Below are 71765 nucleotides of genomic sequence, written 5' to 3'. Positions count from 1 at the left end.
TCTAGCCAATCTTTATTACTTCGTATAAGTTTATAACTGTAAAAGTAGACATTTTAGATTTAGTAATGGGTCGAATATCTTTCATACAGCCATACAAGCAGGGGCGGGCCTTTGTTATAGTCCTTAGATAATATAGATACACACCTTATTTAAACACGGTGTACAATAAATATTATATATTGGATTAAAAGTTAACTAACATGCTTAAAAGTTAACCGATACTATGCATATGTAAAAGTTATTTATTTCTTAGTGACAAAAATTATCATTTTAATAGTATTATTCTTTCAAAATAACTAATACGGAGTAGTAATAATGTATAAAGCTAACCATTTAACCTTTAAGATGTTTTATCCATCCATTTCTTTTATAATAAAAAGTTGATCAAAATATGTTAAAAGTTACAAAAAAAAAATAAAAAAAAAATTGGGTAAATGTTACTTCGATGTACAATAAATTCATTGTACACCTTGAGCGTGCATGACACTAGGTGTTCTATGCGATTTAGATGATGGACCATGGTACACAATAAGCATATTGCACCTTAAGAACACAAATACATAATACATTGAGCTAGGTACTACTCCCTCTGTTTTCCTATTCTACTCAATTCATGTTTTGAGGTGTTATACTAAATTCTACTCACATTTATTTTATTATATTTAGTTTATCAACCTTTTATTCATATTATATCATTTTTCACTGTACTTTTATTGAAACCCAACATATTTAATAATTCGATCGCTTGCCCTGTATCTCTCAGAGTTTGCTTGGGTTCACATATGAATTAAACATTTTTATGGAAAGTTACTTCCGAGCTTGTAAAATTCGTAGGAAATTGCTTATACTTGTTTGGTTGGCACAAGACATTCATTCTTCCTGGGAATTGATATGGGAATCGTAACTTACAAAGAGGAGGGTGGCCAGATAAACCACTTCCCATGTCCATGGAAAATCCAAAATTTCAAGGAAGTTTTACTTCCGGCACCATTTCACTTAGTTCATGCCAACCAATTGCAACATGGCAAATGTGCACTTCCTAGGAAGTCACATTATCCTTCTCTAATTGCTTGCAACTAAACATCACCTCATATTGCATGTAAAGGTACTCAATTAGTCAGGTGCGGTGCCAAACTGCCAGTACCTAAGGATTCAGTGGGTTCAAAGTCAGGTCGATTTTTTTAATAAAAAAATATCAGTTATAAATTATTAAACGCAGCAACATATATATCACAACAAACCAAGTATTTAAATGGTTTTGACATCAATATGTTAAACCAAGGGACCAAGGGACCAAGATTCAATTCAAACCAATTGCATTATTGCCTTTCCTCCTTTTCTGGTTTTTCTTTTACATTTGAAATAAAACTCTCTGCACTAGTTTTCTTGTTTTACTAGCTAATTACTTTTTTGCATTTATTCAATTGAAGTATTAAACTATAGTTGTTTAATAATAGATGAATTCATGAATTTAAAGAGTTGAGATTTTAAACTTTGAACATTTTGGTGTACAAAAATTGCTAAAGTGGTATAAAATTGAAATTTATGATTTTGAAAAGATTGACATGAGATGAAGGGTTTGGATTTTTTTTTTGGGGGAAAGATCGTATGTCAAAGTCTCAAAACTCATCCCCTTGTTTTCGACCAAATTTAAGACCACTTGAACCACCTCAAAGTGAACCTCTATCCTAAGAAAATAAAAACTCGTTGAGTTCAATATATTGTAATATTATTTTCAATGTTGTTGTAATAAAACATGTGTACCACCGGATTGTTAGTTATAATTTGAATTTCGGATCATCATGTTTGATTTTAAATGTTTGAAATTCCAAACCCTTAACCAAATAATCCTGACACCGTCATTGCAATATATAAGTGGTCCCAACTTCAAATTATCTTTGATTTCTGTTGCTACAATAACTGAGTAGAATTCAAAAAAACGTATATAATAATAGTAGCTGAGTAAGATGCATATCATGAACATAAGCGTACACTTGTTGGTAATTTGCACAAGTTGTGTCAATGAATGATCCCTCTTAAACAAACTCCAAAATTTGTTGCCCATTTTCGGTTCCTTGGACAACTTAGCTTGTCCGGATCTCCCATGCACCGTTCATACTTCTCTGTCATCTTTTTAATTCTCTTGGATTTCATTCATTAATCACACCACCTCTTCAATTCTATCCTTCCCTCATTGTCACTATGCTACTGAATTTGTTTCCTAAATTTGCGTGCTTTACAAATATCCATCCATCTATCCTAACCTAGCCTAACCAAATAATTCCGAGTACGGATCTTCTGTCCCACAAAACCATACGAGAAAGTGAAACACAAATAACACACAAATTATAGGACAAAAGATACTTAATTCAATACTTTAGTTTTCGACAACGTTAATCTAAAATTGAACTTAAACTAATAAGGTGGGTGGAGCTGTAGAGTTTAATAAGGTAGTACATGAAATTGATAAGGCGCTGAAACTGATCACCCCGATAGACAAATAAGTAGATAGAGATCGCAAATTCCATTCACAACTTGATGAATAGAGACAATTAATTAATACAACATCTTCCTTTACAATTTGTTGCATATTGAAACTTAGCCAAGAACTACTAATTACATATGCATATATCATATATGTAGTGAAATATAGGAGTAATGCTAATTACATAACTCATAACTTTGACATAATTAAGCATCCACAAATAGAAAATGAATGGTCAAACATCAACTAAACAAGGAGGATTACCAAGCAAAGGCACTTGAGAATTGAGATTACTACCATCACCATTCTTAAACCCTACCATTACATCACATCTTACATAAACCCTATTATGTCCACTCTTGTACAACCCTGCTTTGTACTTCACTCTCCCCTTCAACACCCAACTCAACCCTACCACCCCGTACGCCGCGTCCGCTGCCAACCCCTCCACCACTTCTGGTGGCACAGCCACCGCTGCACCACCACCAACAAGCGGAGACATCATCACGGTGCTCCGCTTACGTTGGTGAAGTGGAGGGAGGGGAGCCGGCGGTGTGATGGGGTGGTTACGGTAGTGAACAGCTACTGTGAGGCGGTCGTAGTGGAAGGAAGTTCGTTTGCTAGGGTTACGGGTGAGGACGGTGATTTGGAAAGAAGTGATGACGAAGGTCGGCGGTGAGGTGGTGTTGAGGAGGAACACGGCGGCGGAGATGGCAGTGAACTGGGGTTTTGATGGGCGGTAGAGGAGCCATAGGATTAAGGCGGTGAGGCCTAGAAGGAGTAGGAGGGTTGTGATCACTGCACAAATCACTTGACGTCTACTGTCGTTATTGTCGTCGTCATCATCGTCGTCGTTGTGGCGGTACTGGGGTGGGCCGCGGGGTTTCTGAGGGGGGGAGCTTGGAAGGAAGAGAGGTTGAGGTGGTTGTAAAGGTTGTTGGGGTTGGACTATCACTTGAGGTGGTGGTTGTTGCGGTGGGACTATAACTTGAGGTGGTGGTTGTTGAGGGCGCGGCGAAGGGGTTGCAGTAGGGGTGGAGCGTTTTTTGGAAGGAGGGCGAGGAAGTGGAGAGAATAAAGGCTTTGGGGGTTGAAGAGGTTGTTGTGGAGTGGCAGGTGGTTGTTGGTGGACTACTTTAGTAGGTGTTTGGGGATGATCATCATATTCGTCGTCGTTGTCGTGGTAGTGGTGGTGGTCATCATCATCACCGTCGTCATCGTCGTCCTCCATTTTAGGGAGGTGGTGATGATGGGGTGGCTCTTCCCCCTGATACATGGTGGTGTGTAGGGTGGTTGATGGAATTGAGGAGGAAAGAGTGGGGGAGCAAAGTTGAAGGAGTGAGTGTAGATAACTGTGTTTTTAAAGCTCAAGTTGGGATACGAGAATCATTTATATGCGTGGAAGACTTGTTGGTATACGAGAATCATTTATTTTCAGAACCAGTAAAGGTTAATTCGGCCTGGATTAGCAGCTTAATTAGGATTTTATATATGGTATAAAAATATAATCCTGTAAAAAATATAATCCTGTAAAAAATAATACCAGTAAACAGACTTAGCTTAATTCTGTTATCTCAATTCTGTTGTTATTACTAACAAGTATTTATGGCCATATTTTCATTTGAATCAAAATAATTTCCTCCCTAATTTATCCTTTTTTGGTTCAGATATTAACACAGGAAAACATAGGAAATCTTCATTTAAAACAACATTTATTTATTTTTCTTCCTAATTTCAGGTACTTAATAAACTAGTTGTATCAAACAGTTAATCGAAAAAGTACCTTATCAATTTCAGGTTCTACCTTGTAAGTTTCGGTTCAATTTCAATTAATTTCACCAAACATAGCCTAAAAGTCTAATCTTTTTCATTAAGTCCAATTTGGCTTAATTTTCTATCTCCCCAGCTCGAATTACCGGAGCACCGACAATTGGATGGAGACGCATTTGCATGAAAAGAAACACGTGGCTTCATTGTTAGCATTAGAATTCTCAGTAGCTTGCTAGTGTCTATGCGCCTAATACTTGTTAATCTGAGTGCTGTGTTGCCTGTAATGTCAATAATTATATCAAGGTGGAAGGAGAATATATGCTTAATTGACTATTAGGGTACATTTACTTTTATGGTTTAAGCATCTCATTTTCCCTTTCCCCTGTTCATTGATTAAAAGTACCCCCATAATTGATTTTAGACATGATGATTTCAAGTACGGACGTCTTAGGCGATAGCATTTAAGGTGCTGATAGCGTTTTGACCTATTAAGAACTGGTTGCAACATATGTACATAGAATTTGGTATTGATCCATAACTCAGCATTGCGAAGACCGAAGAGACGGATCATAATTTAATTCGCACACTCATATACGTGTAAAATATATAATTACAAGACCGTTTCCAATCCGGTAATAGATAGATACCAGATAAAGAATGCATTATGCATGTAATAATTGTACATATGTAATCAGAAGCTCATAAAAATAACAGATGCTTCAGATAAAAACCATTTTCAGCAGCCACAACCTAACATTTTCATGTTCCTAAATTCCTACTCCGTACAAGCTACAGGTACCAACATCATTAACACTTTCTAGAGGATTGGTTTGTTTCAGTTAACCCTTTTATATATATAGTTTGTTAAAAGTAAAAATTTGAACCTATGGTTTACCATCAGCAACCACTTGATCACTCGAGGCATGGCGAACAAGCACTTGATCAGTCGGGACTTGGCGAACAAATTGTCCTTTCACCCTAGGTCGCTGCTCTGCCAGTTTTTTCCTGCTCTGATAACGCACCTGCATTTACATTTACATTAAATCCTTCGTGAATCAAACTTCGTCTTTCTGATTAATTCCAACTCTTGTAAACTTCATTCAGCAGCAGATTTGAAGACAGATCGATGCAGTTTTCAGGTCAAATCAGGTCATGGAATTGGGTACTCCGTATGATTTTGGTTTTACCCGGGAAATTTGGGTTGGGTTAACATGTTAACAACAGCAACAACAAACAAATCCTTGTTCTTAAAATGATGGGGTTGGTTGAATGAACCAAGAATTTATCTTTTGTTGTAATGATTCTCTTCCTCAATCTGCTTCTATCTAGTGCTACATTCTCTCCCAAACCCATTGTCTTCATCTCATTTTTAATTCCTCCATCCAAGTCACTTTTGGTCTCCCTCGGCTTCTTTTAAAATCCCCATTATCCACCAAAATATAGACAGGTAATGTTAAATCCTATACCACAAATAATTGTCAATGTTTGCATACCTTTTTTTCAAAGCATCGATCTCTCCGTTTTTGCCGGAACTTGGCAAGAGCGGCTTCTCTTTCGGCAGAGTGGAGACCCATTTTCGCCTTGAACTGATCATTGGCAAAGGGCTTAACTTCACTCTCCTCAACAAAGCTTGAACCTTTCATGCCAGAAGCAGTAGCATTAACATCAGTAATATCGGATGCACTTCCATGTGCACTGAGCTTATGTTGACTTCCAGAATCATTACACTGAGTACTACTGCCACTTGGATCCACAACTTGTGAGCTGATGTACCCAGATCGTTCAACGGATTCCTTAGTTCTAAGCTCATCTCCAGCTTGGCCACAACCTTGAATAGAACTATGAGTCCCTGGATCAAAGTGCGGGGAAGGGCTTGTCAGAAAAGGTGGCTCCTCTCTTTGCAATGCTGAATTCAAACAGCTTGATGTTGGGCTTGTGTATGGGCTAAATATCGGATGGAACGCAGCACCATAGCTGGCCCAAACACAACTGTCAAATGTAAGTCCTGGTGAGGGAACAGGCCCAATTTGATGGTGTGAGGAAACTGTACTACATTGTGCAGATTGAGGAGCAAGAACATTGGGTTTGTTTTCCCCATTGCTGCTGAATGGCTTAGAATCAGAAACACCTTTGATTTTTGGCAGTTCACTGTCTGCTGACGGGACAGAGGTCCGAGGCTTCTTGGTACTTCTATACCTGCAGAAAAAAGGATAACTTTGGTTGATTAATTTCAAGGCAAGTTATCAGAGTTACTCTAGTTTAGTTATGCTAGAAACCAGTCGTCAAAGCTACACCAGTATCATATACTAGTTATAAACATGCTGCTCTGAATATTGAAACCTGACCACCAGCTTAATGACTCATCTAGTTATCTACTCAACCACATCATATATGATATCCAAAATATCTGGCATACTTCAGGTATGACTGTATGAGACTATGAGGGCAATGAGGCATAAATGCATAATAAATGTTCGAATCTGTGTGAAGATAACTTGAACAATAGGTTAAATCCAACATATAAGCACGATGACATTTCTGTCGAGAATAACATAAGGATCTTGGAATTAACTGTGAGGAAAGGAGTTATACCAACAAATGGTTAGTTTGATCGAATAAGAGAATTTGGATTTCGAGAGAAAGGAGAAGGGGGCGCGGGGGGAGGGGGTTGTAGATAATAAATCAATGTTCCTTTGCTTGAAAGTTAGGCTGGGAAGTGGAGGGAAAGGAATAGAAGGGGTTCATTTTCCTTCCCTCTTTAATGGACTCAATCCTTCAGCAGCTGGGAATATTTGAAAGGAAAATATTTCCCTCTGAAATCTATACCTAGTACATATTTAAAAAGGAAAACCATAGAGGATGATGACACATGTTACCCATTTACCCCCATATTTCATGTATAAATTTGTTTTTGTTTTTTTTCCAATTTTTTCTTTTGTTGTTTGTTATACGAAGTATTTTACAGCTTTTAACACTCCTTCCATCCCATCTCCCTCTTTAACACTCAATATTAATTCACCATTTAATTTATATATTTGTTCAACTTTCAAATTACACCTTTATATAAATCATATATTCCCGCTAAAATCACAAGCGCTCAATAAAATTAACACTTTAAAAGACGGTTATGCAACCACAATATAATTACCCGTTCTTTGAACAGGCTCAAAAGCTAGTTAATCATTCAAACACAATATCTTCTTAGACTATGATGTTTTCCTGCTTTCGCAATGAATCTCTAAAACAAGAGCAAAGGGGGGAAAACATTAAGTAGTAACTCACCATGAAAAGGCAGAGGCATTAGAATGATTCAGTATTCCCCTCTCTTTGGTCTCTGAGTTCAGTGAGTTAATAGGTCTTTTTAAACAAAGCTCTAGTGCAGGAGTAGAATTGTTGTGACCATTAAACTCTCCACTGAAACTTACTCGCCCTCCTGTACCTTCTTGTTTATTTATTATGCCAATCAAGTCAACAGCTTCGATTGAAGGTTGAGGAACATTATGGCCAATAATATTAGCTCGATAGCCATCGCCTCCATCATCAGTAGCTACATCAGTGCAGGATCCATCTTCTTCAACTCTTAGAGCAGCTGAAACATTAACACCAGATCCTAATTTATCTGTTTTGTCTGCAACAGAGGGATGATGAGATGCCGATGTTAGTGAGTCGTCTAGGATCATCATCACTGATTAAAGTATTATCACAAATAAACACACCGTCTATGGCATTGGTATCTAGGGACAATCCCTCCTCCACCTTGACATTCTTAGCTTGATGCTTCTCTTCTCTGCAGCTGACTCCAGTTTCTTCTCCGTGTTTCATCTGTGAGAGACCCTGCAAATTCATCATGTAAGCATTCTCAGCTTCCCTGAATCACGCTGTACAAGAGCTCTACAAATGAATAAAAATGTGCAATATGATCTGATCTGGAAATCCATCAAAGTGGCCTCACTCTCATTTAATTTAGTCAAAGAATCACACGTATTTTTAAAGATAAAAAAAACAATGGTATTCAAAATACGCTTAAAAGCTGAAGATGTAATTTACCCATGAAAGCTATTATGCTATAGCATCCACACCGGAAAATAGACTAAAAATAGCATAAATATCTGCAGCGTATCAACCCTAAGGTGATACTTACTTGGACATCAGTAGCCTTTTCACTGAACCCGCTACTTTTCTGACTAGAAGACACATTGTCACCAGAGTGATTGGTTGCTGAATTGTTCTTATATGCGGCCTCAATATTTTGTTGTTCAGCAGTTAAATTTTGAGGATTGTGTCCAGCATTATTGTTCTGTGGAAGAATAGGACAGTAAAATAATCAGAATCGACACAAGTCTCAATAATAAGACCAAGATAGCATGAGAGCTAAGAATTTACAGCAAGCCGCTTCCAGACATGACGCCACAGGTTTTTCAGTTCATTTTTCCTGATAGGCTTTACAAGAAAGTCGACTGCACCCTTTAATAAGCACTTCAACACCATACTCACTGAATCCTGTGATGACATAGCTGCATTATCATGAAAGAAAAAGGTTACTTTGGCTGGAGCTGGAGAAATTATCCAACAGAAGCAAGAAAAAGAAAAAATCAACTCATGAGACACACTTATAACAGGGATGTCTTTGCAACCATCGTGCTCCATGATTAATGTAAGAAGTGCAATCCCAGATATTGATGGCAAATCCAGTTCAGTCAATATGAGGTCTATGTTATTGTGCCGGTTCTTGAGGATTTCCCAAGCCTTCAATCCGTCGGAAATAGCAGCAACTGCCAAACAAAGAAAGAGAACGAGTACAAAGAGATTAAGATGGTTAGTTAGAAGACATAGTAGTACTACTACCACCACTACCACTACCACTACTACTAATACATGAAGATGTTACTATGGAGTACAAGTCTATTATTACTAACTACTACGAGTACTAACAAACAAAGCTTTCAAAAGTAGAACTCGGATTTATGCATTCCACAAAAATGGTAAAAGTAAAAAAAAATACAATCTCATGAGTGCACTAGATTCCAAAGCATCTAAAACCAGACATTAAAGTTCAGTCAAATACAAACTTGTTAGAGATTTGAGAACCTTCAAACAGACAAACAAGATAGCCAACCATCACCACAAACCCAACCAGTGTTACCTAATTCTCTAATCACCTCACGAACTGCGAACCGAAAAGGCGAATTATAACATGAAAATTGTACAATTTTGGTCTAATCTAGCAAATTACGCAGCGAATTACGAAACCGTACCCAATCTCATACTAGCGAATCAGGTAACAGTTATCCAACCGCCCCTTCCCTCACCCAATATTCACTAGTGGGAGGCACCAGTATAATGGAATGGACCACCAAGTAGTTCCCAATGTCATCATCTTGGGAGAAAGAATAACTATTGTATAAGTGTCTGGAGTTACTCCTCCCATTATCAGTTTTTGCGATGGAACTTGAGAACTTTAGTTTAACTCTCTTACACTACCATTGACAAACCAACCTTATCAATTACATCCATTCTCAAATTCAACAAAAACTAACAAATTAACTTCAATCTTTAAATCAAACTTCCCCACCTCAATTTCAATCTATTAAATCTCAATTACTTCTTCGAGCCACAACAACCAATTAGTTCTAACATAACACTTTCAAATCACATACTATCATTTTCAATTAACATAAATATCTACCAGTAATTTAATCAATTAAACTAAACAATAACACAACACAAATCATCAACATAAATCAAAGGAAAACCCCCATCCAAAAACCCCAATTCGACAAAAAACAGCATGATTCAATTAAAACTAATTAATTCATAAAATAATGAATGAAATTAATCTTCACCTTTATAATTATACTTGCGAAGGAGGGCACCTAAAATATGACGAGTAGAATCATCGGCTTCAACAAGAAGAACTCTGATCACCATTTTCGGCATAATACTCTCCCATTTCAATTCATTTTCTCTCACCTCTTCCTTATCCTCTACCTCCATTAACACCGCCTCCATACCTTCCATTTGACCCATTTACCCGTCAATTTTTTTTTAAAAAGACAAATTAATTAAAAATCAACCACCCCCTTTATCTTCCAAAAAATTTCCACAAAACCTAACTGTAAGCACTTCATTCTCCTTCATACTTACCCACCTAATTCTTCACTTTTCTTCTTTGATTCACTGAACATTGACCCATCATTTTTTCTTTTTTAAAAAAAAAATCCACAAATTTTTCGAAACATTTAGTGGATGACAATCAATCTTCTGTGAAATGAATTTTTTTAGAAATAATTTCAGGGGGTTTTTGTTGTACAGTGAAGAAGAAGGTTCGGAGTTTAGAAGAAGAAGGAGAAGGAAGACGTCTTTTAATTTGAGCCGCTAAAATGGCGTTGAAAAATATCTGCTGACATGATGAGAGAGAATATGAGACGTAGATCAAAAGCGGGGCCGCCATTGGTTTACGCTTGGTTGATGCTGAGTTGTCTTATTTCTGATCACTAGTTTTGATTTCAATCGCACATGCTTTCTATACACTCCGACTTCTTTCTAAATACGGCCCTGTTTTTATCTTATTGCCGATTTAAGAGACACATTTGGTGCTAAAAGAGTGAAAGCGCATGAACATTGTAGAATCCTACCGTATTCGTGTCGACACATATTCAACTTACTTTAGCAAAGTTAAATTAGTACTCCGTATTCACTGTGTGGTTGAGGGTTCATTTTTCACTAGGGGGTTTTTATTCGACGTTTCCAATTGCTAAAAATATCCGTGTATTTATGATAAAAAGACGATCCTACCATTTTAAAGAAAATTACCCACATCTCCCTTCACCCTCCCCTTCACATTTTTTAAACTTTTTTTTTTGAATCGAAATTAATATATAAACAAATAAATTTTTTAACTACAATTTTTAAACAAAACTTCTAACAATTTTTTTTTCAATTATATTAATTATGAAATTTAGAAATTATTCAATTCTTATTTTTGGAAACACTTTTTAAAATATTCGAAATTAAAAACTTTTTTTTATTATTATTACATTCGTTTTTAACTGGCGGGAAAAAAAAATAATTCATTTTTTTTTTAAACACAAGGGCCGCTCGTAATTGGCCGCCCGGACCATGGTTGGTCCACCCAGAATTGGCGGCCAGGACCATGGTTGGTCCACCTGGAATTGGCGGCCCGGACCATGGTTGGTCCACCCGGAATTAGCAGCCCGAACCATGGTTTGGCTGCCCGAAATTGGCGGCCCAACCATGGTTCGGGCCGCCAATTTCGGGTGGACCAACTATGGTCCGAGCCGCCAATTCCTGGCGGCTTTTTTTTTTTATAAAAAGTAAATTAAATTTTTTTTCCGCCAGGAAAATACGAATGTAATAAAAATAAATTTTTAGTTTATTATTTCATTTTTAATTTCGGATATTTAAAAAAGTGTTGCCAAAAAAAAATTGAATAATTACCGAATTTCTTAATTAAAATAATTAATATAATTGAAAAAAATAAAATTGTTAGAATTTTTTGTTTAAAAAGTGTATTTGTTTATATATTAATTCCGATTAATTATTTTTTTTACAAATGTGAAGGGGGAGGAGGTAATTTTGGCAATATAAATTACAAATGGGGGGAGATTCGAACCAGAGACCTATTGTATATATCCATATAGGTCCTCATCGGTATTTGGGAGTATCGATTTATCGTTAATCGTAATTGTTTGATTTAAGAAACGATATCAAATCTATACTAATATATTAAAAGGCGTTTTGAAGAACGTATACGTGTCACATAGTTTTCTCCTTATTACGCCACGTCACCACTAATTAGCATCATGACATTTCATTACAACCAAAAACACATCTAATAAGGATCGAACACAATACCTCTATGTTAAAAGTTACACTTCTTACCATCTTAACCAACTACAACTTATGTAATAGCTTTCTATATAAGCAAATATATTCTTTTTATAATAAACAATACATAGAATAAAAGTGAATGCAAAAAAGGAATGATTTAATTTATAAATGTACAGTTATTACTTTGAAGAAAAAGAACCGACTTTGTTTAGATTTTTGGATGTGGGGTTTAAGATTTAGGAGGTTATTGATCGGCCACTAAACTTATGTCACCACCGTAATTTGATGATGACACCATCTCTACGTGCACATAATTAAAATTAAAAAGACCCGAATAAAAGTCAAAACCCGGGACAACGCCCGGGCTACACACTAGTTGGGTATTCAACGCACGCTCACCCAGTCATCCCTATCCACGTGTCCGCCGTTCCAGAAAGGCCAATCCCCACCACTAATCTACAATTACAAAACTTGTAAACTTCGTTCGCTCACTCTCTCCTGCGATTTGTGAAAGTGCCGATCAGGTATTCTTCGTCCCTTTTCTTCCATCTTTTGTCTCCATACTCTCTCCTGTAGTTCAACCACTATGTGATTTTGATTTTGCAGGCTTTCTTTTGCCATACGGCTCTCATAGCTTTGACTGTCCAATTTCTGGAATATGACTCATATCCTTTGCAAACTCGTGGATCTACTCTAGGTTTTTTTTCCCACTCTTCATTGATTCACTGCGATGTTATATCAAATTCATTGTTTTAAATTTTGATTTTCTTGTGTCCGCTCTTTAGACTTATGCTATGGATTGGATGTGATTTGATTTGATTAAATTCGATGCTTCAATTAGGTTTTCATTATTTGATTCTCGATTGATTTACACAAATTGATTTTTCAGCAATTGAATATCGTTCAATCAGCTTGGTAACGGCAATCTAACGCTTCAATGTTTGATTTGTAGTTTGATCAGTAACCACCTAGATTTTCTCCTGTGTTTTGTTATTGTTTTTTATCCTTAATTGGATTGAACGCGGTAACCAGAGGGAAACCGATCGCCAGAGAGCTGCGGCTCGGAACGGTAAGAAGCTCGGGAAAGTGAAAGACGATGGATTGACACCTGAGCAGCGTCGTGAAAGGTGAAAGGAAATCGCCTTTTGATGTCATTTACTAGAAATATAGATTTTTTAGATTCTTTGAACAATACGTTGGACGTTTATTCTTGTGTGATTACTTGAATTGTATGGTTATGTATTTATATTGGCAGGGATGCAAAAGCGCTTCAAGAAAAGGCTGCTAAAAAAGCAGCAAATGCTGCAGGAGCCAATTATATCGATAAGGATGCAAAATCGTATCAAGAAAAGGTTGCCAAGAAGATAGCTCAGGCTGCAGCAGGCGGTGGCAACGGAGGTAAAACTAACAAGAAATGAGAATCAATATCATTAGCCTCTTTTGTGATTTGTCATTTGTGATGGTTGTATTTGGGAGATTAAAGTAATCAAGTTTGATCTTGTACTGGTACTTGCATTGGATGTTATTTTAAAGATCTTAACAACTCATTGATTCCATCTACCGGTGCTTGGTTGAGAATTTATTATGGTTCGTTAATTTGTTTACATTAATCTGTTATTGCTCACTAGGTTAACCTTTTTGTTTGGGGGAGAGGGGAGGGGACTGGGAAGCTAATGCATAATATTGCTTTTGTAAATGGAGGTCTTACCTTTTACATTAGCTGCTAGTTTATGGTCATAGATCATTTATTTAGCACATGGTTGATGCCCTGATGTTATTAAATGGAAACACAGAGTATAATCTACAAACTCTCTAGAATTACTCATTTGCTGTTATTCCTTTAGAGCCATGCCTCAGTCCTTCAAGTGATGTGGTATTTGGTTGGGTGACAAGTTTCTAGCTGTCATTTGTAATCTAAAAAGAAGGCTCTTCCAACGTAGTATGAGCTTGGCATAATTTTTAAACGCGCCTATTAGCTCAACTGGAAGAGCACTGTGTTATTGCACAAAGGTTGTGGGTTCGAATCCTGCATGGGCTAAACTTGCAAATCGCATGTTTCCATGACACTATGTCATGCTTTAGAGGGTTAAATGGAGAATGGTATTGCATGACATGTGTAAGAGATATTGTTAACGATCTCTCTTGTGCCACCATAATCTCCTTTTGAAGTGTTCTTGCATCTGAGGCCGTCTCAATGTTTTCATGATTCTCATGATTGTACTTTTTTTCTAGCATGCAAGTGATAAGAGGAATGTGCCTCCTGGTGTCCCATCAACTTAAAACAAAGGGTTTTTCTAAAATTTGGTTATGGAAGTACTTTCAAATGTAGGCTTCTTGTGACCTTGAACTGACTCCTCTCTAGTTTCTACCTTTTAGTTGTTGGGTTGATGACTTGCAGGCTGTAGCTGTGGACTTGTGCTATAATAGTAGGTTACTTGCTGTTATTTGCGTAGATCTTTGATTCTCAGTATATAGTTCGATTAGGTGGTGGTTTAGTTGGTGTGTGGGAAGGGAAGGAAAAGGGAAGACTGCTGTCCCATGCTGTCTTGGTAGTGTGCCCTAGTGGCTCCTCTTCATTTGGTTTGGTTGATTTGCTGGTATCTGAAAGTGGTAAGGTGGCTCAATTTGGGATATCATGTTCTATAGAAGCCTGGTTTGGCCTGATTTTTGCAGAATTTTCGTGTTCCAAGAGCCAGCCTGTCTAATGGTTTTTTTTCTTCTTCTTCTTCTGTCCCTGTATCGACCCATTATCAGCTCTAATATGTTAGATGAGATAAAATTCTGAAAGAAACCTGTTGTCTGTTGGTATGAGGATCCTCTCACTTAGTTTTTGGTACTTGGCCGAACTGTAGTTCATTAGATTGGCGGCAGCGCCCTCAAAAAGACGGTAATAGTGTCTTGATGCAAAGATAAAGAGTAGTAGTGTGATGCAGTGATGCAGAATTAGGGGATCTTGAATCTCCTGAAGTCCTGATCATTGCATGAGCTCTCAGTTGGCCAAAAATTCTATCAAGATGAAATAAGTTTGTGGCGTTTTATCTTTCAGCCTTTCAGGTACAATGCAGTACACTTGGATGGCTTTGTACATCTGAGGTCTCAAGGAACCAAGAGGTTGCAAACTGCCGCTCAAGCTGAGCTGTGGTTGAATTTAGACAACTGTTCTCAATATTTTGGCAATGGGATCTCATGAGCATAGGACCTTATGCTTGATTTAGCTGTAAACAAGCTAATAGACAAAGTATACCAGCATTTTAGCAACATTGGCATTTTTTTTAGCAACATTGGCATTTTTAGCAACTAAAACATTCATGTTTTTTTTTGGGTGAGAACTAAAACATTCATGTGCGGATGTGCCACTGTAGATTCTTTGTACATTGTTGTGGTCAGGCGTTGGTCTTCAACCAATCCAAGTCAGTGAATATGTTTTTTTTGTACTATGCTCGTAAATTCCTAATGAGGAGCTAGCATCTCTTAAACTTTGCTCGCATAAACCAGGCAACTTTGATACGAAGTATTCCATTTCCACGTGGTTTCTCACAGCGGGTCTAATAAATCCCACCACCTGAACACAAGTTTATGCGTGATTGTGTGGACGTCTATAAAACTAAACTCCTAATTCGGGATTATTTGTCTTTACTTTCCGCTATAATTTGTCTTTACTTTCCGCTATAAGAACGTTTTCATCAGCAACATTTAAGGTAGCGGGTAGCGTTTTGAATAGCGTTGCGATCCTATTTAAAAACCTATTTTGCTTTTTGGATACCTTTAGAGCTCAAACTTTGTAAATTTATTTTATAAGGTAGTGGTTTGGGTAGCGGTAGATAGTGGTTGAGCAGCTACTCTCAAACGTTAAGAGTGTGTTAGACGGTAACGTTTGAGGTTGTGGGTAGCGTTTTGACTAGTCAAGATGCTACTTGTAAAATCTGTAAGTGTTTTAGGTATAGGTTGGATAACTCTTTTCAAATGTCAAAATTAGTAGCATATAAAGGTAGCGGGTATCGTTTGATAAAAAATATAATAAAGTTCTAAACAAATTAACGTACTCTATCTGGTTCTGAATATTTGCAACAGTTTGACTGACACACTTGACAAGACACTAGTTTGACTTTATTATACGCTATTACATACTCCGTACTCCGTATTACTTAAAACTTAAAAAACTGATATTTGAAAAATGTACATTAAAACTAATCTAACAACATTACACAGTAACATTCGGTTTTTATATTCCGTAGTAAGGAAATTTGGTCAAAGTTAATATATGAATAGTGCAAAAGTCAAGTTGTTGCAAATATTCACGAACAGAGGGAGTAACTTTAATTGTATTCTGCAATCACAAGTTCTCAACAGTTGTTTTTACTGAAGACTCAAACTAGTCACTGGCTACTTTGACAACTAATAGTTACCTTAAACGATGACATGAATGTATCTCAACTTAGTAAAACTTATTTTAGCTATAAAGTATATTTGCCAACCTTTATTCTATCTAAAAGAAATGAAAATAGGATGAAAAGAACAAGGCTTAAGTTTTTGCCTTCATTGACCATTTTATCATAACATATTAGTAATAAACCATCTTTGTCATATGGGGATGTAGCTCAGATGGTAGAGCGCTCGCTTAGCATGCGAGAGGTACGGGGATCGATACCCCGCATCTCCAATATGTTTTTTTTTTACTACTTTGGCTTCTGCGATATCTCTCTCAAATTTTCAGAAAATCTGATGACTCTGATATGATGCACAACTCTTCAATCTCACCTATATCAATCAAAATTCAACAACTTCAGTCCTTCAACTCATCAAAAGTGATGAACTACCACAACAGTTAATTAATCTTCAATTTTCTCAATATGACAAAAAACTTCACATCCTCAAAACCACCGGTGACGGAGGAGCTTGATCTTGACTCATTTCTCCGGCGACACAACGCCACCTCCGATGACGACGAAGACAGAGAACATCAAAACTCTGACATTCTTCATCGTACTATAGACGACATCCTCAATGATTCCTCCTCGGATTCCGATCACGACGGGGTTTCGGTATCTTCCTCTATACCTCAAACTAAAACCCTAAATTCCAGTGATAAACAGTTGAATTCGACGCAATTTAAGTATAATTTAATCCAACGGGTAAAATCCGATGTATTGTCCGGAGTTTCCAGTAGAAAACCGCCGACGCCTCCGCAGAATATGCGGAATCCGTCGATTTTCAGCGGCGGAGTTAGTAGAAAGCCTGGGGCGGCGCTTGCGGCTGCTGCTGCGGCATCGAGGAATGTTCGCGTGCCTCGTGCTGCGGTGATCAAGTCGATGAGAGCTTTGAGTGTGAGTTTGGAGGGGAAGGTGTCGGATGGGGATGAATTGTTAGGGTTTGTTAAGGATGATGTGAAATCTGAGGGTTGTGATGGTGATAATAATGTAAACGAGGCAATTGGAGAAGTTGTTGAGGAGAGAGAGAATGGTGATGACTCTGGAATTGTGGTAAATGAGGTAGTAGGAGAAGTTTCAGATTTTGAGGATTCGAGTGTGGAACAGGGAATTGAATTGAGAGAGAAGGATGCTGTGGAGTCAGCTGAAGGGAGTGCTGAAAAGGGAGGTAGTGAATTTGAGAATGATGGGGAGTTTGAGAGACAGGAGGAGTTGGTGTCTTCTGTTGAGAAGAATGATGTTCCTGAGTTTTGGGATTTGGAGAAGATAGATAGTGGGGATTTAGGGAAGAAGGGAACTCCACATTCGTTAGATGTTGAAGAGGAGGAAAGGGTAGGGGAGAAGAATGTTGGTAATTTGAATGGGAATTATGTTGATAAGGAACTTGGATTGTCTTTGAAAGAGGAAGTGAAAGATCAGGATTTAGGGTTGGGGATGCAGGAAGTACAGGAAAGTGAGAAGAGTGTGGTTATTTTGAGTAGTGATGAATTAGGTACTGGAAGAGATGAGGTAAGCTCCAGTAATGATGATGTTAAGGAGCTTGTTGAGTATAAAATCGCTCAATTAGAGAGCGAGATTGATAGTAAAATAGCCGAGGAGAAGTTGCGCCCTGTGAAGAAGCAACTAGAATTAGCAGAAGAACTTGAGATAAAGCAAGCTTCTACCGGTCAGGACTTGGAGGAGGGGGCTGCTGCACAGCCTATGAGGTTGGAAGGTGTGCGCAGAGGTTCGACTGTGCTTGGATATTTTGATGTAAATGCTGATAATACACTCAGCCGAGCTATTAAATCTCAGGCATTTATTCGTGATTATGGTACCCCTCTGGCCATTGCAGTGCATCTCAATTACGTTGCTCTGGGGATGTCTAAAGGTGTCATTGTTGTTGTGCCGAGTAAATATTCTGCTCATCTTCCGGATAATATGGATCCAAAGGTTCCTGCTTTATCTTTAAATTTGTTGTCTATGTTTGTTTTTATGCCCCGAAGTTATTCCTTGAGGGACGCATGCTACCTTTCGTTTCTGCTACCTGTAATTTTCTCTTATGTTTCTAAAATGAATTATGAATTTTTGTGATGATTTATTTACCTTGCTCGATTCATTGTGGATTTGAAAGAAGTTTTTTTTTTTTTTTTTTCCCGCTTACCCTGCGATAAACATGATTTATTATCTTGCTATTATGTTTTTAAAATTAAAATTTGGTACATGCATGGTTTCGTTTAATAGTCTGAGCAAGTGAGCATACTTCTTTCTTTGAGTTGAGCAACTTCATGACCTGGTTAGATTATTCATGAAGGAATTCTTTTGGTTGACATCCCACTGTATAATGAATAAATGTTCTCAGATGTTGTTGCTTGGTGCACAATCGGATCGATCCCAAATACCTGTAACGTCTATTTGCTTCAATCAGCAAGGGGACCTTCTCTTAGCAGGCTATGGTGATGGTCATATTATATTGTGGTATATACCCAGGGGAACTGTGGCAAAGGTCATTACTGGAGAGCATGCGGCTCCTGTGGTTCACACATTATTTCTCGGGCAGGATTTTCAAGTGACTCGCCAATTTAAAGCAGTTACTGGTGATGGTAAAGGACTAGTTCTGTTACATGAATTCTCGTCTGTACCAATAATTGGGGTCACAGTGAAAACACAGGTGGGCATTTCTTTCATAGAATATGCATCTGTTCTGTAACCTCCTAGCAATATTTTGATTCTGAAATTAGTTTTAGAGGACAGATGCACATAGTCGTGTCTTCTTGATTTGATGGACAATTGACATTTGTGCTGTTGCTGAAAACAGTGTCTTCTTGATGGTCAAAGAACGGGCACAGTGTTGTGTGCCTCACCACTTCTACCTGACGAATTTACTTTCTCAGGCAACACCACAGGCTCAGGAAGCGGTGTAGGTGGTGTCATGGGTGGTGTAGCGGGAGCGGCCCCTTGGAAATTCTTCAATGAAGGTTCCTCCTTGTCTGAAGAAGGTGTGGTCATCTTTGTCACCCATCAGACTGCTCTGGTGGTATGAAGTCCTCAGATAACTGGATAAATTCCAAGTACTACATATGTATACATGCATGCTGGCATTTTCTTTAGTTTCTTGTATATAATGTTGAAGCGATGAGTATGGGGTGCAGGTGAGACTTAAACCTAGCTTGGAAGTCTATGCGCAACTTTCTAAGCCAGAAGGCGTTCGGGAGGGTTCTATGCCATACACTGCTTGGAAATGTACAACACATTCACGGGGTTCCTCCTCAGGTATTCAAAATGCCTATTTACTATGGTATTGACCGTATGACATATGGTTAATATGATCCACTGTTGCAGAAAATGTGAATCCTGAATCACTGGAAAGGATTTCACTACTTGCAATAGCATGGGACCGGAAGGTTCAAGTTGCCAAGTTAATAAAGTCAGAGCCTAAAGATTCTGGAAAACCAGAACTTAAAGAAAGTGGAAAGTGGTCGCTTAAAGTTTGTGGAAAGTGGACACTTGAAAGCGCAGCTGTAGGTTTGGCATGGCTTGATGATCAGGTACATGTCTCTCCTTCTCATTCAGAAAGAATTAGTAAAACACTTGTCATGTTAAATCTTTGTAAAACACTTTATGCTTGGAGATATATACTGATGTGGAGTACTACCTGTGGAAGTAGCTGGGAAAATGACTTTATGCTTATACAGATGTTGGTGATTCTCACATTGGTTGGTCAACTTTGCTTGTTTACGAGAGATGGTACCTTGATCCACCAAACTAGTTATGCCAGCAATGAACCTGGAGGAGACGATCTTATTTCGTATCACACGTATTTTACCAATGTGTATGGCAACCCAGAGAAAGCTTATCACAATTGTCTAGCTGTCAGAGGAGCATCTGTGTATATACTTGCACCTAGGCATGTTGTTGTTTCCCGCCTTCTGCTGTGGCGTGAACGTATTGAGGTGTTGAGAAATGCAGGCGACTGGATGGGTGCCTTCAACATGGCAATGACATTATATGACGGCCAGGCTCATGGGGTTATTGACCTTCCCAGAGACTTGCACGCTGCACAGGAGGCTATTATTCCCTATCTGGTGGAGTTGCTCTTTTCATATGTAGATGAGGTTTTCTCCTATATTTCAGTTGCTTGCTTCAACCAGATTGGCAAGGAAGAAGAGGTGGACGGTTCCTTGACTAAGAGCGATGCTGCATTTTCTACAATTAAAGAGCAATTTACCCGCGTCGGTGGAGTAGCAGTTGAATTTTGTGTTCATATCAAACGGATTGACATTCTTTTTAATGAAATATTCTCAAAATTTGTAGCTGTTCAACATAGAGGTATGTTGATACCTTGGATTTCTTCTGGGTATATTCTGAGTGTGGTCCAAAGCTTCTTATTCCTTCAAATGATGCGTTGAGCTTCAAAAAGTCATTTGACCATTTCATGGCTGTATGCCTCCGTCCCCAAATAATATATCCTGTTAGGTTTGGGCACACATATTAAAGTTTTTAGTAGGGTGTGGTAGGTTTTTTGGTAGATAATGGGGAAATAATAAAAATTGATTGAAGATAGTTAGTGAAAGACCATACATCACATGGGGTATCAAGAGAGAGCGTGAGAGAAAGAGAGTTAGTTGGGGGGGGGGGGGATCCATATCCCATGGGTTGAGTGTGTGGATTTTCCATTTTAAGTAAAAGAAAGATTTTTTGTGGACATTCCAAAAAGGAGTATAGGAAGATTGTATGTGGACGGGCAGTTTGTCGTTACATGTAATGTACTCTGTGCACAAATGACGTTCGTTTTTGCTTTCTTGTCAAACTTCAAACATTTGTGAAAAGGAAACTTTGTTTCACAATATGAAATGTCTTTTTTGGTTTATTATGTCTATTAAACAAATGCTTTCATAATAATTTACCAATGAATTCTGTAAAAAACTAGTGGTCATGTGTAATGTCTTTAACCTCGAAACTTTAAAGCAGCAGTTTTTTGTACGCAAAAGGTAATTTCAGCTGGAACTTTCAGGTGATCTTGACAATAGACCTAGTTTGTTGCTGGGTTTTTTAGTTCAATTTAGTTTTTGTCTGTATTTATGGAGATTTTTCTTACAAGTAGTGGGTCAGACATTTAATATTTCCTATGGATAACTAGTTGATCTTCAGAAAGAATTTACATTGTGAAGAAAGTTTGGCACCTCAATACCAGCAGCTCTTTGCCACCTGATGCTGTAGGATGTCCTAAGTTGGTGTGTAGTCTGACGGCCAAGGGAGAATTAGGAGCCTTGAAGTTTTGTTTCTTTTTTCCGAAAATGGTTTGCTGCTTGGTTGAATCGTAGTTTAATTTCTTTTACTTCCTTTCTTTCCTCTGAAAATGAAACAGTGGAATGTGATACTAGTTTATTGTTTAAGCTGGATAGTCTTCTGACATTTGCATTTTTCTTTTTCCTCTTGAAGATACATTTTTGGAGCTTCTGGAACCATACATATTGAAAGATATGCTTGGATCACTGCCTCCTGAGGTATTTTAATCCAACTATAACCCCCTTTTGCTTCTTTTTCTTTTATAGGGATTGCCTTTTTCTCGTGAAAAGAGAATTAAAAATCTTTACTGATCCTTGTTCCCTTCATTAGATCATGCAAGCATTGGTAGAGCATTACAACGGAAAAGGATGGTTGCAGCGAGTGGAGCAATGTGTTCTTCACATGGATATTTCGTCCTTGGATTTTAATCAGGTCATATTAATCTTCTATTTGTAGAAAATATTTAAGCAATAAACATCATTTGGTAGCTTATGCTGTCATGAACCAGATCTTGTACTGATTTGAATTGTAAAACTTAGGTCGTAAGGCTATGTAGGGAGAATGGTTTGTATGGTGCCCTGATATACCTTTTCAACAAAGGCCTAGATGATTTCAAGACTCCTTTGGAGGAACTATTGAATGTGTTGAAAAATCATAAAAGAGACGCTGCTGCTGCTGCTGTTGGGTGTGTAGCGGGGAAATGCAGTTCCTTTTATTTCCATAAGTTAGTTATAAGTTTTGAATGTTAATAATTACTAATAAAGTTATAAAATGCAGGTACCGGATGCTAGTTTATCTGAAGTACTGCTTCTCAGGCCTTGCTTTTCCACCGGGTACAGTTTAGAGTTTTTTTTAGTTTTTTTATTTTATATCTGCAGTAGGAAATGTACTGAAGTTGGTTGAACACAACTGGTTACTCATGTGATTATCATGGTTATTGAGATTGTCTATTTTGTTGCTTCAGAATAATTCTCAATCTTCATGCATAGGTGTCTGCAAAGAAATTTCACACTTTAATTTCAATTTCCTTATGGCCTGATGGCAAATTAAATGCTAGAATTGGCCCAATGACATGTTTGGAAAGTACAAAAAATTGATTTGGCCAATTCCATACCACTTACTAAACCAGCCCAGGCCATGGAATTTCAATTCCAATCTCAAATGATGGTACTTCAAATCCATTGATCTCCTTTTCTCTTCTCACTCCTCTCTCTCACCACCACCGGTGTCAGTGGTGGGAGAAAAGGTGGCGGTGGAGGGGCAGACGTGAGAGAAGAGGGAAGTTTCAATTGAAAATTTATTTTTCTATTTTGGAATTGATATCCCAAACATCACAATGAATTTGGAATTATGCATTTAAAATTCCTACTTTTTGCCAAACAAATTATTTGGAATTGAATATTGGAATTTTAATTTCCAGATTTAAAATTATGGTATTGAAATCAAATCCATGATCCTAAACATTACCTTATGCAATTCTATCATTGTCTTAGGAACTTGTGATTCATAGGATGACCGATGGAACTGTTCTTTTCTGTTTGTTCAATGGACTACTTAGTTATACTGTGTGAATATGCTTTTTCTTGTCAGACAATACTATTATAGCTTTATGGATTATGGTCGCTTATGCAGTTGATTTTCAATGTTGCCAAAGGAAAGATTAGTTTACGTTAACTTTTAAATATCACTTGTTTTTTCTTCTTTTATTACTGCTGTTACATGAGCTTGCATTATCTTGTTTGACCATTACCCACTTCACTACTTCAGTCTTCGGCTAATGCATCCAGACTCTTGTGAACCCATGATGTCAATTCATTAGAATCCAGTGACGAATTTGATGACAAATTTGGGGTATTAAGCATGGATACTTTTTTATGCCTTTTATTATTTATTAATTTAATCTACTTTGACATTACCTCAAGGAAATTCTGGGGAACATGTAATGATCTTGGAATTTTTTTATTTTTCCTCCCATTCCATTCCTTGTATTTTGAGTATTTGTCCCTGCTGTTTTGTAATTCATTTTTTTCTTGATTGCATGACTTTGACAGTGTGTTGTGAAACATTTTTCTGTTATACAGGACATGGAAAACTCCCTTCTGAGCGTCTGCCTTCTCTTAGGATGGAGCTTTTGCAATTTCTGCTGCAGGATTCTGGTGGCCCAAAGTCACAGACAGGTGCAAGCCTAACTTCCACTGGAGCTTTCCTGAACTTGCATTATCTATTGGAGTTGGATACAGAGGCCACATTAGATGTTTTCAGGATATCATTTGTGGAGGATGAGCATTTCAAGCTCGATAAGCCTCTTCTTAATTCTTCAGATGCAACTGTTGACAATCCAAAAGATAATGACTCAATTGCTGGTTATCAGGATATGCTGGTTCAGAAAATTGTTGATGCTCTAGTTATTGTTCTGGATATAGATATTTCTCAGTCAGTCAGATCTGCTGGCAGCGATGATACTGGAGTGGTAGTATGGCCTTCAAAGAAAGATATAGGTCACCTCATTGAGTTTGTGGCTAGTTATGTCGCTTCTAAAAAGGCTAATGTATCAAAAAGTGTGTTGAGCCAAATATTGGAGTACCTCACTTCAGAAAATCATCTTGGCGATCTTGCACTAAATGAAAGCAAACAGAAAAATGAATCTAAGAAAAGAAGGGAGAAAAAAGTACTTGCTCTGTTGGACGCGGTTCCTCAAACAGAGTGGAATGCATCTTATGTCTTGCATTTGTGTGAAAAAGCACAATTTCACCAGGTGCCTGTTTTCTTTGTGTTTATTTAATGTGGTTTCTGAGGTTGGAGATACATAAGATAACATGACTATTTGTAAACAACTGATTATCTTAAAGTGACATTCTTCCCTATTTTTCAGGTTTGTGGCTTAATCCACACCATCAGACATAATTATCTTGCTGCTTTGGATAGCTATATGAAAGACGTGGATGAACCAGTACATGCGTTTTCATTCATTGATGGTATATTGCTGCGGCTGAGTGATAATGAATCTTCTGCTTTCCAGTCAGCAGTCATTTCCCGGATTTCAGAGCTAGTTACCTTGAGCAGGTAGACCTTGGATTGGAAAGCTAAAAAATATCTCCATTTGTTTTCCGGAATCAAGTGTAGTGTTTTTACCTCTTGTGAAAGTAGGAGCTATATATTTCTGCTTGGCGTTTCAATTAGTGATTTTATTTGCATGGCAGAAACTTAGAACTGTCAATTTTTTCACTCTAGTTAAAGAAGGAAAAGTAAGTTTTGTTTGTTTACTTATTGCCTCTTGTTCTGGTATTTTCAGAGAATGCACATTTTGCTTGGTGATTTATCACTTAAACAAAGAAAGGGGACATCTTCTCTCTAACCTCCAATCTAGTCCAAGAAGCCTCTTCCTTTATCTTAAGACCCTTTTTGAGGTTCATCATTCAGGCATCCTCAGCTTTTCTTGTATAAGGGTGGACAGTGTTTCTGATGGTTCCTGGGACAGACAAAATGATGGAAAGATTACTCTGGATGCTTACCTAGAAAGAATTTCTGAATTTCCGAAAGTTGTACAAAATAACCCCATTGAAGTGAATGATGACATCATTGAACTCTATATCGAGGTGAGTTTGAATGTCTGACTGCTTATGTTATAAGGTGTAGTTATTGTTAGGGGGTGGGAATTATGGATTAAAAGTGTGGTGCTTGTGAAAACAGTTACACAAATTCTTATTTACAAGGGGTGTACAATAAATATTGTACACCAAAGTAAAAGTTGACTCAAAGTACATAAAAGTTACCCTTTTATACGTAAAAGTTATCTATTTTTTATTGATAATTTTTTTTTTCATTTTAATAAAAAAAATTATTCAAAATCATTAATAATGTATAAAAATTAATCATTTAACCTTTTAAAATGTTAATCCATCAATTTTTTTTCGTAATATAAAAGTTAACCAAAACATAGTAAAAGTTACAAAAAACTAGGTAAAAGTTGCTTTGGTGTACGATAAATTTATTGTACACCTTGTGCGCGCAAGACCTTTTGAAACAGTTACTCTTGGTACTTTCTATTTTCTGTCCTTGTTCTGTACTTTAAGCTTTGTACTCTTGTAAGGTCTAGGTGCCTTGACGCTGTTAGGTTTTCCTTTTTTAACGGTTACTAGAATTCTTCGCTAACATGATTTTTTTGTCTGTTTCTGCTGACATTCACAAGTTTCATTTACTACCCAACTGTTGCTACAGTTAGTTCTCTGCATCTGTAGATTGTTCTTCATTATTTTTAAATTAACTTCCGTACTTTCAATTGTTCTTGTTCCATAATATATTTGGTCCTTCTATTATCCTAAAGATTTAATCAGATCATATTTCTCTTCTACAGCTGTTATGTCAGTATGAACCCGATTCAGTTCTCAAGTTCCTGGACACTTTCGAAAATTATAGAGTTGATCGCTGTTTATTATTGTGCCAAAAATATGGGATCGTTGATGCAGCTGCGTTTCTTTTAGAAAGGGTGGGTGATGTTGGAAGTGCTCTTCTTACTACCCTCTCTGGACTCAACGAAAAATTCATCTTGCTTGGCACAGCAGTTGAAAGTACAATTTCAGACATAGATATAGGCAAAGATGTAGATTTAGAATGCTTTGCTGCTGCTTCAGAGTTGAAAGAGGTGGTTTGATATTGTATTTTCATAGTTTTTTTTGCTTTAATGTTGTCAAAGGCTATCAGATAATTTTTGTGGTATATATTTCCTCCTTGCAGGTACAAGACATAGAAAAAATACTTCATGCATGTATTAGCCTTTGCCAGCGTAATTCACCTCGTTTGGATCCAGAAGAGTCTGAATCACTCTGGTTTCGTTTGCTAGACTCGTAAGTCTGTATCCTTTTTCTATTAATAGCTGAAAACTGTTTGGTATCCTGAATGCTCAATTTTCTTTGATGTTGCTTGTCGAGAAAGCCATTTCGTCAAGCGGTCTGTTAATTTGACTGAGCCCTTACACTAGGTTTGGATAAGAGGAAATTGAGAGAAAACCCTATCCCTCTTTTTCCCCTCCCCTTCCTTCTTCCTCCTATTTTCCTTCTCTTCCTTTCTCTTCCATCTCGCTATCCAAACAAAGTGTGAAGCTAGTACACTTAGGTAACTTTTATGTTCATGTTAGGTAGAAATTACATGGTTCTAACTAAGTGCATAGTGCGACTTGCATTCCTATTTCTAGGTCACTTCCAATTTCCTTCAGTATGTCAGTAAATCTTGAAAAGGGAGATGGGTATTTTCATTCTGCATATGAACTATTGACTTGCCAGAGGAGAGATTACCGTAATTCCGTTACTCCTCTGCTGCTAAAATATGCGTTACGGAGGCGACATATTCGTTTCTGAAACGTTTGGGAGTCTAAATGTTTTAATATTCATTCATAAAATTGTTTCCGAATATAGTGAAAACTTGTCCTCCCGTTTTATCCTTATGCAACAGTTATGTAAGATTTAGCCATGCACATAAGTCTCCCCACACTAGGTGTAATGACAGTTGTCCTTGGGGAATGTTCTCATCATCCTGGGGGTTCATTTGATCAGGTCAAAGGACTAGAGGATATAAGTTGTTCAAATCCAGGGGTGGGTTAAACCTCATGGATAGGTGTGGTTTTTGGAACATTAGGGGTCTAAATATCTAAGCAGAGTGATGTTTTATGGTTCATGAAATGAAATTTTAAATTACATTATTGAAATAGAGATAAAGAAACAACCATTGATTTGCGAAGATCACCTCTCTTTCTCTCCCCCCCCCCCCCCCCCCCAAGTCATTTTTTTTCCAAGCCCTGTTTCAGTAAATCTCTGATCTTTGAGAACAAGTAATGAACAACGAACAAATATCAACAGAGACGGGCAATTGCTTGTTATGCCTAAGTTGAGAAAGAACTGGATGTTAATTCTTTTTACATTAATACTTAATAACGTAGCAGAAAGAGGACGCAGAGAGTAAATTTGAAGTTGTAATGTATTAGGAAAGAGATAATTATTAGACCTAATAATTCTGATAAGCAGTTGACGTTTGGGGGATATATATTGACCATGGCCCATAGCCCATCGCTATCACTTGCATCATTGTGTATGTGTGTGTTTCTCTTTTCTACATCTCCCTTTCCCATTTTCATTTTCGTAAACTATAGCTTTGTGCTACAAGCTATGAACAATGGTGTAATGGACCAATAATTGGATATAGAACTTGTCCTTTTTTGCATATTGCTTTAAGCTGATTCTTATTGTTATCTTATGTGGAGCATCTCATTGATGGTAATATGCGGTTCTTATTTTAGGGGACAGGAAAAATAAAGAATTAAGTTTCTACTGAAATGAAAACTTGTTCCTGATATTTCTAAAGAAGCCCCATGTGCTATCTGCTTGGTGGTAACTATTTTACCTTTTTTTCCAGGTTTTGTAGACCTTTACTTATTTCTCAAGGTAACTCTGAAAATGGTATGGTAACTCAGTCTTCAAACTTTAAAGATGACTCGGAGGTCAATGCCATCACATGGACGGTTTACAGGATACAGAAATGTGCTCCGGTTCTGAAGAGATTATTTGCACAATTTGTCAAGGAAATTGCTGAGGGGATGATAGGATATGTTCGCCTTCCGTCTATCATGGCAAAACTCCTGTCAGATAATGGAAATCAGGAATTTGGTGATTTTAAGCTAACCATATTGGGAATGCTAGGAACATACAGCTTTGAAAGGAGGATTCTGGTACGTATATTTGCCATTTGAAGAAATTCTTGGTTGTTGAATACCTATTCAGTTTTTATGTGGCTGTTCTAGAGTTATTTACTTTAGAATCATCAAAATTCCTGAGACGTTGCATTGACAATTGATTCTTTGAGTTGAATTTCAGATGTTTAATTGTATTTTAAACCCTCCTCATTTCTTAGGTAGCGTGGTAGATGAGGATCCATTCTTGCTACGCAGTCTAATCTTTAAAACATCTATTTTTTGTTCTTTTTGCTATCCACTTTCCATTAAGGGGTGTATTTTTATGTACCCAATTCTATTTTATACTAGTTTTCTCTTACTTTATTCACTCTTTTCTTACACCCACCCACTCACTTATCCTAGAAACAAAAATCTATAGTAAGTGGGTACAACAAAGAAGAGGGGGTACGTGAGATTGTGAGGTAAATAGGGAATAGCACCTGGGGGATAGGGTAAAATAGCCCTTATCTCCATTGCTTTAACCACCACTTTTTTGTGTCCTGAGGATTGTCGGCTACTAAATCTGAGCATGTGGTCCTTTTCTACTCTTGTTCAGTGAACTTGTGGGGATTCTATGCTCCTATATTAAGGAGGGATAAGAAAAGCTTTGCGTAATAATGCTAATATTGACTGTGCTACGAATTTACTTTACATCATTATTTTTAATGCTTTGTCAGGATACTGCTAAATGCCTTATAGAGGATGATACGTTCTATACCATGAGCTTACTCAAGAAGGGGGCTTCTAAGGGGTATGCCCCTCGAAGTCTTCAGTGCTGTATATGTAACTGTTCCTTCAAGAGTTCTTCCGGTTCTGGAATTCGGGTGTTCAATTGTGGTCATGCAGCCCATCAACAATGTGATGTTCAGGAAAATGTAATGACAAGTCAAAGTTCATCTGGTGGATGTCCTATATGTGTGCACAAAAAGAAGATCCAGAAATCCAAGGGTAAGATGGCAGAGCAAGGGTTAGTGAGTGCTTCACCATCTACATCACGGCGAGCGCAGGGCACAAGTTTTTTGCACCCACATGAACTCGATGTATTTGAGAACTCCACTGGCCCTCAAATTTCAAGAGTATGTACCTTGTCTCTTTTCGTTTTGTCTACCTCATTCTTAATCTTGATTCTGCTCTATTTCTATATGATACTCGAGTTATCAAAATTGAAATTGAAATGGCTGTCGCAAATCTCACCTTGTAATTGCGGAAGTATACACCACGGAAAATCAAGATTCACGAAGCAATTACAGTGGCCATTAGATATGATTTTTTATAATCCGAGATTGGTGTCAACGCTGGAAATTAATAAACCTCACTCAAAAGTTCCCACAATCATGCAACTTGTGCTTTTTAGCTTGAAACATATTGTCCATCTCAACTTGTGCTACAAGACTCATCCACGAAAAACCATTCTCATCTAGAAGGTTGTCCCTCCCAAAGTTTCTAATCCTAGTTGCACCTTTTGTAGTTGTTACCCACCTCAATTCATCTCTTATCTCCCAAAGTTATTCTATATCATCCAAATTACCAGACACCACCCTACTCATGTGTATTTTGACTCTTCTCTACCCTATAAGCAATGCCGAAAACATTGCATGTTGTATTTGGTATATTATTTACTCCCTCCGTCCCGGAATACTCGACCCGGTTTGACCGGCACAGAGTTTAAGGGACTTGAATTGACTTATTTAATTTAATAGGTAGTAGTTGATAGTGGGGTATTATTTTAATGTAGTTAGTGGAAAATGTGTAAAGGGGTGGGGTTTGGGGAGAGTAGGGGTTGAATTTTTAATTATTTTTTGTATGGAGTAGGGGGTAGGTGGGTTAATAGGGGTGGAGTGAGAAATAATATAATATTGTTAGAATATTTCCATTTTTAGAAACAGGTCAAGTATTAAGGGACGGCCCGATAAGGAAAACAGGTCAAGTATTCCGGGACGGAGGGAGTAGTTGATTTGTTCAGCATGGTTCATTAAGTTACTCCTGTCCTACTTGATTTTCTTTTGTTTTTTTGACTCGTTTACTAACTACTAGTACTCCAAATGAGCTAATCTTTTCTTGCTATATTGCAGTTTGAGATATTGAATAGTCTCCAAAAGAACCAGAGATTGATCCCAAATGATACGATGCCTCAGCTGAAGTTAGCACCTCCAGCTGTTTATCACGAGAAAGTAAGCAAAAGAACTCATTTTCCATCAGGGTCAAGTAGAGAAGGTTTGATGGATGCCGAAAAGCTTAGTAGAAACAGGCAACTCCGAGATCTCAAAGTAAAAAACTCATCACTGAGGTTCCCGCTTACATCAAAAATATTTGGTAAGTTTTATGATCATTATTCTATTTCTGAGTCCGGATCCTCTAGACTTTTAATAAAACTCTACAAGGTAGAGTTGTATCTAAACCATACATTTTAAAATCAATGGCTCATATTAGTGGGAAGGGAAAATCAGGGGGTGGATATTCATGAGAAAAAAATAGGGGGGATTTTGGAAAGATAATATATGAGCCATTGATTTTTCATTCAATGGTTGATATTACTCAAACTCTACTTTGTAGAGTTATTTTAGAACTCTAGAAGTCCCAAAATCCCTACTTTGTAGAGTTATTTTGGAAAGATACGAAGTATTTCATGCCTGTTGGCTATTGGGTTAAGCTCCTAACACATGGAAGGAACGTGTTGCAGGCAAGGAGAAGACTCGTATAGGCTAACCATGGTGCAGCTGTTGGGAATCAATCTCGGTACATTCCACTGCTTAAATTGCTGATTAACATTTTCATAGGATCAGTATCCATTTTTTGCTAGCTCATTCTGTTTAAATATCGTAGGGGTATCAAGGTCCTTTTCCTTTTAACTGTTTTGTTGAAGCAGCGGCTTTCTAAAGTAGAAGTATATAGCAGAGCAAGTTAGATAATACTGACTACATGTGACATTTGTAAGTTTAGGAAAAAAAGTCCCGGCAATTGTAAGTTTGAAACCCTTGCTTTCTGATAAATGTTGTCATATTCTATGCTTCAAATATAGGATTCTGCTAATCGATACGTTTGGCATCATGCTATTTCATACGTTAAACTTGATCTGAAGACTGAACAGAATCCGAGCATGATTCAGCGCATTAACTTACGAGACTCGATTTTGACAAAGAACATGATGATTTTCTATGTGCAACCAATTGCGAGTAGTACATATGCCTAAAATTGAAGATACAACCAGTCTCTATCTATACTTTTGTACTTTGTCCGTTTTTAATAATCACGATAATATTTGAAAATTCAGTATACTCTGAATAGTGATCCCGAGAGGGATATCGACGATTTCTTGTTAACTCTTATTTGTCGTTCTCCGCCACTGACTCGGACCCCTAACTTAGGGGACCCGAAATGTTATTAAAACAGGAAAATCGTAATCCGATTACATCCCACCTGACAAAACCGAAAACCGCTTTTAACGCGATATTGTATGACCCAAGCCCAAGCGAAAGATGGCCAATATAGAATTGACCCGACTGAACAATTATCTGAACGCGATTAAACACCCAACCCGACAACGATCTGAATCCGACAAAAACCTATTAGTGATCCGACACAACCTATAAGTGACCTAACCTGTGACGACCAGTTATCCAATTAAGCCAAACATGCCGATACTTGACTTGTCATTTTGACCAGACAAGAACACGGGAAAAGTTGATGACCTGGTCAATTTGAATAAAACTCACATATGTAATATAAGTAAAAGAAATTGAACAGATCTATAGTTATCAGACGCATCTGAACATGTGCCAAGGAGTACCTGAATTTTAATTGACTCTAATTATCCGATTCAACCTTGACTATATCCCGAATACCTACTACTAACTACATCGGCATAACCGATCGAATATGATTCGACCTAAACCCGACAGTACCCAAAATGTAGAGCTGGCAATGGGTTGGGTGGGTCGAAATCAGGTCGACCCATTTATAAACGGGTTGAGATTTTCCCAACCCAACCCGACCTGTTTAATTAAACGGGTTGAGATTTTCAACCCAACCCAACCCAACTATAAACGGGTTGATCTGAAGTTGCGAGGTGATTTTGTTATGACATATCTCATTGCAAAAAGTAATTTTTCAATATGCATTTGACATGAATCAAAACGTCAAATAATTATTCAATGTTGAAGGGAAAATGAGAAATAAAATCTTTCAAATCACATTATACATATATATATATTACATACTTGCTTGCACTTAAACGGGTTAGACGGGTTGTTTTCGGGTTGAAAATTTCAACCTGGCCCAACCCATTTAATTAAACGGGTTGGGTTGGATTGACCCATTAAATTAAACGGGTTGAAAATCTTAACCCAACCCTTTATTATTGGGTTGGGTTCGAATTGGGTTGGTGGGTTGGGTCAATTTTTGCCAGCTCTACCAAAATGGGAAAAACATCCTACATGATCCGATGAAAACCAACAAGACATGGCAACATGTTACTCATAGAAATAACCCGACATGAACAATAATACCCGACCCCAACCCGAATGATATAATGCGATGCAATTCAACCTGATCATAACCTAAGACCCGGATGACTATGACACACAATGTCATATTTTCCCAAGTCTGAGGGATCATGCAAAATATTCTAGGAATCAATTACCGTTTTGGATTTGGAAACATATATTTTCAAATCCTGTAAGCTAGAAAAAAGGCCATAAACAAATACGGAGTAGCCGTTGTAACATTTAACATTCTAATCACAAATTCACAACAAATGAAATTGAATTTTAGCACTCCAAAAACTGAATGACATTCCCAGAGTGAGAACATATATTGTAGTTTAAGATATTCAGAACATTGAAAACTAAGCACAAAAATCAATTCCCTATAAAATTTCAAATCAGAGGAAGCAAAAATCCATCTATGAACTTCAGGATTAGAAGAACAGGTTTCAACAATAATGAATCCGAAAAACATTTTAAGCCTCGACAATTAAAAACCACAAAGCCAGAAACATTGTAATTAAGAGCATCAGGTATCTAAGAATTGGAAAAAGATCTTTAAAGGGGCAAAAATAACTAGATTACTCTGTATTAAAATGTAGATGACTCAAGACAGCAAAAGCAATGGCAAATCCTCAACATCTATGATCACCCATGGTACAAAAAGAAATTTAACAAAAATCTCTTGGAAATTATAACTTCCGTCATAACACTAATAGACTAAGACAAAGATAGAAAGAAACATATGAGTAGCAGCTTAGTCATCGAATAAGCTGAATCCCATTTCTTCGTCACTCTCTTCCTTGGCTTCCTCCTGAAAATAGGACAGGTAACAAACGAATTAGAAAACTCTAAACATGTAGAAAAAATTATGATTGATAATAAATAGATTATTAGCAAATTATATACCTTCTCTTCCTTCTTTTCTTCAGCAGCAGGGGCAGCAGCAGCACCTCCGGCAACAGCGACAGGAGCAGCACCTCCTCCACCGGCACCTACGTTCATGATTAGGTCCTCAATGTTCCTCTTCTCAACAAGCTTGGCAAACAAACTTGGCCAGAATGACTCGCATTCAATGTTGGCTGCTTTAACTAGAGTAGCGATCTTCTCAGCCTGCATACAAAATTACTGGGATGTCAACATACAACAATAAGATACGGATTCACACACCACCAACTAATCAAATTGTAACACATAAAGGAGTAAAAAAAGGATTGTCAATAATACCTAATCCTAAATATTCGCAGAAGGAGCAATTCTCCAAGTATGCCAGATATTGGTTTTCAATGACATTAATTTTAGTTGGTGAATAAAGAAAGAAACATAGAAACTAAAATCTTCGCATAGACTACACCATTTACAAAGTCAATACACTATCATCACAAAATGTCATCCAAAATTACATAAACATTATCTTTAAGGAGTTTAAACATCATAGCAGTAGGTGCTAAACATCTTAATAAGCATTTAGGAATCATATGTTCCTGAATTTTTTACTAATGAATATTAAGGAACCCCCAAATACGGGAGACACTACGCACTCAACATAGTGCGTGCATAGCTCTAGGAAAACCTAATGCTAGATGCCGCACAGTTACAAGAGGTTTCCCAAGTGAATACATTTGCACAGCAATTGGGACCTTACTAATAAGTGTGGATAGGGGTTATTGGTTGAAACAAAAGGTAAAAACCCAACATCCTAAAACTCCAATCAACAATCGGGGTTTATACAATTATTTGCAGGAAACTCTAAAATAATGGGAATGAGCAGAAAAATAAAAACTAAAAGCTCATTGGGGTTTATTCAATTATTTGCCGGAAACCCTAAAATACAAATGCGACTTTACTAGATAAGCAAGGAAAATTACAACTGCAAACCGAGATCAACTCAAAAGAAGTAAATCCATTGATATGCGCGCTTAATTATAACATAGAACGGAAAAATCTACGAGTTATCAAGGATATGCTACGAAATCTCGTGCGATAAATCAGACAATTCCTAATTGTATATCTAATATACCTAGATCCACAGATAAAGTTCGATCACCAAGCACAGAAACAAATGAAAATTAAAAGTAAAAATGGAGAAAGAGGGAAAGAAGCTCACAGTGACGGCGACTTCATCGTCGTGAAGAATAAGGGCGGCGTAAGTGCATGCTAGTTCTCCAACCGACATTGTTACTCGAGATTTGAAACCAAAAAAACTCTGATATCTCTGCGAAATTGATTCAAGAACAATACATTAAAATCAAAGGGAAGATGAAATAAATAAAATCAAGATTAATAGGGAGACATTGAAGAAACTTAAGAGAGAGAGATTACCAAAGGAAGGAGACGCGGCTACAATGGAGAGAGACTAGGGTTTTGAATAAAACTGAGGAAAATGTTTATTTATAGGATAGATTTCAGGGTTTTACTCTCTTATGTTGCAGTAGGTCTCTTTGCTGTTTTGGGCTCCGTAGAAGATTAGGCCCGTTTACGAACTTATCGGCCCAGTTTGAGGTTTTCGACCCAAACAATCCAACATCAACCACTCCACAAATATAAAAATTATCCTAATCTATGTGATGTTTGGTTTAGGGGTGTAAATTGGATGGACTGGATTGGATTTTTCCAAGTCTAAATCCAATCCAAAACTTTTTGGACTTGGATATTTGAGTCCGAGTCCGATCCAAACTTTTATCAAGTCCGATCCAGTCCGATCCATAAAAAGTTTCTTGAATCCGAATCCAGTCCAATCCGGTCCAATTTTTTTAGAAAAGAAACTTCATTTTAAAAATGTAATATAAAAAAGTAAATTCAAATGGTTCGATCATAATGCAAATAATATTGTTACCGACTAACTTTTCTGACACATAAAACAAAATGTACGAGTACTAAATATTGAGTATGAAATGTTTTAATACCTATAACTACAAGAGTCTTGCTTAAATAACTAGCCATTAAGCAATAGATATAATTGTAAATAACAATATGTCTTACACAACAAAATACTTAGCCAAAAAAAATTTATAGTTCTTAAAAAAACAAAATTTTAAAATATATGAAAGCTCAATAATCAACCATCACAACCGACGAGAGAAAGCAAAGAGAAAGAGGTTGATGTGAGTTTTATATGGAATGTAATATTTTGGTTGTTTTTTGTTGCACATAGTTATTAAAGGCCCAAATATCACATATTTCACAAAAGTTTTTTAATTGCATATGTTTATCTATAAATAATATCATGAAAATTTGGATTTAACTGGACTTTTGGACTCCAAAAGGTTGAGTCCAAGTCCAGTCCAAATATAATTGGACTTGGTAATTTCAGTCCAAGTCCGATCCAAATTTTTTCAAGTCCGATCCAGTCCGACAAGTTTGGACTGGATTGGATTGAACTTTGGACTTTTCTCAATCCACTTACACCCCTAATTGCAATGATTAAACTGGGACGGGTAGAGTATGATAAATAAAAGTTACGAAATATTGATTTAGAAACATAAAAGCACTAGAATTCTTATTTGATACGGAGTAGGAGTACAAAGTATCGTTTAAGGTGTTACGAGATGCGTTTGTTTTACGTTTACGATCAATTGAATCAAATTTAATTTAATCTCGAAATCACAACGGATCAAATGACCCCCTCGTGGAAGGTTGTATCAAATAATGATATAAAAAAGTTATTCATCATTGTCATATCTCATCCACAATAATTGTGGTTTTGCCAAATTAGAATTTTATTTGATTCAAATTGTTTTGTATTTGTTAGTTTTGATTTCTATTGTAAATTTCATATGAATACTTTATTAATGAATTAATTTTACCTTAAAATAAACCAAAGTATTATTTATCGGATAATATATATTTAAATAATGATAAAATAATAATTTTATAGGACTTTTATTTTATTTTTCTATATAAACTCATGCATCGTAACTTCACCATATGGCGATTCCTGACCAGTTTAACTAGGGGGACCAATAGAAAAGTTAAGCATTATACGAAGTATTATACTCCTTTAGTTCTTGAATGTTACTAAGACAATCTAACGCAAGTACACTTGTCACATGAATCTCAATAAAATCTAACCCATGTAGGTAAGAGATAAATAATTAAGGGGTTTAATGGAGATAATGGTTTAATTGGAGTAAACAAGTTAACCATTTGGACATTTATAAGGGTATAATAGAGATAAATATTGAACAATAAATAATTTTTTAAAAAGGGACTAACAAAAAAAAAAACTCAATACAAAAAAAAGAGACTACATTCAAGAAATAAGGGAGTAGTTTGCAAAATTGTAACAATTACACTCAAATTTTAGGGTTAGAGGCGAAACTAAAAATACACGAAATTCTCCGTATGGGGGCCAAGCCCAGCTAGGTCATAAGAATGATCCTCTATTACCTCACCAAACCCCCATAAAATATTTTGTGTTCTCCAACCTTTAACATACGGACTACGGAGTAGTTTGTTTCTACCTTTTTTCTATAGTATGAGTATTTAATTATTCCTTTTATTATTTGACAATTAAGCGTGTAATTAAAATTGAATGCATGTTGTGTTTTGGTTATCAAAGCAATTGCCTAGGATATGCTTCTTACATAAAAATTATGATTTTTTGGGTTTCATTTGTCAAAAAAATTTAGGTTATTTTTTTTTATGCTAACTAGTGGACATTTTTACATTTTTTTCGCACATGATATGCACACGTAAGACAGAAATGTGAGAGGGTACACCTTAGATGTGTTTGTCATTTGTTACTCCCTCTGTATTTATTTAAGGGATACACTTGCCTTTTCCGGCCGTATTTATTTAAGATATACACTTGCCATTTTTAGTAACTTACCAACCCCACTATCTAATTAAATAATATATCTACACCTCACCCCCACCCCCCCCCCACACTCCCTAAAATGACATAGTCCCCACTTGTTTTTCTTATTAAAATATCTACCCAACCCCACTTGTTTTATTACTTTATTTCATTCAATTCTTTTTCTTAATACGCGTGCCCGACCAAGTGTATCTCTTAAATTAATACGGAAGGAGTACATTGAATGTCTTCTTTTTGGAAGTTTTTCTAAATGTGATATGCACATTCTTTACCTGAAAACTCCTGCTAGCAAGCAGTCTTTAACATTCATACCTGATACAAAGTACTCCGTAGATAATATCACTCGAGTTTTTGTATTCATCACATAAAGGGTTCTTCATTTCACCTTGGCAGGGCTATATTCCCCAAAAGCAACATCAATAAGAACATTTAATCACACAGGAAATCAAAAATTTAACAAACTTCTGCTCAGAACATGAATAATTCACCATTACTTCACTTGACATTTGGCGAGTATGATCCTGCAGCCTGCAGGACAGTTCAAGTTCAAGTGTTAAACAACGTCGTAGGATTTACCAAAAATGTTTCACAGCTAAATCAGCAGCTACAATCAACTCCTAAATCCTATAGACCTCTGTGAAATTAGAAGTTCAAACACTTCGTGATGAAAATACCAATTCATAACTATTATTGCTTCTGATAATGGTCATCAGAAAGCATTAAACTCATCAGCTGTTAGAGCAAGCACAACTGAACCTCTATCTCCGTTTCTGTTGTATGGTATGGGAGTTATTGTATACAATCAACCCCATCTCCTCCGGTCCTCTTCTTCATCAACTGGGGTGTACCACGATGGCCGGCGTTTTGAGTTGCTCAACCTATAATTGAGGAGGATCTCTTCGTTGCTAATTGCTCGAGTGGCCACGAGAACAAGTGAATTCAAGGTGGGAGAAGTACCATCAACAGAACTCCCAGACTTGAACCAGAAACTACCAAACCTCTTCATCTTTACTCCCTCTTCATTTCTGAATGAAATATTTGGAATATATGTTCTCATATCCTTCTCATCCAACGGAAAATCATATGGGCAAACCATGACATTTGGAATCACGTCCTTTGGTGGATGGTTGGCAAAATGAGCAAAGGCCAGTGCATTCCGCCGTTCCAGAATCTCACCACGGATTCCACTTCTAGGGCTTTGCAAAGGCTTGCTCAGCATTTTCCATACCCGATCAGAACCAGTCTGAACTATCTGTTCCGGAAATTTTGTGGGTTGAGGAGAGTTCATTCCGTCCCAAAATTCACGGGCATCACTACCATCAGCCCAAGGCTGGGCATTTATCACAGTACTATCATACCTTGTGATCAAATAAGAATTGTGTGCATCGACTCTTGGGTATCCAGGAATAAATCGGTAGTATGCTGGGGAGTAGATTACACCAGGATAAATTGCTATTACGGAACCAACATCAGCTTCACCTTCCAAAAATAGACCACGACCAGCATCCTTATGTGGAACTTCAGAAGGTCGGACCGCAAGTGAGTAACCTAGATGCTCCTTAACAGCTTGACTTACATCAGCAAGCTTTAACGGTTTCGTCTCAGGTACAACTGCACTGAAAATGACCCAATAATTAATTTATCTTGAAACTCACATTCAAGAAACTGCAAACTCGGACAGTTCGTTCTAAAAATTGGAGTTGGAAACAACAGATCATAAATGCTCGGAAAGCAACAGCGAGCAAACAAGAATATGAAAGAGAGAAAAAGGGAGGACACAATTCTTAACTACCAATATACGGATATACCTATGGTTTCCCATGTTAAGAACTTACAAGAGGAGTAGAGGACAATGTAATGAACCTCAAAATGGAGCAAAAATTGCAAGGTCTAATTCCCTTGAACAAGATATTCCGCCAAACAAGGAGACAATGTCATAGGAATTGAACTCTATCCAATATACATGCCACAAAAGTCCTTAAGAATCGTGTTAAAGGCATAATTAGATACGGAGTATATTTTTATTCCATTATTTAGTCGTTGGGATATCTTTATTACTTTGGCCAATTTACTTGCCTTTTTTTTCCCAATTAATACTCCCTCCTTTTCTGAGTATTTACAATACTTGCGTTTTTCGGCCGTTTCTGAATACTTGATACACTTCATCTTTTGGTACGGGACCACTAATTCTTTATTGTTTCTCTCTCCTACTTACCAATTCTTTATTATTTATCTCTCCATGCAAACAATTAAAATATCTCAATTGACCCCACTGGCCCACTTGCATATTAGTTTATTCATTTCTATGTACTACACCAAACATTCCTCAAACTACGCGCAAACACAAGTGTTGCGAATATTTGGAAACGGGGAGAGTAGTTTCTGTTTTTGGCAAATAAAATTTCACTTATATTACGTACCAGAGTTTATACAAACACCAATACACCAAAACAACCTCACTTCTCCCAATCTTCAAGGAAGGGTTGGGGAGGAGACACTTCATGTGCATGGAAATAAGCTTACAATAACAGCATCATCCTCATATCTTCTGAGCTTCTACAAGCTACTTTAAAGACTGTAGTTCTAAACTAAGTGCTAGTAGTAAACAATATCCAACTAAAGACCATCCGGCTTCTCTGAAGCCAAATGTTATAATCTGCTTCCCCAAAAGACATGCCTCAAACTTCTGAAATTGACTGTTTCCTTCTACAAGCATTCACAGGCCTTTGCAACTCGCTATGATAATTATAATTCCTCGGAACATTCCAACAACTGTAAACATTACTTAGTCACTGATTAAAGAACGAATACCTAGACAGTCTCACCCTAGAAAAATGTTGGAATTTCAACCTGTCTTTTGTTGCTAACCTATTTAATATAACACGTCAAGCTATAAAATTTCTCCTTGGACTGACCATATTATTCAATGTTATTCTCTTGCAATCAACTTTACTTTACTTGCCTCTCAAGCTATAGAGTGTATTGGTACTAACTTTATCATGCTTCCCAAAATTCTGTGCCCCAGAATAAGACACCAGTCCAGAGCAACTCTACTTATCATAATCTTCTTAAGGGTCCATGAAATGCCATTTATAGGCATGCAGCCACCTCACTTACATTTTGTCTTGTTTCATGGAAACAGCCAGAAATGTTTAGCTACAACAGCTGTATTCCAAATCTCTAACATCTTTAAGGTTCTACTCCCAGCACTTTTAGGCATGCACAGAAACTGTTAGGGGTCATTTGTGATAATTGATAAGGGTTGTCTACAGTTGACTTTGTAGTTATGTTTGGAGGGAAAATCTTTTGAGAGTTTGTTACAGATTTTCCAACAGAATTACTTACCTTTTGTAAATTCTGTTATGCTTAGCTGTACTTCTAGTCTTCTACTTCATTGCTGTAAGATTTAGAGCTGTATAAATAATCCATTTCAGGGATTGTAATAGGCATTCAAGAAATAATAAACACCTTCTCTCTCTCATCTCATATTACCTCTCTTTCTCTTTTTCTCTCTCTCATCTCATATTACCTCTCTTTCTCTTTTTCTCTCTCTCTACTGTCAGAGTTCTAGCTGAACTCTGTTGATAATCAGCAATTACAGAAGAGGTTGCCTCTTCCTATAACAGAAACTCGCAATAATGTTTTATAGTTGATGTACTTTATTAAATATAATTTCAATTGCATTTAGGAACATGGCACAAGGAAAAGTTTCTGAAATTCCCTCTTCTCAATTTCAGACCCACGACAGAAATAAAGAATTTGTTATGCCCAAGTTCCTCCAACTTTCGGTCTAGCCAAAGGGGATAAAGCAACTCAAAGTTTAAAAATAAATAAATTATTTAGATCAGCAAAGCAGCACATATAGGGGGAAGAAAAACACATTGTGGGTGTGGTGGTCTTGGCAGAGAACCACACTTAAATAAGATCTAGAAAATGCGAATTTAAATAACTAGTAAGATAGTAAACTACATGGTACTACGTACATCTTAAGAGACAAAAAGAAACATATGCAAAGAAGGGGAAACTGACAATCACCTCAATTCCAATCCTTAATCTTGGATTTTCCAAGACACGACAAAGGTGATTTATACAAAAAAAAAGTCGATGGATAAGAACAAACAGTATAATATTGGCTACATAATAGAGATGGGATAGAAAAGAATGGGAAACTGAAAATCACCTCAATGACTACAACAGTAAACTATTTGATTCTAAGCCTCAACCTGAAGGCCGTGGTTAGAAGGAGGAAACTTTTCAAGGGTGGAAAAGGAAGAAAATGGCGAGGGAACTAATACCCCCAGTTGGGAGTAGTCTATTATAAAGGGGAAATGATGGGTAACATATTGTCATTTGAAGGTGATCCAACCTTCTTCCCCCATCCTCCACCAACTACTAACAACTGCTGAATTTGTGGAGATGGTTCAACTAGGAAGAGTATTTGGAGAAGGGTGAGACCATGAGAGTTCAAAAGAACGTTCGTGCAATGCGTCGGAGTCGCAATTGGGCATTCTTCGATAGTACACGGCCGTGTAGGTCATGGAACACGGCCAGGTAGCTTCACTGAGAAGACTAAGAAGATTTGTGCCAGATACACAGTCGTGTAGTATAGGGTACACGGCCATGTAGTAATGTTTCTCCGGAGAAAAACATGGTTAGTTGACTTGGGCCAAGAAATTGATTGTAATATAAATAGCTTATTGACCCGTTCAAGAATATAATTCTCTGTAATTCTCATATTAGTGAAGTTAGAGAACCCTAAGAGTGAGAGAAGTCGGATGTTTGAGAGGTAAACACAATATGGGCTTAAGTGAGAGATTTAGAGAGCTATCATAATCTAGGCAAATTTGCTAAAAACAACCTTTTATAACCCAAAATTTGCGAGAAACAACCTTTTAAATTTTTTTTTGCGAAGAAAGACCTTAAACTAATTTTTTTTTGTGAGAAACAACCTAAACCTATTTTCAGGCGTTAGACTAACAAAAACCAGCCATTGACTCTTCAATTTTGCTAAACACACCCATTTCCCCTCTAATCTTCCCTCTTAAACGTCTATCCTTAACCAAAATAACCAAAAAAAAAGTCACTGACATTTCGCTTCTCTCTGTTCTTCTTTCCCAAAAACGATATGCTCTCTTCTTACTCATACTGAATCGAAGAAATTGCTACTCCAAGGGTTGTTTCTCAATTCAACATACTCTACTCTCCAGATTGGCAGTATAAGAGTACAATGCCGACTTTCATCTTTTTCTATGGTGCTGCATTTGGCCTTTTTCATCATCTAGTTGGTCTTGATATTGGCTTTAAGTTACACTATATGTTACTTTGTCTTCTTGGCATCCATCGGATGTACAAGTATTATATCCACACAGGTGATGTATGTGCTAAATGGTTGGAGAAGTGGTACTTAGTGACACTGAAGCGTTTGTTAATTGGTTTGTGAATCATGAGTTCTGCAAGAAATTTTCTAGTAGGGATTTTAACCCGCAGGGTCATGCCTTTTGGTATGTTTTCATGGGTTTCAATTCAACCTTTGGAGCAACAATTTCTTCGATTCTGTAAAGAAGAGAGCAAATAATTTTGGGGGGGAAAAAGAAGAACAGAGAAGAAAAATGTCAGTAATTTTTTTTTTTTGGTTATTTTGGTTAAGGAAATTGGAGGGAAAATGGGTGTGTTTAGCAAAATTGAAGAGTAAATGGCCGGTTTTTGTTAGTCAACGCCTGAAAATAGGTTTTGGTTGTTTCTCGCAAAAAAAATTTAGTTTAAGGTCTTTCTTCGCAAAAATTATTTTAAAAGGTTGTTTCTCGCAAATTTTGAGTTATAAAAGGTTGTTTTTAGCAAATTTGCCCATAATCTAATACAATGATTAAAGTCCTCGGGTAAATTGATGGTTTTTATTTGTCATGACAAAGAGGAGGTTTTCTACGTTAATGTTCATGTGTTCTTTATTCATCATTATCATTACCCCATTGCCTCAAAGAGGCTCCCGCCAGAAGCGGGGTAAGGGGGGGTCGGACGTACGCAACCTTACCCCTGCAATTGCAGAGAGGTTGTTTCCAATTGACCCAAAAGCAATAACGGGACGACCATCTTTTACTTCATGGAAAGGAAGCGAAAAGGTTTTAAGAGCCATTTTGATTTAGTCCATTACATCCCACAACCAAAAGAACAAATGAACCTTTGGCTCCATTTCATGTGTTCTTTATTGTTCTTCATTATTTCCTGTCTATTATATTGCATTATTTATACTGTTGATTGCACAATTTGTGAGCCCCTGACCCTAACAAGTAACAACCACCACCTTCACTGACTCACAACTCTTTATCCAAATTAAACCCCCTTAATTGACTTACACTATTCAAATCATACCCTAACATAAAGAGTCCAGTATGATCGACGAACAACATCATAAGCATTTCATCCATCTGAAGAAGTCCAATTAATTTAATATGACAGTCCAGATAATGTAAGAAAATTAGTGAAGTTGCAACTGTTAACTAGTTAGGACAGCTAAGGTGACAGACCATCATAGGCAGTATTACAGTCACCTTGGAACAAATGAAAGTGTCATTAAAATTTAACAATGAGGGAGTGTTTTCTAAAAGTTGGATGCTGAATATAAAAGAAAGATATCTGTTGCCCAGCTGGATAGAAAACTAAAAGATAATGAAACAAAAGACAAAATTAAAATCAAAGTAGATATAAGAAACTAGATAGAACTAAATCAGATATCAAATATCTCCATGCCTAGTGTAGACATTTCCATTCCCATAAAGGTTAGGCTTTCAACAATTGTATTACTTCAGGACATCTCGATAATTATATCCATCTCAGCCGTTATATTGAGCCGTGTATACAAATATTGGCTCAATAGATGTAGCTTAAACAGAAGATAAAATGTATGCTATTCATTTCTTTTCAGGTATAAAACCTCAATATGCCTTGAGAAACAAAATCAATACAATAAAATTGTTCCAGAAAGAACAATTTAACTTCAGAGACCTGAAGCATAGTTACCACTTACCAGAATGGTTCCTCGGAGAGCTGCCACTATGGCCAATTGCAAACTTAAGCCCACTTTGCGGCGGATCCTTATTTATTGGCGCTGATTCAAATTGTTTGTCAATTTTCTTGTCAGGAAGTAGAATTTCATCCATAAGCGTGCAGAAAGTTTTCATTTGAGAATGAATATTCTCTTGAACTTGCTGTTGTTGGTCAGCCAAGGGAGCTTTGTTAGCCATATCAATTATTTCCTCCACATCTGCCTCATCAGCATCTTTCCCTATACGGTAATAGCTGAAAGAAGAAAACTTTCATGACCAAATCATTTTATACCATTTCCTTGAATCCTTGAAAAATAGAGAAATTACCTCTTGAGAACAAAAAGATCAAACTAAGGAGAGAAGGGTAGCAAATCATGTACTCTGTATATGTACATCATGAACCCCTTTACCTTTCCAACCCCATCCCCAGAAACAGTCATTAAGAAGTAGGTGGTTATGTCATGTACTTCAAACTAACTAAGGTTATATTGTGCATTCAATGGCATAAGGATCTATGCATCGCACAAGCTATCAAAGCCTTTCCATAGAACAGAGGGGCTCTAAGTAAACCAATAACTTCACACCTCGGAATGAACCGTTCTTATTCTTATAGAGAGAAACGCACTTTCACATCTTCTTAAACCGAAATGGTTGGGGAGAGGACAGGTTCCTTTTTTTGAGGATACTCTACATGTTTTGACTCCACCATGGGTTTTTATAAATAATACACTATGCCATCTAATTCTCTTAAATTCTTCCCAGCAAGTGGTCAAACTCAGTTAGTCATTTGCGAAATGCCAAGACATAATATGAGTATATGACTAGCAAAACAACCTCGCCCATCAGGCTATCACACGGATCCCCCCTCCCCCATTTATAATTTATATTGCCCTTGTGGCTCATTCGCACCCGAAACACGGCTTAACTTATACAACAGTCATTCAGTTAATAACTAAAATGAAATGGCTATCCAGTCATGTTGGAGCACAAGTTATCTGACACTCACAAGACAAAACTGTTTCTCTCCATAATTCTATTAATCAAAGGAGTGAAGAGATATTGGAAACAACCTCTCTGATTGCAGGGGTAAGGTTGCGTACATCCGAGCCCCTTATCCCGCTTCTTGCGGGAGCCTCTTTGAGGCAATGGGGTAATGATAATGATGAATGAAGGAGTGAAGAGATCAATCAACACTAAATTGTGATTACATTTTGTTCCACTTCTTCTAGTTCATCTTTAAGACCATAAGCCAAACTCCCAGAGTATTCTAACAATTTAATAGGCATTTACAGAAGTTGGACTCTGGGTAGATTAGAAAGGAAGGAATATAGCAAGAGCCATGGCCCTTCCCATGAGTTTTGCATTTGATTCATTTACATCTGAAAATTGATCATGATTCATGGCTAAATCCTGCTTCATCAACACCCCTGCTCCCGACTCACTTAAGGAAGCCTATCTTACTAAAGGTCAAACACCCAACTTTGAACTTTGATATTTCTAAAATTTTGCAGGCCATCCCAGTGATCCCACACCCAAATAACACACTTCTTCCGAAAAATCTTCAAAGTTTTAAGTTGAAAATAAGTAACATAGAATTGCAATCTATAGAACCTGTCAACCAATTCACAATCACAACATAATTCGCCAAATTTCAACAATATCCATCAAACACATTCCGAACTTAATAGACAGGTCACTAGCATAAATTTGAACTACTAATGACAACTAAATCCAAATGGAGCTAGTAAAAACAACCAAACCAACCTGGTATAGAGAAAGAGACGGTTAATGTCCGCTTCAAATTGGAGACGCCTAGGATCTTTAGCAAATGTGGGACTTTTAGCAAGAGTTTTCACACCCTGGAATCAAAATCAGCAATTATCAATGCATCATTCACAATTAACAAAATATAAATGCGAGAACTTCATCACAATAAACTTAGGGTAAAATCGATACACATTATAGCATCATGACTTGAAATTATTGCTATTTTTCGTACTGAAATTGAAAGGAATTTCAGTGATTTTTAGATTCCATAAATCTTAAAACAAGAAAAAGTGCAAATGTGGAGAGAGAGAACCTCTTGAAATTTACGGAAGAGAAACGCCATTTTTGATCTGCACTCTTTTGGGAAAGCTCGTAGCCCCCCTCCACTCCAGAGTCTTAATTTGTGAGAAACTCAAAACGCCATTAGGCGATGAGCTTATTGAAATAGGAGGAATAATACTTCGTATGAAAGGCTTGGCACTGGGTCGGGCTAGCCCAGTGACTCACTCGACACTCGACACAAGATTAGCACGGCCTAGCAAGACTTTGGTAGTTCTGTGATGATTGCGCATTCGCCTATTTTGTGACTTGGGAGTCCTACTTGATTAAGCGTCGCGTATGCACGGATATTCGAAAATTATTATTTGTTATTTTTTTTATAAAATATTTAACTAAAATATTTATCCCTTAAATCTAATGTGTAATTAATAAATCTCAAACGTACTCATTTTATCATCTAACATGCAATTTTCTCCCTACTTGTATTACATATTTACATGTTTAATACTTCATCTGTTCCTTAAATATCGCATCATGGTTGACTTTTACTCCTCTAACACATTACTTTGACTCTTAATATCTCAAATTGTGTATAAGTAACAATTATAAAAAAAAAATGATACTTCGTACTTTGTATTTAGAAAATATATATCGGTACAAATCTAACATTACCCCAATCTAACATTACCCCACATGACTATAATTTTCTTACATATGAATCACAAAAAATGGCCAAAGTCGCAAGGGTGAATAGTGTAAAAAACAGAATGGTGCGATATTTACGGAACAGAAGAAATATGATGATTTGATATGTTAATTTGACCAAAATATTTAGTAAGAATATTTCTACTATTGATATGACGATTTGACTAAAATATTACCAAAATCGTCAAATACTTAAATATTCTATAATCCTGTATATTTTTTTCCAAACAAAAACAATTTATACAAAAGGAGAAAAAATATATTTTAAAAAGTAGTAGATACTCCGTATGTTTTTTTAGGAAAGGAGTTTTTGACGGAAAATTTTCCACCAAGAAGTGACACGTGCCATTCCTGATTTCTGTTTTACTATAATGTACTGTAAGTCTGTAACTAGTATAGTACTCGTGCGATGCACGTTTATAATCTTAATATTAGTTTTGCTAGAAATCTAAACTATAACTATAGACAATTATCATAAGAATAAAGCTTACAAATATTTTTCTAATTAAAATTAATGATGGATAGATATGTTATTTCTCCATTCTCTGTCTTAATAAAAAAAACAATAAAAAGACGTAAATAAAATTAATTTCATCTTCGTTCATCACCTATGTCATACATAAAGTTATGTTCATCCAATCTTTACTTCGATGGTCTTATTCACCGTCTAATTAGCTCATTACCCACACTAACACTTACGGAGTACTCGACCATCTACTTTATTCAACTATACATCGATGACTTCAAGGCAAGGCAGGTGCGGGATGGTCCCTCCACGTCCGTACACACCTAAATTTTATCTCTATCCACGCCACACACGATGGGTATGATACTCATCCCTATCTAAATCCTTGCCTCGCGAAGTACAAAATAAAATACATCCTCGCTTCATCACCCAACTCAAACCCACCCTACAACCGGTGATTTTTTTTGTAAGAGAGTTAGAATCGTAGAACTCTATGATAGAGTATTTGTCCTTTCGGTTGTCTGATTGAAGTAATTAATTGAGAAAATAAACAAATTATTATAATATGTAGGTTAACAGTAAAAATTGTTGATATATACATAATCCCTTAGATGAAAGATCCGCGACGCCAACAAGTCCAATCTAAAATCCATCACCGTCCCGTCACCCACGGTAAATACGTTTTTTATCTCCATCACCCACCAAACTTTTCTACATCCTCTCCCACTTGGGGTGGATGCAGGGTGTCTCTCACAAACCCTTATCACTGACAATCTCACATCCTTATATTTCATTAATAATCCACCTTATCTTTCCAGTTAACTTTTATATATATTTTAATAAATTTATTATTAAAATTGATTTTATTATTAGCTATAATATTGATAAAAAAAAAATATATTTAAAAGTGAGTATACATATAGGATGGGGAGAGAGTTTCAAAGCCAATAAATTCAAACACGCCCCATCACCAAGTTAGGTACATGTTATCCTTAATTACTTATACTTGTCTACCATTATCAATTCTCTATTTATTATTCCATATTAGTCAACTATCTATGTTTATTTTCATTTTCAGCTGAATCTAAAATCCAAACTAACCCCATCACCAAGGCGTGATCTACGGTTTACGTATCAAAATGTTAATTTTGGATCAAACTTTATATAAAAGTGATGTTACAATCCTTTACATATTAACAATAATATTTTGTTGTGAACATATTTATAATAATTCATTATAATATAAAATACTATAATATAAATCCTTATAAGATACTTATATACCATTATAAAGTCTCTTGTGAAGTTACAAAATTTAAAATTATCTCTGCCCCACTGCGGCACTACCCCAAAAGAAGTTCACCCACTGTATTCGGTCAATTCATTTTACCAACCACATTTTAATCTATAGATGGGTAAATATGTATAAGGTGAGTTTGGAACCTCAAACATAATCCTCTAGTTTTATCATATTTAGTACTTCTTTCCTTATCTTTTCCGCTACCCATCTAGCTAGGATTTATTTTAACTTTTTTTTGAACTTTTTTCACTTACACATAAAATTATTGTCGCTTCTTTTATATTATAAGTTTCTAGAAAATAGTATAATTTTTCTAGTGTAATACGTAGTAAAGTTAAATAGTATAGATTAAATTAGATTTTGTTTTCCTGGAAGCTACACAGAATTATTGAATGTAATAGAATATCACATTTAATAGTTGTAATATTAGTTGAATCTAGTTATTAAGATTTTAGTCCAATATATGAGCTAATGTGCTGATAGGTTACACTATGAGATGGTCGGAATGCAGATCATCCCCAATGATCCAAAGTGGGTACCATCATACCACATGACTCCCCATGTGAAAAGAAGAAGAGATCCAACCTAATAGAATTCAACGTACTGTAACAAGAGGAATGGGAGGCAGAGGTCAAAACATAGGCAGGAACGTAACACACCTTATCCTCGCCTCATGCTCAACTCTAGCAAATAAGTGACTCTACTTGACACTCCATAGGTAGGGCAAAAAGGCCCTTTTGAGACAGAAAGTAGCCAAAGAAGGGGCGCGACTGATGGTGACTCCCACTTCAAAAGTGCAGGTCTCCCAAATCATGGTAGACGACAATGCATTGGAAGCAGGAGTACTGAAAGTCCGCACCTTGGAAGAAGGTGAGGTTCTGCCTCCAAAAGAAGAGCCAGTAAAGGGTTCATATCGTGTCAACAAATAAGAAAGCATGTTGAACGAGATGATTGTTGATATGAGGGTTCCAGAAGCAGATCCTGTGAAAAATGGGGCTAACTAGGCTGAAGGAGACCCAAATTATGAATCCGGAGAAGATCTAGATTTGCTGGTAGACAACTCTTGATTTGTTGGACTACGGAGTAGAGCAGATGGAGACATAGGAATGCAATTTGGCGACGCTGATGCCACCAGAGTTCATAGCTCAACCTATGGAGTCAATGTAATACCCCATATTTTTAAGTAAATATATTTAATTATATTTATAATTTCAGAGTTTTTTTTAATTAATTGATTAGAAGTTCGTGATTGAATCTCCTAAAGTTATTTGAATTCTGTGACAAGTTATTGATTGTCAATGTACGTTTACGTGGCTTGATCCTTGATTGGGATTTAAGTCTATGTACTATTTCAATATTATTTTTTAGTATGATAATTAAATTCAATAATTATATTTGTGAAATGATTTATTTGATTGTCAAATATTTATTCTAACCATGTTGTTTAATCTTTAAAAACATGTTTGAATAATAAAAAGAGTGTTTTAATAGATACTTGATGTACAAGTAAAATAAATCAAGGAAAATTTATTTAATGGAAAAGCCTTTTATGGTATATTTATTGTATGAAATGTTGGTTTTATGACAAGTTAAATTTATGGAAAGTGATGATTTGGAAATCTTCAAGTCTTTCATGACTTATTATCTATGGTATAATGGATCTTTCTAGATCTATGAAACTTATGTTCATACGCATCACGTGTTGACATTTATATTGGTTAGTACCCCAATGTATAGATTTGTGAAATGAAATACTAGCTTGGAAATGTGCGCATTTAGGAAGGAATGAGAGATAAGAAGAGGTTTTAATTTCCATATTCTAATTGGAATCTAATTTTGAAAAGTTTCTATTTTTGAAAAGTCATGGATCGGAATGTTTCTATCATTTCTATTTTTTCGAATGTTTCTATTTTTGAAAAGTCATGGATTTGAATGTTTCTATCATTTCTGTTTATGGGAAGTTACTATTTGTGTAAGTTTCTACTTTTGGAAAAACGACTTTTCTACAATTCAAATGTTTATGAAATAAATGAATTATGAAAGTATAGTCAAGTATGATTAAATGTTCTTGCATGCATATCTTGCACATAAGTGTACTTAGCGTTTTTGCTAATCCGTATTCCTTTTTGTTTTGGCTTTGCCCTACTCATCTTACAATATATAAGTAGACTTGCAGGAACTTGATAGTTAATGTGGCATCTTCATATGCGGGATGTTTGGAGAGAATCACCTAGCTAGGAATTTTCCTTAGTGGATTTTAGTTTTAATTACTTAATACATTATGGTTTATTATAATAAAAGATTATGTTGAGTTTTTGCTGCATTGTTTTGAGTTGAGTTAGCCTTTAACGTTATCACGTGGCGTTAATACTCCTGAGTTTCTCTCAATGATGGTTTTATTTAAATATTGGTTTTCAAAAAGAGAGAAATTTAGGGGTGTTACAAAATACGTCTCCAGTCTGTTTTAGTAAGCTTTAATTTCTATTTATGGAAGTTACTATATTTAACAGGTTCTGCTAATCAAAGTGCATTGTTGACAAGTTGATTATTGTTTCATCATTCAACCTTCCGAAATGGGGCAAGGAGTCAAATGTAGGCGTCTACAGTACAAAAAATGAAACAATGGTGTAAATAAACGAACAATGGTATAAAAAAACTAAACAATGATATACCAAATGAAACAATGGTACTTAATTGTTTTCCTAATGTCGCTTTGACTTTCTCTCTATCTACTATTGTTTTTGTCTTTTTCATTTATATTTGTCTTTTTGCTATAGTTGTCTTGTGGACCACACATGTTATGTGTTTCCCAACACATAACAAGTTGTCGTCTCGCCGAGCTCATGTAAGGTGTGGGGTTGGGTAGTTAAGGGGCATATTTGTCATTTGACTCTCTTTCACCTTTCTTTATTTCTTGTGTCAAAATAAAGTGCGTCATGTAACTAAAGCGGAGAAAGTACTTCGTATGTCAAAATACATGACAATTTTCCTTTGTACTGTACTTTTTTCCAAACCACCTCTTTCATAATCTTTTGACAATTTCCAAACTACCTCATCCGTTTTTAATTCTTTTGAAAGTTTCATTCTTCAACTTTTCTAATCTTTTAGTCAAGGAATAAACTCAAACCAAGTTGATCTTGGTATAATAGTTGTTGTCTTTGTCTCTTAATCAATGAATTGGGGTTAGAATCCCAACCTTTGGAAATGAAAACAGATTATTAATCAGCTCTTTACCCTAAATTGGAGCACGCGAGGTGAAAGGATTAGTCATTGCTACCGGCTATAAACACCTTAATTATTAAAAATAAAAAAAAATAAAAAAAACTCAACATCACAATCTAATTAAACTAATACGAGTATGTTTGACAAACTTCTTTGAGACATTGAGTGTACTTCAAAATTACCTTATTGGGTAATAAAAACCAACAATTATCTTTGGAAAATTTCCGAAGGGGGTTGAGGCCTTGAGGGAGATTGCGGGCCACATCGACGTGACAGTCTAAAATGCGTATATTTTTCAAAAAGATGCCCTCTACTTATAAAATGACAAAAATCACAAGATAGTTTCATGATTTTTTCCATGTGAAAGGGACAAGAACAAATTAAAAGATATGAATCCCTTAAAAAATACTACTATATATTCCATTCATTTCGAAATAATGAGATATTTAACCGTTTCACGCTTGACAATATAAATGTTTGGTTATTAATATATCTATTTTTGTTTTCGTAAAAATTATAAAAAGTTGATATTATGAAATTACATATTTGAGACGAATCAAACAATCACACGACTATATTTTTTCTTTATCCATAAATCACAAATGATAGTCAAATTGAAATTTGTGAATAGTGTCAAAAATCAAAGTGTCTCTAGTATTTCGAAAAGGAGGGAGTACATAAATAAAAATAAATGGATTAGTTAAAAATTAAAGCACGTAGCAATCTTGGTAACCCAATTCCCTAGCTCAAATTAAATCTCAAAATAAATAATTGCCTCAATTTGGGACATTTGAAAAATAATTGAACTAATACTCTCTCAATCCGCTATATTAAAGGTGTTTTGTTAATACTTCGGTTTAGCAGATTGAGAAGAGACTAAAGTGGTGAAATCAAATCCATCTATATATTATACTAAAGCACAGTTGAATTACCCCTCCAAAATTTCACTTTTTTTTTCTTTTTGTTTTTTTAAGTTGAGTTGTACAATAAATTCTTCTTGGAAATAATAAAGATTATAAATGTTTATTGTGATATTTTTTTTATTATTTTATTGAATCTAAATACAATTTTCATTTGCATTGAAAATCAAAATTCTATAGGCCCCATTCGATATCGTTTTTTAATTTTACGTAGTATGTTTTTTAAAACTAAAACAAAAATATGGAAACTATATATAAAAAATATTTTCAGGCTTTTGTTGTCAGCAACCTTCAAAAATTTAATAAATCCGTGCATTGCACGGGAGCTAATTAGTGTATTACTACGTGAAAGTAAAGTTATAGTCTACATAATAATTTTTAATATTTGAGCAATCTTGTAAGAACTTACCAAAATGCAAATGGGAGGGGAAAAAAAACGGAAGTACCCTTTTTTTCCTTTTTTTTTTAATTTTTTGTTTTATTTTATGGAAGGAAGTACTCCTTAATTGAAGGGTATGTTCTTCGAATCCCAATTTCCCAATATAACAATTATCTCAATTTTTATTGAGCGAGTCATGAGATTCTAACTTAAATGAAAGAGACCGTGCTGGAATAATAAAATGAGCGGTCAAAGCATTATGAGGCCCGATCAAAGCGTGATAAGATGCTAGTTATAGTCTATATACTCTACTAAAACACAGGGCACTCAGTTTGGAGCTGACAAGTGTCCCTGTGTTAATAATTTTTAATTATTTTTTTAAAAACTAAATTCTTACTATTATTTACATTATTAGATACGTAAGAATATAAACTACTATAGAATATTTAGATTATTATTAGATACGTAAGATTTTAGATGGAAATCTACTATAAAATATAATTGCAATAAAATCGTGTACTAGGAAAAGATTGTCATCTAAAATCTTTTCCTATTCCATATATTAGAATCCGTGTACTAGGAAAAGATTTTAGATGGCAATCTACTATAGAATATAGTTAGGATACTAGGAATATATTTTGCGCACATTACCTTTGCTTCGTATTACGTTTACTAGAATAATAATAGGAAAATACGTTTAGTAGGGTTTGCAGCGTATCTATCTATCTATCTATCTATCTATATTATATATACTCTCTTAAAACACAGGGCACTCATTCTGAAGCTGACAAATGTCCCTGTATAATAACTTTTATTTTTATTTTCTTCTAAAATTCTATGTAGGCTAAATAGGAAAGCAATTCTCACAAATATACACCAAAGATATACTCCGTAATACAATGAAAATAATAGTAATTCCTAATTTGAATCATTATACTCATGATATATTATGGCAACAAACTATTTACGAAGTATTTTATATGTACAAAAGTATTTTGTACATCATATGGCAAGAAACTATTTTTTTAATAAATAAATACTTTTTTTTGTATCTATATATCCCATCACTTAAGATTGTTAGTTTGTTGATGAATCTAAATTGTACTACTTTAGATCAAAATAGTCGGTCATAATATTTAATATGCTGTAAAATATTTTACTATAATATTTAGTTATATGTATCTTCTATATATCTATACATTATCTATCTAACTATATCTATCTATATCTATCTATCTACTCTACTAAAACACAGGGCGCTCTCAGTCTAGAGCTGACAAGTGTCCCTGTGTAAAAAAATTAATTATTTTTTAAAAAACTAAATTGTTAATATTATTTACATAATTAGATACGTTAAAATATATTTAGCAATTAATCTACTATAAACGAGTTTTATACTTTATGTTATAATGAACCATATTTTTTAAAAAAATATCATTATAGTGGAATTTCACGGATCCTATATGATATATATATATATATATATATATATATATATATATATATATATATATATATATATATATATATATATATATATATATATATATATAATAAGTAGGTAATATATACTCCGTTACATTTTGGAAAATATCTTTTATTTGTTTGTCTTATTATATATATACAACAAAAATTTACTCCTTACACATAAATCAATTAATAAATATATTATTGTCAGATTAGGCTGACTGAATTTCTTGATAACAATGACTTATTAATAAGAAAAATTCCATAAAATACATCAATGACTTATCAATAAGATATACTCCGTAATACAATGAAAATAATAGTAATTCCTAATTTGAATCATTATACTCGTGATATATTATGGCAACAAACTACTTACGAAGTATTTTATATGTACAGAAGTATTTTGTACATCATATGGCAAGAAACTATTTTTTTAATAAATAAATACTTTTTTTTTATCTATATATCCCATCACTTAAGATTGTTAGTTTGTTGATGAATCTAAATTGTACTACTTTAGATCAAAATAGTCAGTCATAATATTTAATATGCTGTAAAATATTTTACTATAATATTTAGTTATATGCATCTTCTATATATCTATACATTATCTATCTATCTATATCTATCTATATCTATCTATCTACTCTACTAAAACACAGGGCGCTCAGTCTAGAGCTGACAAGTGTCCCTGTGTAAAAAAATTAATTATTTTTTAAAAAGCTAAATTGTTAATATTATTTACATAATTAGATACGTTAGAATATATTTAGCAATCTACTATAACCTAGTTTTATACTTTATGTTATAATGAATCATATTTTTTTTTAAATATCATTATAGTGGAATTTCACGGGTCCTATATGATATATAATAAGTAGGTAATATATACTCCGTTACATTTTGAAAAATATCTTTTATTTGTTTATCTTATTATATATATACAACAAAAATTTACTCCTTATACATAAATCAATTAATAAATATATTATTGTCAGATTAGGCTGACTGAATTTCTTGATAACATTGGCTTATCAATAAGAAAAATTCCATGAAATACATAAATGTTTTACGTAGTCAATCTCATGCATAATATCTTAATCATACGGATTATTATCTGAAGTAATCTTATCTTAGAATATTTTAATTAAATAACCCATCATGGACAATTTATTTGGAATGCAATTTTGTGTACTATTTTTATACGCAATATAAATAATATTATTGACAACATTAATAATATAAATACATACACATTAGATTTGTCAAACGGGTCGGGTCGGGTCGGGTTGGGGTCGGTCACTTTCGGGTTCGGGTTCTATCGGGTCGGTCACTTTCGGGTTCGGGTTGGCAAATGCTTGTTCAAGACCCAGAGTGTTCGGGTTGACCCAACGGGTTGAGAGCTTTTATACCGCCTTTTTCTAATATTTTTTTATATGTTTTTTGTGTATGTATATGGTATATCAACAAGTCATAACTCCGTCAAAAAAAAAAAACAAGTCATAACCAACATATATGTACATCAGTGATAAAAAAATAAAAAAAACAAAAAAAAACAACCACCTAACAAAAAAAAGGCTATAATCCTCGTCAAAATGGTGCCTTCATTAATAATTTCGTATGTTAAAGACTTACTGTCTCACCCAATCCAATATTATACAATCTCTATATGATTAAATCTGGCCAAATCCCAAAACAAGATTTACCAATACCCCTTTACGACCTTACCATATAGTATTACCTTGTTTATAAACCCAACCCAAAAACTAAAAAATAGTGGAGTAACATTTTTGGCACCTCTATTTCCAATTCCCAGTAATAGTATCGATTCAAGCGAATTCATTTTCAGTAGAAATTCATACTAATTCCATAAAACAAATTCATTTCCCCACAATCTTCAATTTTATGATATAGACAAATTAAATAAAAGTTGCAAAAAAATAATGACAGACTACAGATGATTATCGTAAAAAAAAAAAAGGACAAAAAAAAAGTTCCAAAAAAAATAATCGGCAAAACCCCTCAAACTTACATTCTCTCTCCTATTATTTATACATCATCATCATCCTCACTATATACTCCATATCACAATTTCCTTCACCTTCGGCAAGAAACGCTGGTGGGTTATCATTCCAAGAACAACATGATTTAATTGAGATAATTTCTCATTTCTCAACCTCAAATACTCCTGCATATTCACATTTATCATCTTCCTTTTCACAATCTTCTGCCTAAACTCTAATTCCTGCGCCAAAGTGACCAAAAACTAAGAAGATCCAAGCAACGACGATGCGAGAGAGAGAGAGATCTTGAGAGGATCAGTGTTTGAGAGATGAGTGCAGTTAGTCTGTTAGAGGAAGGCGGCTGATACTTTTAGATTTAGCTAGGTTTAGATTTTTTTTCCTTTTCGTCAAAATAAAAATATTTTTTTATTTTTTTATTTTAACACTAAACCCGACGGGTCAGACCCGACCCGACTCGTTCTTGACCCGGAATTTTCGGGTTGTTCGGGTTCGGATAAAAACGGGTTACGTGTCAGAAAATCTTGTTCAAGACCCGCTTTTTTCGGGTCGGGTTCGGGTCGGTTTTCGGGTCGGGTCCATTTTTGACAGGTCTAATACTCATTTAATCCTTTATACAATCTCATGATATATTCTCATGCATTTATACAATGAAATTATGAATATCTTTGCATATATGAAAATAAGACCTGTGCGATGCACGACTTACAAATTTTAATTGTATGTGCTACGTTAAATTTTTTATGAAAAAATATATAAACCGATTTGATAACTAAAATAATTAGGTGTTAGTCATACTTTTCTATTGGGTACTTTAATTTTTATTATTAACAATTTAAGAAGTATGTAGTTGTCACGCTATTTATGAACGTACTGAAAACAACACATCAATAAGAGATGAAAACTATCACCAAATAAATTTACTAATATCTGAAATCTTACGACTTGGAGTATTCTCAATTCCATGATATCATTATCTTCAATATCTCCATAAAATATTTTATATCTCAATTAAAATAATAAAATTGATGAAGCGAGTTGAATGAACATTTGTCTGTCTTCATCCTGTTAGACGCACGGGAATATATAAGTAGTGATTCGACGAGTGATGGACATTCACAGAGATAAAATTCTATTCTTCATGATGATGTGGTATGTGGTATGTGGGTTTTCTTTGGTTTTTGGTTTTTAGCAAACATAATTTATTTCCTTCATAAATACTCCTCAAAGTATAACCAATTATTTATTTATTATTTTGACCACATATATAATAAGTGAGTAGAACAAAGAAAAATGGAGGGGGGTGCGTTCTCTTCACCTTATTTGCAATCAATTTTTTGAATTTATTTTAACTTATCTAAACTTACTAGACTCGGAACTGATTAAATCTAATGAAACTTATGGATTTGACCAGACTTGATTTCAAGAGAGTAAACTTGAGATTGGGCAAGTACTTAAAATGGTACGTGTAACATAATAAAAAATGAGATAGTATTTGAACTAAATATCGGTTCTGAAATGGGTCGGGTTGAACATGTATGGCTGGGTTACATCGGGTTCAAGTTTATCTTGGTTCAGGTTTTTATCGATAGGTTCATACAATGTGGATAAATCAGTAGCGGAATAAAATGGATAGAGGGTTGTACTTCGGGTCAGGTGAATTCGATTCCAATTATAAAATCACAATTTTTAATACGTTTATAAATTCTAATATTTGAGACCTTAATTAGGGGGACAAAGGTAATACCTAACTTTTAAAAGTGTTAAGAATTTACGATCAATAGCGGGATTAAATGTATTATGGGGTTACAAACGATTCGAATTAAACAGGTTATGGGTTGTAAAGTATTCAGATTAAGCGGGTTACGCGTTATAACAGTTTGTATTGTAAACGGGTTTTCCTCGGGTTCAAATGGTTTGTATTGAAACGAATTTCGTCATTAACGGCTTCCAGATCCATTCGCTTCGGGTTGAAACAGATCGGGTTGCTGTGGAACGAGTTTGTTATCGGGTTTCGGATCTTAGTCGGGTTAATATTTTTCGATCGTTCGGATTGAATATAATCGGATCGGGTCTTGGGTTACAGCTTGCGGGTTATTAACGGTTTGGGTTCTAAACGATCGGACCAATTAACCTAGCGGGTTCAACGGTTCAGCTTGAGAATTGACATCTCTCATAATACATGATGATAACTGATTTTTACACCTAACATGAAACTATGTGTGGTGCGTGAAAATGAATAAAAAAAAACTACGTATTTTTCTATGTTTCTTTTCTAATTTAATTTAACTTTGCACTTAAATTTTAAAATATATAAACCGTGCATCGCACGGGTTCTATACTAGTTATAAGACTAAAATGTACTCCATTCATTTCAAGAATTATTTTTTTGGTTGACATACAACCTTCATTTCAGATAGGATTAAATTAATGTTAGAGGTTGTTCATTGTTAAAGAAAACTAGATTTTGAGCACATTTAATAAACGGATAATTTTTTTTGGTGCAAATGAGCCACAAGGGCGGGGATGAGAATCGATCCCAGGATCACCTGGAATCGGGATGAAAGCTCTAACCAACTGAGCTATCCATCACTCTCAAACGGATAATTATATAGTGGTTGTTAAGCAATTTTTTAAAAGTGCTATTTTTATTGAGGGTTTGTGATTTTAGTGGAAATATATAACTTTTCTAGAGGAGGAATTTGAAAGTTGAAAAAAATATATAAATTAGATGGTGGATTAATAACGAGTGTTAAAGAGGGGGATAAGGTGGAGAGGTTGAAGGAATATATAAATTAAATGGTGAATTGATGTTGGATGACGAAGATGGAGTAGAAGAGGTGTTGAATAATTGTAAAATAAATAAAAAATAAATAAAGGATGCAAGATGAGGGTGATACGTGTCATTTTATCATTTATAATTTTCCTTTTTAAATACTACTAAGTATAGATATAGGTCGTCCCCTAAAAAAAACATAGGTAGTGGCTTTTGCGGGCCAAGAGAGTAAAACTTTCTCGGGTTGTCAAATGTATTTTGAGATTTTCTTAAAAACATTCACTAAATATTAATTTAACTAGATTTAAGCCCGTGCGATACACGGGTTAATTTTTGTTTGTGTTAAATTATACTTCTATGATTCTTTATTTTTTGTAACATATTAAATAGGCCGGTCTTGTGCGTACCCGCACAACCGCACCCGATCGCTTAAGTATAAGCCCGTACAAATTAATTAAGAATATGTTTATATAAAGGTTTACTCTTATATTTTTGTAATATCATCACGTTAAATGGAGTATTGTTATTTTTATTATCTTCCAATAAATTATGTAGGTACGAATCTAAAGTTTAATAATTTTCTACTTTCAATTTGATTAACTAAAATAATACTCCATAAAATTTAATAGTCTTAATACTTATCTTAAAACTATTACCCAAAACTCACGAATAGGTATCTTTAAAAAGTTAAATATTTTTCTTTTAAAAAAAATGAATTGAATGGGCAAGTTTTTTACACTGTTTTGTATTATCCAAAGATTAAACAAAACAAACAAACTATTCATAATATTAACTGCTCTTTACATTAAAAAAAAAAAAAAAAACTATACCCAGTATGAGGAAGAACAAATAATAAATATATGGGAAAAAAATCTGAATTATCAAGCCACAATATTACAATGAAAATTATTATCATAATCCAATTTTACGTGCATAATATGTTGGATAAATCATGATGAATAAAATGTTATTTGTAACACATAAAATCACTATATGAGCAATCTAATGCATATGATTAATTAATTAAGGAATCAATTGATAAAAAAAAATTAAAAAATAAACGCATTGATGTAATCTAAAGGGCTTACAATAGCTAGCCACCAAAAAATCTACATCACCAATCCAATAACCCAAAGTACTCCTAAAAGAGAGTAAAGGTTCTTGGTGTTCAGTAGAAGAGATTAATGGTTTCCTCCACCACCATGGAAGCTTCCCCGAACCAAACATAAGCAAACTTAGGAGTAGAAAGTGGTATGGGATTTGCTATATATATGTGCCAAAGATAAAAAAGAATACGCAAAACTGAATGTGAACTAATGAATACCAAGTTAAAAAAAGTTTAACATCTATCCAGTTGGAAGCATCAAAGGTTCAGCACTATTTTCCACAGCATTCATCTCAAACTGATCGAGGCTTTACGCTTTACAGAGAACACAAACATCTTGGATTTATACAATATAAATTGTATGGTACTCCTCATCGACGTAGTCCATTGCGATTCTATCTTTTACGTTAGTGATTATCTTTTAAGTTGTTTACAATGGATTGTAATTTTATCATTTCTAAATGTTTTATCATTATTTATCATTTAAAAATAAAATTAATATCTGATTATGTGACTGGACTATCCTATGTGGACGCTCCAGAATCTCTTGAAAAAACTCCCCTTTATATATATATTAAATTAAAATTTAATATCAATTCAATTTGATACTATATTAAAGAGCTACGTAAAAAAATTAAAAATAACCTTGCAAAATATTAAAGTTAATATATTTGACATTAAATTAGATGTTAATATAAATATAGATGATAAAAACAAATTGAACTATTACCTTTATAAATCTCCTTACTCCAAACTGAAGGAAATAATGCCCTTGGTCCAAGTATGCATTCTATGTTAAGTCTAATAAAAGCGGTTCAGTATTAATTAACAAGTTAATAATTCAGTGAGATCAAGTGAGCTGAATGCCTAGCTAGAGGCCGCTTCAGTTCAAGTGGAATTAATGATATTAATCCACAGCTTACTCTTGACTGAACCCGTAGGGTCACACAAATAGTACGTAAACGGATCAAGTATTTAATGGCATTAAATACTCCATCTATGAATATTCGGAACCGACGGATCTTGGTTTCAGTGGGAGCTAAGATCGTCACAGGCAAGAAATGAATACTCCGGAAACGATGATATTGCCGGAAACGGAAATATGGATCGTATCGGAAATATGAATATTATCCAAGTCGTAGATGTTGCCGGAAACGGAAACATGGTACGTATCGGAAAATATTGTTGGAAATGGAAATATTACCAGAATCGGAAATATTGCCGGAAACGGAAATATTGTCAGAATCGGAAATATTACCGGAATCGGAAAATAATTCCGGAAACGGAAATATTAAATATTTGTTCGAAATGGAAATTAATTCCGGAATCGGAAATATTGAATATTGTTCGTATCGGAAATAGATTCCGGAAATGGAATTTTAATCGGAAGCGTATCGTACGAATTAGCATCGGACGAGGCCTGCCGGACGAAGGCCCAGCACGAAGCCAGGCCATCGCCCAGCAAGCACGCACGCCACAGCCCAGCGCGCACAAGGCCACGCATGCGTGGGCCGCGCTGCGTGGGCTGCTGCTCGCATGCGTGGGCAGCCCTTGTGGCTGCCGTGTGTGTGTGAGTTTGAGCTCATGCGAGATTCCTGAATCTGCAAGAGTCAGTGTATGATTAAATGTCTATTCCTATTGGATAAATTGATTAAGTAGAATTCATGTAGAATTCTAATTCCAATTAATTCGCATCCTACTAGGATTACGATTCCTTTTCCATAACTCTATAAATAAAGGCCTAGGGGTCATAATTTATACACAAGTTTCAAAGTATTCAAAAGTGAGTTTTTTTTGAGAGAAAATTCAAACACCCATCTTGCCCCAAAAGTGCCGAATTTTCTGAGTACCTTAAGGGCGATTCTAGTTGGTCAATCTTAAGGCGGATCCGGACGTGCTGTGGACTTTCTACGGAGGGACGACACTTGGAGTCCTAAAAGACTTGTTCTTGTTCGGTTCGGGCGCAGCTAGGGAAGGCACGCAACAAAGAGTATGCATCTAAACTATGCTAAATGATTATGTGTAAATAATATGTTTCCTGGGTTAATGGTTGTTTCCGCATGATCTATGTAATGTCATATGTATCATAACCTAACAGTGGTATCACGAGCCCCTTATTATTTTCATAATCTAAATTGCATGAACATGGTTAAATATTACAAATTTGCAAGAATTAAAAGGGGTGATTAATTTTCGTAATTGTTAATTAGTTGCAAATTGCGTTTATTTAATTATACGTACGCAGTTTTTCGGCAGTTTCTTCATTACTCATCCGAATTGAGTGATTTTTGTGTCAATTCCGCATGTAAAAGGCATTCTAAAATTTTGACAAAAATAGTATTTTTCTGCCGAACCCAGAATTCTCAAATTCGAAGCCTAACTATGACTTTTCGAAGGTTTTAGTTTTTCGAATGCAAAATTTCGTAAATTTAAGATGTTAAATTAAATATTTGCGATTCTTGTTGATAAATCTTGAATTTTTGATTGACCTATTGCATATGTTTAACAAGTTTTAATGCCTAGTCTTGTTAATTATGCAATCTAATTTGTAATTATGATTAATTTGTTGAAAATTAGAATAATTTAGAATTAATTTGATTTTCATAATTAATTGTAATTTAATTAGAAACCTATGATTAAAAACCACCATAAAAATTGTAAATTTACGATAAATTTTAAATTTTTATGACCTAGACTTGAATCCATATCAATCGGAAATCAATTGGATAATAAATTTTCGATTTTTTCGCCCTAAAATTATGAAATTAATATTATTTATTAATTTGTCATTAATTTTAAATATAAATTTTAAATTTTATGCGATTCGTTCAAATAACTTGCACGCACGAAGCAATGGACGCTTCGTGTTACCCTTAAGGGGTGTTGTATAATGCGGGCATGCGACGACGAGCAAGGGAGCTCGTCGCCCGTGCGGCACGAATGCAATGAGCAAGGCCGTAGTGCACGAGCACAAGGCAGCAGCCCTGCCTTGTGTCGTGTGCCACGAGCAATGAACGTATGGGCATGGGCGAGGGGCGAGCCAAGGCAGTCGCGTGTGGGCAGCAAGCGAGCTGCGCCACAGCGCGCGCTGCCTCGCACAACAGCGCGCAGCCTCGTGCGCAGCGAGCGCAAGCTCGCGTGCCACGAGCGCTGCGCCCAGCATCACTCGCGCGCACCAGCGAGCGATCTCGCGCGCCAGCGAGCGATGCAGCGCCCCAGCGAGCGATGGCTCGCGCGCACCAGCGAGCGATCTCGCGCGCCAGCGCGCGATCTCGCGCGCCAGCGAGCGATGCAGCGCCCCAGCGAGCGATGGCTCGCGCGCACCAGCGAGCGATCTCGCGCGCCAGCGAGCGATGTAGCGCGCGCGCGCTGCGAGCGATAGCTCGCGTGCGGTGGGCGCTGTGCGGAGGCTTGCGTTGGGACAGCAGCAGCTATGCTACGAGCGCATGGGCTGCGCGCACATGGCCAGCAATGGCTGTGTGCGTACGGCCCATGGGCGTGCAACGCGTAGGGTGTTTGCGTTTCGATTAGATCGTTTTGAATGTTTAATTTGAAAATTTCAGTTCACGTAATTTTTAATTGATTTTAAAATTAATAATTTGAATTAATTTCTTGGATTTTAATTTTGAATATTATAATTATAATAAATGGCATTTATTCTAATTATTTTACTAAAATTAAAATCATAAATTAATTTAAATGTGACTGAAATTAAAATTAAAATTTTGGATTCAATTATAAATTTATATGAGCTTTAAATTTTAATTAAATTTGTATGTTTCCGGTTAGACTAGAAATACAATTTTATGTTTAAAATTAGTAAAGCATATGAATTTATTGGTTTGAGTGGGAGTGCTTTTAGTCATAAACTCTTGATTAGGTCTACAAATCCTTAAGGTTAAAACAACTCGATTAGAATTAATAAGGACTGAATAATTGGTAGATTATTGGTGCCCTTGATTAATTGCTGCAAATGTTTACGTGATGCATAATGTGTTTAACTAACCAGCTATGTGGGCCATTCATGATAATGAATGGGTGAATGGTATATATTGTATATGTACTGTTTTGCAGGTTATGAAGTGACTAGTATGGCCCAAATAGGATAGAAAATATGGTCTGCGTACCATTAATTTGAATGTAATTGGTCTAAAGTACCAAAGTTATTTTTCAATTCAAATATGGTCTGCGTACCATCAAATAGTTGTAATTAGTTATAACTTATCCTATTTGAAGAAAATGGTGCCTCCCACGGAGATTTTCAAGACGGACTTTGAAGTCAAAGCTTCAAGATGAAGTCGGGCCATACTAGATCACAAATATCTTATGCATGTTTTAAGTTATTTATTGCTTTAAATATGTCTTAAAATGCATGAGATCAAAAGCTTGATTATGTTGCATGATTAAGGATTTTAGTTCACTTAAAATCTAACCAACATAGTAAGAGCCTTAAGTTCCAAACTTAAAAATTGAGTTAAAAGGTGCCATGCCAAAATATACACTTGCTTGGATATCCTTTACATCAATCTAGTAATAGTTTTCGCTCAGCGAGGTGTTACTTATTGGTCCTAAAGGGGCAAGGTACACAAATAATTGTGAGTACATGTTAGTTTTGGTGAAACTCAACGATATAAGTAAGGAGTCCTTTTATGTCGTGGCAAATTCGATAGGTTTACCTAATAAGTTCTTAGACGTACCTATCAACCAAGAATAGTTTCTAGACTATTAGCAAAAGGCTTTTGCTTACCTAAGATGTTCTAGGATTAAGTCGACAAACTGTGCTTAGTTCTTCAATGATTTTAGGATCTTGGAATCATTTTATTCACACCTGCCGGAACACATAACTTGAATAAAATGCTTAATAAACATTAAATTATGCATGTATGCTAGAATTTAAGTTTATTAAGAGAAACTGTGAATGGTTATTTATTTGTTTATTCTTTTCAATTGTAGTTTTAATATGGCAAACAACAATCAAAACATCATCATGGGTTCTGAGCTTATGGTCAAGCTGAACCTGACAAATTTTCTTGAATGGGAAGCTAAGCTAGTTGAAATAGTCAAACTCAATGGACTTGAGTATGTACTATCACATCCCATGCCAAGCTACTATGCCAGAGACATGACCCCTGAGAGATTTTACGCCTGGGATGCGGATCTCAAAAAGGTTATGAGTCTCATGCTGAACAATATCCCTGATGATTGGGCTAGAAGGTTTGTAGCCTATGAACCTTTTACGCTCATCAAGAATCTGAGGGATATCTGTCGTGGAAGTACGGAGGACAGGGACCTGAACGTCCATGAGTTGATTGAATCAATGTCTGGACTAAAGGTTAGTTCTCCCAACAGGTGTTATAGGATGGAGGTCCAAGAAACACATGTTCAGCTCCTTCGCACTAAACAGAGGGTAGGCGTCCCACTGAGGTTCCATGTGGATCTTATGTGTTCATATTTTGATCGCCTAAGTCTACTAGGAACACCAATAAGCGAAAGGATGGCAGTCTCTGTCTTGCTCAATTCACTACACAGTGGGTTTGGTCGCTTCAAGCAACAATACCTAAGTGAACCAAGAGAAGAAACAGTTGCAGAATTTATTCACCTTGTCAGAAAGGCTGAAATAGTACTGGACTGTGAAGCCAAGGATTTACTCAAGGCTAGAAAGAGACCATTCAAGAAAGGTGGAAAGTCCAAGGGCAATGCTAAATCAAAGCAGGACAAGTCCACATCAAGCTGTCTTTATTGTGATGGAATAGGCCATTACAAAAGAGAATGTCCAAAGCTAAAGGAAGATCAGAAGAACGGAACAGTCGTTCCATCTTCAGGTATTTTCGTTATAGACTGTATACTTGCTAATTCAACTTCTTGGGTATTAGATACAGGTTGTGGCTCACACTTATGTTCCAATCCACAGGGACTAAGAAGAAGTAGAAAGTTAAGCAAGGGTGAAGTCGACCTACGAGTGGGAAATGGAGCACGGATTGCTGCATTAGCTGTAGGAACATACCATTTGTCGTTGCCCTCCGGGCTAGTTTTGGAACTGGAAGAATGTTTCCATGTTCCAAGTCTTACTAAAAACATCATTTCAGTTTCTTGCTTAGATGCTAAGGGATTTTCCTTTATAATAAAAGACAATAGTTGTTCGTTTTATTTTAAAGAGATGTTTTATGGATCTGCTAGATTAGTCAATGGACTTTATTTATTAGATCACGACAAACAAGTATATAACATAAATACCAAAAAGGCCAAAAAGGATGATTCAGATCTCACCTATCTGTGGCATTGTCGATTAGGCCATATAAACTTGAAACGCTTAGAAAGACTTCAAAGGGAAGGAATTCTAGAACCATTTGACTTAGAGGATTATGGTAAATGCGAATCATGTTTACTTGGCAAAATGACAAAGCAACCTTTCTCTAAAATTGGAGAAAGAGCAAATGAACTATTGGGTTTAATCCATACAGATGTATGTGGACCAATGAGTACAAATGCTAGAGGTGGTTTCAGCTACTTTATCACTTTCACTGATGACTTCAGTAGGTATGGTTATGTCTACCTAATGAAGCATAAGTCTGAATCCTTTGACAAATTCAAGGAATTTCAGAGTGAAGTAGAGAATCAATTAGGCAAGAAGATTAAGGCACTGCGGTCTGATAGAGGCGGTGAATATCTGAGCTATGAATTTGATGACCATCTGAAAGAATGTGGAATTCTATCAGAATTGACTCCTCCTGGAACACCACAATGGAACGGTGTGTCAGAACGGAGGAACAGAACCTTGCTAGACATGGTCAGGTCAATGATGGGTCAGGCCGAACTTCCATTAGAATTTTGGGGACATGCACTAAATACAGCTGCACTCACTATAAATAGAGCTCCGTCTAAAGCTGTCGAAAAGACTCCATACGAATTATGGTTTGGAAAGCCTCCAAATGTGTCTTTTCTTAAGATTTGGGGATGTGAAGTATACGTCAAACGATTAATTTCAGACAAACTTCATCCAAAATCTGACAAATGTATCCTTGTGGGCTATCCAAAGGAAACAAAGGGGTATTACTTCTACAATACATCTGAGAACAAAGTGTTTGTTGCTCGAGATGGTGTCTTTTTGGAGAAGGATCATATTTCCAAAATGACAAGTGGGAGAAAAGTAGACCTCGAAGAAATTCGAGTCGAACAACAAACTCTAGAGAATGCTCAAGATGACATTCAGGATGAAACTCAGAGACCTTTAGAAGAATCTGGTGAGAATCATGGTCAATCTAGAAATGTTACCCCGCGTAGATCGCAAAGATATAGATCTCAACCAGAAAGGTACTTAGGTATTTTGACGAACGAGAGGTATGACGTTCTATTACTTGAAAGTGATGAACCTGCGACCTACAAGCAAGCTATGACGAGCCCTAGCTCCAAGCAATGGCAAGAAGCCATGCAATCTGAATTAGACTCCATGTCTGAAAACCAAGTATGGGATTTGGTCGATTTGCCAGATGGCTACCAAGCCATTGGAAGCAAATGGGTTTTCAAACTGAAAAAGTACAAGGATGGGAAACTTGAAGTTTTCAAAGCTAGATTGGTTGCGAAAGGTTACAGGCAAGTCCACGGTGTGGATTACGATGAAACCTTTTCACCAGTTGCAATGCTAAAGTCTATTCGAATAATGTTAGCAATCGCTGCATATTACGATTACGAAATATGGCAGATGGATGTCAAAACTGCTTTCTTAAACGGCGTTTTAACAGAAACTGTGTTTATGACACAGCCTGAAGGTTTTGAGGATCCAAAGAATGCTAAAAAGGTATGCAAGCTAAAGAAGTCAATCTACGGATTGAAGCAGGCATCCAGGAGCTGGAATATACGTTTTGATGAAGCAGTCAGTGACTTTGGTTTCATCAAGAACGCGGACGAATCTTGTGTATACAAGAAGGTCAGTGGGAGCAAAATTGCTTTCCTAGTGTTATATGTCGACGACATATTGCTTATCGGAAATGACATTCCTATGTTGAACTCTGTCAAGATTTGGCTTGGGAAATGTTTTTCGATGAAGGATCTAGGAGAAGCACAGTACATATTGGGCATCAAGATTTACAGAGATAGATCTAAAAAGATGATTGGACTTAGTCAAAGCACTTATATCAATAAGGTGCTTGATAGGTTCAAGATGGCGGACTCCAAGCGAGGCTACCTACCCATGTCTCATGGAATGACTCTAAGCAAGAATCAGTGCCCAAAAACACTTGATGAGCGTAGACGAATGAATGGGATTCCATATGCATCATTGATTGGTTCAATAATGTATGCTATGATATGTACACGCCCGGATGTTGCGTACGCACTCAGTGCTACGAGCAGATACCAGTCAGACCCAGGAGAGGCGCATTGGACTGCTGCCAAAAATATTCTGAAGTACCTGAAAAGGCACAAAGATGACTTCCTGGTCTATGGTGGAGATGATGAATTAATTGTTAAAGGCTATACGGACGCAAGTTTCCAAACCGACAAAGATGATTTCAGATCACAGTCTGGGTTTGTCTTCTGCCTCAACGGAGGAGCAGTAAGCTGGAAAAGTGCTAAGCAAAGCACCATTGCGGATTCTACAACTGAAGCGGAGTACATTGCTGCACATGAAGCAGCAAAGGAAGCTATATGGCTAAGGAAGTTCATAGGAGAACTTGGTGTAGTCCCCTCCATTAAAGGACCAATAGCCCTGTATTGTGATAATAACGGAGCTATTGCACAGGCAAAAGAGCCTAGACACCACCAGAGAGTCAAGCATGTACTTCGTAGATTTCACCTTCTACGAGAGTTCGTTGAAAGAAAAGAAGTCGAGATAAGCAAAATTGGAACTGATGACAACATATCAGATCCATTAACTAAACCTCTGCCGCAAGCGAAGCACAACTCGCACACTGCAGCTATGGGAATCAAGCATATTGGAGAATGGCTTTGATGTCTCTGTTTAATGTTTTAAAGTTTTAGAGTTTAAATCTTTGTAAAACATTATTGGTTAATCATTCACAATAAATGAAAGGAATTCATTTTTCCATTTAATTTGTGGTTTATTAAATGATGAGTCCCTTCAACTTGACGATATATTCAAGATAGACTGTCAGGACCAGTCCTGTGACTAAGAAATGTCTATCAAGTGAACTTGAATGTCAAAGGTTGAAAATGGTCCCTAGTCGGAGTTTTCTATAAAATTGGACGCATAGAAAACGTTAGACGATTAGAATGCAAGATGACTAGTAGTTCTGTTTCTTGAACTATGTGGACATGGCAATGTCATAATCATTTGCATAGATACTTACTTTGGGAAGACTAGTATCGGACAAGACCTATGAAACTTTACTGTAAGAGATGAAAGTCTGTCATAAGTAAATTTCATTAAATTATTAGACACTAAATCCTCAATACCTGAGTGATTTGAGATTACTTGTTTGAGAACTGGTTGCTTTGACGTTGACCAACCGTCGCACCGTAAAAGGAGGCTATAAAGGCAACGCTCAGGTAATCACCTATCAAACGAAGTCTAATCTCAAGATCGCAAGATTGGGATTGTCCTCCCATAAATCGGGATGAGATGCTTAAAAGTTGTACAAGGCCACTCGGAGAGCTAGAAACTGTGAAATGCATGGCCGTGCTCGGATGAATCATAGGCTATGATTATCTGTTTATTTGATCAGTTGAACTCTGAAACCGAGGAACACCTCTGGACATAATAAGGATGACAACTCTTACCTTATGTTCAAGAGCAAGCATCGAGCGACAAAGGAATTAGGAAATGCACACTTGTCCCTAAGGACAAGTGGGAGACTGAAGGAAATAATGCCCTTGGTCCAAGTATGCATTCTATGTTAAGTCTAATAAAAGCGGTTCAGTATTAATTAACAAGTTAATAATTCAGTGAGATCAAGTGAGCTGAATGCCTAGCTAGAGGCCGCTTCAGTTCAAGTGGAATTAATGATATTAATCCACAGCTTACTCTTGACTGAACCCGTAGGGTCACACAAATAGTACGTAAACGGATCAAGTATTTAATGGCATTAAATACTCCATCTATGAATATTCGGAACCGACGGATCTTGGTTTCAGTGGGAGCTAAGATCGTCACAGGCAAGAAATGAATACTCCGGAAACGATGATATTGCCGGAAACGGAAATATGGATCGTATCGGAAATATGAATATTATCCAAGTCGTAGATGTTGCCGGAAACGGAAACATGGTACGTATCGGAAAATATTGTTGGAAATGGAAATATTACCAGAATCGGAAATATTGCCGGAAACGGAAATATTGTCAGAATCGGAAATATTACCGGAATCGGAAAATAATTCCGGAAACGGAAATATTAAATATTTGTTCGAAACGGAAATTAATTCCGGAATCGGAAATATTGAATATTGTTCGTATCGGAAATAGATTCCGGAAATGGAATTTTAATCGGAAGCGTATCGTACGAATTAGCATCGGACGAGGCCTGCCGGACGAAGGCCC

At 35.9% G+C, this 71765-nt stretch overlaps 6 protein-coding genes and 1 non-coding gene across 8 annotated transcripts; 3 read left to right on the top strand and 4 right to left on the bottom strand.

The window, feature by feature from the left end:
* Positions 1-2515: 2515 nt before the first annotated feature.
* Positions 2516-3851, bottom strand: LOC110785685 (NDR1/HIN1-like protein 1). Its single transcript, XM_021990173.2, has one exon. The coding sequence runs from the start codon at positions 3759-3761 to the stop codon at positions 2721-2723; it is 1041 nt and encodes a 346-aa protein (XP_021845865.1). The 5' UTR covers positions 3762-3851; the 3' UTR covers positions 2516-2720.
* A 974-nt stretch (positions 3852-4825) lies between these two features.
* On the bottom strand, positions 4826-10829 carry LOC110785676 (two-component response regulator-like APRR3). Its single transcript, XM_021990164.2, has 8 exons — positions 10099-10829; positions 8866-9027; positions 8639-8769; positions 8397-8552; positions 7972-8089; positions 7538-7883; positions 5749-6451; positions 4826-5277 (listed from the first exon to the last, which is right to left on the bottom strand). Exons 1-8 carry the CDS (start codon positions 10280-10282, stop codon positions 5140-5142), a joined length of 1938 nt encoding a protein of 645 aa, XP_021845856.1. The 5' UTR covers positions 10283-10829; the 3' UTR covers positions 4826-5139.
* A 1706-nt stretch (positions 10830-12535) lies between these two features.
* Positions 12536-13662, top strand: LOC110785670 (uncharacterized). The gene is made up of 4 exons (XM_021990156.2): positions 12536-12630; positions 12713-12771; positions 13128-13233; positions 13362-13662. Exons 2-4 carry the CDS (start codon positions 12765-12767, stop codon positions 13522-13524), a joined length of 276 nt encoding a protein of 91 aa, XP_021845848.1. The 5' UTR covers positions 12536-12630; positions 12713-12764; the 3' UTR covers positions 13525-13662.
* A 3031-nt stretch (positions 13663-16693) lies between these two features.
* On the top strand, positions 16694-16766 carry TRNAA-AGC (transfer RNA alanine (anticodon AGC)). The gene has a single exon. It is a non-coding gene; the product is annotated as a tRNA-Ala (tRNA).
* A 48-nt stretch (positions 16767-16814) lies between these two features.
* LOC110785666 (uncharacterized) lies at positions 16815-31558 on the top strand. The gene is made up of 19 exons (XM_021990150.2): positions 16815-18465; positions 18875-19183; positions 19331-19549; positions 19665-19785; positions 19855-20060; positions 20208-20841; positions 21955-22019; positions 22132-22233; positions 22341-22486; positions 22579-22634; positions 23883-24556; positions 24674-24864; positions 25094-25397; positions 26156-26443; positions 26536-26645; positions 28207-28519; positions 29200-29598; positions 30595-30835; positions 31203-31558. The coding sequence occupies exons 1-19, from the start codon at positions 16957-16959 to the stop codon at positions 31226-31228; spliced, it is 5913 nt and encodes a 1970-aa protein (XP_021845842.2). The 5' UTR covers positions 16815-16956; the 3' UTR covers positions 31229-31558.
* A 2002-nt stretch (positions 31559-33560) lies between these two features.
* Positions 33561-35462, bottom strand: LOC110785659 (60S acidic ribosomal protein P1). Its single transcript, XM_021990143.2, has 4 exons — positions 35326-35462; positions 35111-35218; positions 33913-34116; positions 33561-33817 (listed from the first exon to the last, which is right to left on the bottom strand). Exons 2-4 carry the CDS (start codon positions 35177-35179, stop codon positions 33761-33763), a joined length of 330 nt encoding a protein of 109 aa, XP_021845835.1. The 5' UTR covers positions 35180-35218; positions 35326-35462; the 3' UTR covers positions 33561-33760.
* A 2624-nt stretch (positions 35463-38086) lies between these two features.
* LOC110785648 (uncharacterized) lies at positions 38087-47100 on the bottom strand. Of its 2 annotated transcripts, XR_008928462.1 has the most exons (5): positions 46943-47100; positions 46627-46721; positions 44844-45115; positions 38497-39433; positions 38087-38350 (listed from the first exon to the last, which is right to left on the bottom strand). XR_008928462.1 is itself a non-coding variant. In XM_021990136.2 (4 exons), the coding sequence occupies exons 1-4, from the start codon at positions 46970-46972 to the stop codon at positions 38625-38627; spliced, it is 1206 nt and encodes a 401-aa protein (XP_021845828.2). In that variant the 5' UTR covers positions 46973-47100; the 3' UTR covers positions 38087-38624. The 2 variants fall into 2 exon arrangements, 1 of the variants encoding a protein (XP_021845828.2); XM_021990136.2 differs by having other exon boundaries at positions 38087-39433.
* Positions 47101-71765: the final 24665 nt, after the last annotated feature.

This window comes from Spinacia oleracea, chromosome 2 (genome assembly GCF_020520425.1).
Source record: "Spinacia oleracea cultivar Varoflay chromosome 2, BTI_SOV_V1, whole genome shotgun sequence".
Classification (NCBI taxonomy): Eukaryota; Viridiplantae; Streptophyta; class Magnoliopsida; order Caryophyllales; family Amaranthaceae; genus Spinacia; species Spinacia oleracea.
This window is presented reverse-complemented; position numbering and strand designations above follow the sequence as displayed.

Bases quoted from the DNA above. Each gene is read 5' to 3' on its own strand.
- LOC110785685 (XM_021990173.2), bottom strand. From the start codon at position 3,761: ATGTATCAGGGGGAAGAGCCACCCCATCATCACCACCTCCCTAAAATG.
- LOC110785659 (XM_021990143.2), bottom strand. From the start codon at position 35,179: ATGTCGGTTGGAGAACTAGCATGCACTTACGCCGCCCTTATTCTTCAC. The intron at 34,117-35,110 runs GTGAGCTTCTTT...TTTTGTATGCAG, and splicing joins ACGATGAAGTCGCCGTCACT to GCTGAGAAGATCGCTACTCT. The intron at 33,818-33,912 runs GTATATAATTTG...TCCTATTTTCAG, and splicing joins AAGAAAAGAAGGAAGAGAAG to GAGGAAGCCAAGGAAGAGAG.
- LOC110785648 (XM_021990136.2), bottom strand. From the start codon at position 46,972: ATGGCGTTTCTCTTCCGTAAATTTCAAGAG. The intron at 45,116-46,626 runs GTTGGTTTGGTT...TTCTTCTTTCAG, and splicing joins CGTCTCTTTCTCTATACCAG to CTATTACCGTATAGGGAAAG. The intron at 39,434-44,843 runs GTAAGTGGTAAC...TTTTCAGTGCAG, and splicing joins CTCTCCGAGGAACCATTCTG to TTGTACCTGAGACGAAACCG.
- LOC110785676 (XM_021990164.2), bottom strand. From the start codon at position 10,282: ATGGGTCAAATGGAAGGTATGGAGGCGGTGTTAATGGAGGTAGAGGAT. The intron at 9,028-10,098 runs GTGAAGATTAAT...TTTGTTTGGCAG, and splicing joins TCGCAAGTATAATTATAAAG to TTGCTGCTATTTCCGACGGA. The intron at 7,884-7,971 runs GTGTGTTTATTT...CCTCTGTTGCAG, and splicing joins AGATACCAATGCCATAGACG to ACAAAACAGATAAATTAGGA.
- LOC110785666 (XM_021990150.2), top strand. From the start codon at position 16,957: ATGACAAAAAACTTCACATCCTCAAAACCACCGGTGACGGAGGAGCTT. The intron at 20,061-20,207 runs GTACATGTCTCT...ATGCTTATACAG, and splicing joins TGGCATGGCTTGATGATCAG to ATGTTGGTGATTCTCACATT. The intron at 20,842-21,954 runs GTATGTTGATAC...TTCCTCTTGAAG, and splicing joins TGTAGCTGTTCAACATAGAG to ATACATTTTTGGAGCTTCTG.
- LOC110785670 (XM_021990156.2), top strand. The intron at 13,234-13,361 runs GTGAAAGGAAAT...TTATATTGGCAG, and splicing joins CCTGAGCAGCGTCGTGAAAG to GGATGCAAAAGCGCTTCAAG.